Here is a 72,089-nt window from a genome sequence, read left to right on the forward strand (position 1 = left end):
ATTTTGCACCTTTTTTTGAATGTATATATGTGAAATACTTCTGGATTGACATTGAATGTTTACTTGTAATGTTGAGTGGTTCTAAAATTAATATAAGTAAAAGAGATGTTATTTTCTTTTGTGATAAAAAACACATGGATAACAGTCACAATTTCATGTTAAATCTTCTTATATTATTAGGCAAGTTTTACATACACAAATGTAAATGGTCTGGAATTAAGCCCAGCATTTCTCATTTCCAAATTGACTTAAGAAATTATTTTGAAACCCTTCAAGGACTGTCAAGCCGAAAAGCTATCAGAACTTTAACCATTTTAAAAAAACTGAACTCTTCCTCTTTATGATTATTTTTCTATATCCCCTTGATTTTCTTATTATTGTAAAAAAAATTTCCTATTTATGTATTTTTTTAATGAGTAATTGTTTATGATTGTAATGCATCGTGAATTTAATGCTATTTGTTCAAGTTATGCAATAAAAAAAAAGGTTTGAGTCGTTCATTCATAGTTGCGCAATTGCGCATGCGCGACTGAACGAATCACTCCCCGAGACGACTCGTTCTTCCCGAGTCACATTAAAGATTCGTTCAAATAAACGAATCGTTCAAGAACGACCCATCACTATTACTGACCCAGGATCAGTGATCCGTAGCAGTTATATTTCCTATTTGAGCTTCAAGTATAGAAAAATATACAGCTTGTAGCTTTTGTTGACCCTACCGCGCTACTTGATCAAAATAATAGCTTAGCTACTGAAAAGCTATTTGGTTCAGAAAACAGCGACGCTACCACCACGCCACACTACTTGTAGCGACGCTACTGCCCAACACTGACAAAAGTATGTTGCACTGACATTTGTCATGACAACTTAAAACACTCCAGTATTACTATTACATTACATTATTACAATTTAAAAAAGGAATTAAAAGCTATTTTAAATATATTTACTCATTTAAGCAGTTTTCCCCCATAGACCTTAGTCTGGGTAGACAGCATATTCATTTTTATAGACGTGGTACAATGGTACAGGATCACGTAATGTTCAAAACTCAACTCTCAAAAATTTTGTCAAGTTAAAAAAAATTTTGAAAGCATGTTTTGTCAGCTGAATCCTTGGCATGTTATTAAACTACAACTCCACAAGTCTCGTTTTCTGTCAAACCTTAGCTAAATATGGTGCCACACTTGACTAAGGTCTATAAGAACTGATGTTCTCAAAACATAAATAGAAATAACTTGAATTTTGGTCATAATTACTTTTAGGGTAAAAAGTGAGACATTAAAAGAACACGAAAACCGCTCACTCTTGTTTCAAACCTGTTTGAGATTCTTTCCTCTGTTGAGCACAAAATATATTCTGAAGAGTGTTGGTAAACAAACACTTGACATTGCCCTAAAACAGATAAAATACTATGCAAGTCAATGGCAATGGCCACCTGTTTGGTTATCAACATTTTTCAAAACAACATCTTTTGTGTTCAACATCAGGAAGAAAGTCAAATTTGGAACAACTGTACACTCTTACAAATAAAGGTGCTTCACGATGCCATAGAAGAACCTTTTTTGTCTATATATATATACACACACCTTCCTGTTTGTTTCACAAATGGTTCTTTGTGGCAAAAAGGTAGGAAAGAGATGGTTTTTAAAAGAACCTTTGACAAAATGGTTCTTTGAGGAACTAAAAATGTTTTTTTCTATGGCATCGCTGTGAAGAATTTGAGTAAATGACAGAACTGTCATCTTTTGGTTAGCTACCTCCCAAACTGCCTTGTATTTAGATCATTTGACACCCCAAACGCAGGGCTTCCTCTTCAAATCATTTATTCTTTTCATATGCAAAACAATCACTCATCACGTGTCTCCTAGGTTGAGGGGGAAAAAAAAGAGCTTGTGTGTTTGACTCAGTGTATAGACCATTGTTAGCCCAACAAACGTAAGACTTTGTGACTTGCATTGACAAGTTCTGTTACCTTGTTCTTGTTCCAAACAACTGCCAGGTTGAATTTTGGTAAAAACTTCTTTTTGTCCTTCCAATGACTCAAACACCATATAGGACACAGAATCAATTCATCCCGTTATCCTATGTCAACACATTCATTTCAAACACTGTAAGATGATACAATTTATTGCCATAAACAGTGTAGGAAAATGAAAAGAAAAACAAAATAAAAACAGCTGACCTCTATTATACAGTAAGAAAAAAAAACTTCAGTAATATCCAGTAAAATGCAAAGAGAAGGGATGCGACATGGATTTCCCATGAGGACTCTACACTCAATCCACTAGGAGATGAAATTACAGCGCCTGGCGTCACTGGCGTGTCTGGAAATGTGTGAGCAGTTCATTTTTGCTCAATAAGCTTCATGTGGAAAGGCAGTACTGATGGTGTTATGGTTCGTAGTTTCTACTATTTGTGTGTGTGTGTGTGTGTGTGTGTGTGTGTTTTTTTCTCTTCGAAAGAAATACATTGCCGTCAAACTGTGGATGTCTCTGTAGACTGTAGACCCTTGCGTCAGCAACCGAAACTATCATGCATGCTCTTCTAAATGAACGCAACATGTGGCACATTGTTCCCGAAAGCTCTGGATGAGCCAGGATTTGGTCAGGTGGGGAAAATCTTTCGTAAAGACGAGGCAAGAACTCCAAAAAAGCTCTTCACTTTGAAATGGTTTAATTAAGAATGAAGCTCAACGTTTTAATCCTCAAATACAGTAAAGAAATTTAAAGAGCAAAATATAAAAAGAACACGGCGGCAATTACATCCGCGCGTCTACAAATTCAAAAACACAAGATGCTTTGGGAAGGGGAAGAGATGTTGAAGTCCTTTAAACACAATCGACCTGGAGATGCCGTCCTCCAAGTTTTGGTTCTTTGAGGCGGATGGTGGGAGGAGCCAGCGAGGACAGGCAGAGGCGGAGTTAAGACTGTGCCCCACCCCTTTCTAAAGCCCCCACCTCCGCATGCTTTTTTTAAGCCAATCAGATGAGGGCTCGTTTGGATTCGAGAGGAGACCAGCACCTCGTGCCCCTGCCTGCGCGTCACTGAAGTCTTTGAAAGATTTTATGATGATCAAAGCCAGTAGAATCCAGTATAGCCTTCCGGAATAATGCAGCCACACTGACACAGATATTAATTCTTTAGAGAACGGAAACATAAAACAAGAACAAAATGGTTACACAGAGTCCATCGTAGGAGACGGTGAAAATTTGCACATGAACATTCTGACAAAGCAATATTAGAATCAATGCAACACAAACGAGAAGAGTGCGCCTCGTGTGGATCTACTAAGATGCACGGCTCTCCGACTGTACAGCTGGACTACGTTGTGCTTTAACACGCCAATTTACACACACCATGAGGACTAGGGAGAGGACAAGCACCACATGTACAATCCAGCGTGCGTTCTTAGGTTTGCGTACGTGAATCGACTGAAATCTCGTGCCGTCGTTGGAAATCACAGCAAAGAGAAAGAGAAAAATAATTAAAAAAAGAAATATTCATAGGTGCAGTCCATCAAAAATCCGAAGAACAAAATACAAAACGATGGTAATTCAATCCTAATACTGTTTCTCGCGAACGCTATTATGAAAGTCAACTGTGGAAACGTTAGCTAGCTGCCCCGCTAAAAAAAACAAAAACGCACAAACCAAATCAGTGTCACCAATTTTCGTACGATAAAAGGGCGCGTGTAATTTAGCCTACAGCTATAAAACAAAACATTTATAATCAGTGTCCATTCCATTTAAGAGAGCAGCTCCAAAAATAAAGAAAACCTTTCGGATCGTCACCCCTGACGAAAACTACAGTACAGAGCAGGCACTAATTACAGGGAAGCAAAGGTGGACATAAAACCATTGTTAAACAGTTTTGCCATGCATTCACGAGCTGCTCGTTGGTGTGTGCAGGTGTCATGACGATCGGACGAATGATCGAGCGATCGATGTGGGCGTGGTCTTTTTGTATTGTGTTTTTTTTTTTTCTCAGCTGAATAAATATGTAAATCGCGCGATCTGAATTCGTAGGGACTCCGTTCATCTCTAACAGGTAGGAATGATGACAGGTCTTATCGCATTCCCGTTGGCATGATACGTTTTTTTTTCCGTCATCCCTGTACCTCGCCCTTCCCTCCCCGAATATCCCTCCCCATCTTTCTCTCCTCCTCCCTCCCTTCCTTCCTTCCTTCCTTCCTTCCGGAGTGCAGAGGGAGGCTGCAGTCTCTTAGTGTTTGTCTTTGGGAATTACCTCCTCCCTGGGTTTGGCACCCCCAAAGATGGCCGAGTTGGGGTTGGCCACTTGGTTAAGGGGAGCTGCCACCGTACGCGGCTTCAGCTGTAGCCTTGGTCTCTGCGCTCTTTCCTCTGCAGGGGAAAAAATAAAAATAAAAATGAGACACCAGGACTGGATCAAGAAACTTGCTTTGCTTTATTTTACAAAAACACAAATGCTGTTTTTAATGTGAGTGTGCAAGTTAAATAGTCTGTAGCCTATATAACCGATCCACACTGCTGTTATGCCAAGCAGTTTTGCTCATGTGGAGGACGTTCCATCCAACGTCTGTGAAATACAAAGCTACGTGAGCCCAACACCTGATACTTACGGTTTCGCTTTGTTTTGGTTTCTTAGCTTTTTATATTTTTTTTATTCTTGTTTTGTTCTGAATACAGTTACATTTAAATGAGGTTTCATTACAGGTCTAGTGTTTATAATGTTTATACATTATAACTTCTCACTTGATTTGGTATCATTTCTGGTCCTGTTATTACACTCTCTAAAACATTTCGCTGCTTACTAAATATGTTTTGAGAGCACTGCACGCTTGAAGAGAGTGGTTACAGACAAGGCACCAACCAATGAGAGCGATTTTGAACTTAAGAAAGTTGATTGGTCAAAAATATGTTGAGGACCAATACATAACCTCAACATATACCTACATAAACCAGTGCTTGCTCTGGCTTGTATGCACACACGGTCAAAATCTTGTTAATGCCAGACCTTTAAAAACAAATACCAGAACGCAAAAATCCAAAATCGTACACTTTCCGGAACAGGATCTGGCTCAAATTAAGCACTGATTATACCCCAAGACAACAATTTGGCTATTGGTTAACATTATGGCTGAAACAAAATTCTGTCCAATAATTGCATCTAGTTAACATTACCTAAAATGCTAAAAAAAAAAAAGCAAGTCAGAGCATGTTACCATATTTTTCTAAAATGCAAAGTTTTTGTATGTGTATGCATACAAATGAGAGAGCACAGCCTTCCAAAGCATTTGCGCTCTAGAAAGCTTCATCTTTGTGTAGTGTATGCTCTTCATTTCATAGAATTATGACAGATAAAAATACGTTTGCACATACAGTGTCTCCGGAAAGTATTCACGGCACTTCACTTTTCCACATTTTGTAATGTTACAGCCTTATTCCAAAATGTATCCAATTCATTATTTTCCTCCAAATTCTAGAAACAAGACCCCATAATGACAACGTGAAAGAAAGTTTGTTTGAAATCTTTGCAAATTTATAAAAACACACACACACACACACACACACACACGTACATAAGTATTCACAGCCTTTGCCATGACACTCAAAATTGAGCTCAGGTGCATCCCGCATCCACTGATCATCTTTTAGATGTTTCTACAACTTGATTGGAGTCCACCTGTGGAAAACTCCAACTGAGATGGACATGATTTGAAAAGGCACACGTCTACATAAGGTCTCACAGTTAACCAGTGCATTCCTCAGAAAAAACATAGGCATGAAGTCCAAGAAATTGTCTGTAGACCTCCGAGACAGGATTGTATTGAGCCACAGATCTGGGGAAGGGTACAGAAAAAAAATTCTGTAGCATTGAAGGTCACAATGAGCACAGTGGCCCCCATCATCAGTAAATGGAAGAAGTTTGAAACCACCAGGACTCTTCCTAGAGCTGGCCTCCTGGCCAAACTGAGCAATTGAGTGAGAAGGGCCTTTGTGACCAAGAAGCTGATGGTCACTCTAGTTGAGCTCCATGATCATGTGGAGATGGAAGAAATTTACACAAGGACAAACATCACAGCAACACTCCATCGATCTGGGCTTTATGGAGGTGTGGCCAAACTTAATCCTCTCCTCAGTGAAGACACATGAAAACACACTTGGAATTTGCACAAAAGCACCTAAAGGACCCTCAGACTGTGAGAAACTAGACTCTCTGGTCCGATGAACCTCAATTTCAAGCATCATTGTTTGAAGGAAACCAGGCACTGCTCATCACCTGCAGATTACCATCACAAAAGTAAAGTGTGCTGGTAGCAGCCTCATGCTATGGGGCTGTTATTCCGTGGCAGGAACTGAGAGACACGTCAGAGTTGAAGAAAAGCTCAATGCACCAAGATATTGAGATAGCCCTAATGAAAACCCAGTCCAGAGCATTCAGAACCTCAGACTGGGCAAAAGGTACACCCTTCCAACAGGACAATGAGCCTAAGCACACAGCAAGAGTGACTTACAAACAACTGTGAATGTCCTTGAGTGTCCCAGACAGAGCCTGGACTTGAACCCAATCAAACATTTCTGGAAAAACCTGAAAATGTCCATCTGCCCCCATCCAACCTGACAGAGCTTGAAAGGTGAAGAGATAAGAACGGCAGATAACTGCCAAATGATGATGAGCAAAACGTGTAGCATCATACTCAAAAAGATTTGAGGCTGTAATTGATGCCAAACGTGCTTCAACAAAGTATTGGGCAAAGGCTGTGAATACTGGGATGCACCAAAATAAAAATTCTTGGCCGAAGGCGAACAAAATTAAACACTGGGACGAAGACCGATTAACGAACATGTTTTTTTGTGTTTTTTCCCAATGTATTTTGCCAATTTTTTTCACCACCGCATAAGTTAAATAGCCAAAATGTGCTTTTTACAGTTTTGTCTTGCTTTTCACAAAAAAAAAAAAAAAAAAAAAGATAACAAAATGTATTCTGCCTTTTCACTTATTCTTTTTCGCTTTGATTTTTTTGCTATTTTCGGTCGGATAATTTCAGTTGCAGAACATTCGATCCATCCCTATTATGTACGTGTGATGTGTACAACTTCTTTTCCGTTGTCATTAAAGGGTATTGTCTGTAGAATGTTGAGGAAAATAATGAATTGAATTTATTTTGGAATAAGGCTGTAACATAAAATGTGGAAAAAGTGAAGCGCTGTGAATACTTTCTGGATGCACTGTATATAAAGGTATCTGAATAAATTCATGTGACACACCGTCAGAGGGTTCTCTGAAGTCCGTCGAGCCTCCGCGAGGAGGTCCATCTCTGAAGCGCCCCATGCCCATGCCTCCGCCTCCGCCTCCACCTCCACCTCCGGCCCCCCTTCTGTCACCAGGGCGACCGCCTCCTCGACTCCTCCCACCCATGAAGTCATCATCTCTAAATCCTGTGGGGGGGAACATAAAAAAGTGCGATTTAGTTAACAGGTCCATCATTCTCCCACTCCACTGCAAAGTTGTGCTAAAATACTGATCCAGGATATGTTATAGGAGGACTTGCAAAAAGAAAAAAGAAAATCTGATCCCAGATCAGTATTTATAGGCAACTTCAATTTTGGGAGAAATTCTGACTCCAGATCAGCAAGGAGACTCCGCTGATAAAATGACTGATGGCAATGAGATGACTGAGAGATCCCTGAGAGATCAATGTTCAAAAATTAACTTTAAATATAAGAAAAAGGCAAAACATAAATATGCAATATCAAGATCCCTGCTGATAAAGTCCTGTGGCTATTTTATTTTGTGTGAGTGTTTTGACTACTTCCTCAGTTTGTAAAGGTGACTGAGAAAAATATCTACATTTAATAGGGTGAATGTCACAAACATTTTGTTTCACCACAAAACTGTAATAAAAAGTGTATTTATTCCATTATTTATTTCATAATCATAATTATGCCATTATGAGCTTTGCAATGTTATTTTAACATATTTTCTTAATATATGAACAAATCCGAATTCACACGTGATTATTTGTCATTTTGAATGTATGCTGATTTTATTGACATTATTATTTAAATTAATGTAATGATCATAACATTACAGTGCATAATTGTATTATATATATTTGTGTGTATGCGTGTAACATTACCAAAAAACGCTAATGAAATACTTGTCCTAAAACCTTTCATTTTTCTTGTACCCTGTTGCTTATTAGGCTTTCATTGAGTGCATTTATTGCAATCATGTTTTCTGTTCATTTTTACAAAATGAGGAACACACCTGAATCGTCTGTGGCCATATCACACCACAGATGTGATTTTTTGCTATATTGACTATCTAGAGCTGATTATCTACAGCTAACACCCCAAGGGTTCCTGTCCTTGCCCATTTCAGATGTCGCACCTCCTCCAGATTGGTCGAAGTCGTCTCTGGAGTCGCGTCCCCCTCCTCTGGCCCCACGTGAGCCACCACGGCCTGAAAGGGACAGGGGGCTGTTTAATACGGGCAACAATTCAAAGCTGAGATCAGGGTGAAAGAAAGGCCCACCCACATAACGGCTCAACAGAACCGATCAGATCAACAGCGCTTACAGGAAGACACCAGCTGGACAGGGAAGTTTAGCCTATAGGAAAGCACTCCATTTGTTAGAGGGGAAGGAAGAGGAGCTAGAAAGGGTTTTCTATTGAGGGATGGAAAAACAGAGAAGTACAAAAATATCTGAAGATGAAGTATGTACATGAACAATGACTGTGCGAAGCCTGGCTTAAAGCCATAGTTCACTCAAAAATAAAAACAGTATCATTACTTACTCATTCTCACATTATTGAAACCTGTATGAGTTTCTTCAATTTAAAAAAAAAAAAAAAAAAAGTAATCGAACAATTGGCAGGACCATAAACTGTTAGATTACCCATATACAGTCGTGGCCAAAATTGAGAATTACAGAAATATTGGAAATTGGAAAAGTTGCTGCTTAAGTTTTTATAATAGCAATTTGTATATACTCCAGAATGTTATGAAGAGTGATCAGATGAATTGCATAGTCCTCCTTTGCCATGAAAATTAACATAATCCCAAACAAAACTTTCCACTGCATTTCATTGCTGTCATTAAAGGAGCTGCTGAGATCATTTCAGTAATCGTCTTGTTAACTCAGGTGAGAATGTTGACGAGCACAAGGCTGGAGATCATTATGTCAGGCTGATTGGGTTAGAATGGCAGACTTGACATGTTAAAAGGAGGGTGATGCTTGAAATCATTGTTTTTCCATTGTTAACCATGGTGACCTGCAAAGAAACGCGTGCAGCCATCATTGCGTTGCATAAAAATGGCTTCACAGGCAAGGATATTGTGGCTACTAAGATTGCACCTAAATCAACAATTTATAAGATCATCAAGAACTTCAAGGACAGAGGTTCAATTCTTGTTAAGAAGGCTTCAGGGCGTCCAAGAAAGTCCAGCAAGCGCCAGGATGGTCTCCTAAAGAGGATTCAGCTGCGGGATCGGAGTGCCACCAGTGCAGAGCTTGCTCAGGAATGGCAGCAGGCAGGTGTGAGCGCATCTGAACTCACATTGAGGCCAAGACTTTTGGAAGATGGCCTGGTGTCGAGAAGGGCAGCAAAGAAGCCACTTCTCTCCAAAAAAAAACAAAAACATCAGGGACAGATTGATCTTCTGCAAAAAGTATGGCGAATGGACTGCTGAGGACTGGGGCAAAGTCATATTCTCCGATGAAGCCTCTTTCCGATTGTTTGGGGCATCTGGAAAAAGGCTTGTCCGGAGAAGAAAAGGTGAGCGCTACCATCAGTCCTGTGTCATGCCAACAGTAAAGCATCCTGAGACCATTCATGTGTGGGGCTGCTTCTCATCCAAGGGAGTGGGCTCACTCACAATTTTGCCCAAAAACACAGCCATGAATAAAGAATGGTACCAAAACACCCTCCAACAGCAACTTCTTCCAACAATCCAACAACAGTTTGGTGAAGAACAATGCATTTTCCAGCACGATGGAGCACCGTGCCATAAGGCAAAAGCGATAACTAAGTGACTCGGGGACCAAAACGTTGAAATTTTGGGTCCATGGCCTGGAAACTCCCCAGATCTTAATCCCATTGAGAACTTGTGGTCAATCCTCAAGAGGCGGGTGGACAAACAAAAACCCACTAATTCTGACAAACTCCAAGAAGTGATTATGAAAGAATGGGTTGCTATCAGTCAGGATTTGGCCCAGAAGTTGATTGAGAGCATGCCCAGTCCAATTGCAGAGGTCCTGAAAAAGAAGGGCCAACACTGCGAATACTGACTCTTTGCATAAATGTCATGTAATTGTCGATAAAAGCCTTTGAAACGTATGAAGTGCTTGTAATTATATTTCAGTACATCACAGAAACAACTGAAACAAAGATCTAAAAGCAGTTTAGCAGCAAACTTTGTGAAAACTAATATTTGTGTCATTCTCAAAACTTTTGGCCACGACTGTACATGGATAAAAATGATTTTGTGGTGAAGTAAATAATACAGGAAAACAAATGTAATTTCTACTTAAATAATTGAGTTCAGGTAAGAAAAAAAGTATCAGTACTCCATTTAAGCTTGTAGAATTTAAAATTTGAATTTATAAGTATATTTTACTTGGAATTGTTTGTTATTTTTACAAAGATTAAGTAAACAATCCTGTTCCCATCATGCACTTAGGCATGAATAATTAAGGTTAAATGTTTTTGAGATGCATTTACACTGTTTTATGGTTGCTTTTGTTGTTAGGTTAAGTAACTTGCTGTTTTGCAACATCTAGAGTTCATTTTCTACTCAAAACGACCCATTCACACTCAAAAACTATTCACTGATTTTTACCGTCATTGTGTACCACGTGCCAAGTATTGAGGTCTTTGTGTACACTTGGTTAGTAACTACATTGGGTCAACATATAACCTTAAAACCTTAAATGAACCAAATGCTTTAAAGGCATTTTTTTCAGTGCTATGATGTTTGAGCAAAGTTTACAAACCGTGCCTGAGTGAATTGTACTTGAGGACTGCAGAGCAAACTTAAAATAATTAAGTAGAAATTACTCAAATATACTCATTTCCTTTGCTAATTTTACTTAAATTAGTTAAGTAGATTTTACTTAATTCCATACTTATTTTACTTTAAAAAATAAAATGTGCGTGCAAAAATTTGACAAATAAAAATCTTCAGTGTACAACCAAAAATATCTTGTGTGTTCAGCAGAAGAAACAAACACATACAGGTCTGGAAGATCTTGTGGGTGAGTAAATTGCAGAATTCTCATTTTTGTGTAAACCATCGCTTTAAGAAGTGCTCGGTTCGTGTAGTATGAGCAATGGATTAAATATAGCTATATGCAATATAAGCAAGCAGAACAGTTCAGAAAAAGACGCAGAAGACACAAAGAGCACAAAGTAATATTGAGCATTGCTTAGGGGTTGGCGGTACGATCACAATTGGGTTATGGCACAAAGAAATACAGTAAAAACTTTATATTAAACATTTGGTACCGTAATTTTGGGGAAATACAGTTATTTATTTATTTATTTTTTTTTACAAATTATCAATTTGTATCTAATAACAGTTTGAACCAACTAATTAAATATTTTACAAATGAGTTACCACAACATGTATTTTCTCTAAAATAAGATACAAATACTCAAATTAATGTCTAATAATTGCTTGAACAAACAACCTCAAAACAGGACATTAACATTATAACTTGAAAAGTGTGAAAGAAAGAGCCATGTATGTTATAAGATACTAGAGATGTAACGATATTATCAATATGGTGATATAAAACGATAAGTCTTCCAGGCAAAAGAGTAGTTTTTAAAATATATTTAAACTTCTATATTTATTTGTTCTAGCATAAAAGGTCTTTAATGTCCATTAAAGTGGGCCATTACGCTTCCACACAGTTTGTGTCAAATGAACTAAAACCAAAATCCCTTCAAGTCTGTTTGACTGCACAAAGTGAAGCACACACATTGTTCAGGCGATCAACTCATGATCTTGTGTTTTTTTTTTGTGCCTTAGAATTAATGAATGAATTAATTATTTTCCATATCAAGTACAAGACAAAATTATGGAATCACTCAGGAATTATCAACCAAAAAACACAATTAGTATTTTGTTGCTCCTCTTCTGGCATTTATGACAGCCTGAATTCTTTAGGGCATGGACTTCACTAATGAAAAACAATTTTCTTCAACAAGCTGGTTCCAGCTTTCTTGAATAGCGGTTGACAGATCAGCTTTGCAAGATGGAGCCTTGTCATGGCCAGTTTTTTCAATTTCCACCATATATTTTCAATCAGATTGAGATCTGGACTGTGTGCCGGCCATGTCATTGAGTTAAAGTGCCTTTCCTGAAGAAAAGCTTTAACACTCTTTGCTCTGTGGCAAGGTCCATTATCATACTAAGACCATCTCCAAACTTTTTTCTATTGATAGAACGAGAAAAGTGTCCAAAGTTTCAGTGTAAACCTGTGAATTGACTGTTGAGGTAAGGATTGCCATTCCTCTGGTCTTTTACCTGACATGCAACCCCATATTATAAATGAGTTGGAAAATTAGATTGTTTTCTTCAGGCAGTCATCTTTGTACATTTCATTAGAACGGCACAAGACAAAAGTTCCACCATCATCTCCTTGTCCATTGCAGACTTGGGATTCATCACTGAATATCACTTTCATCCAATCATCCACACTCCATGCCTTCTCTTTATGCCTTTCCACTGTAATCTTGTTTTATTTTGTATTTAAGTGTTAACGCTGGTTTTCATTTGAAGTAAATCTCATTTCATTCAGCCGGTTTGTTACAATTCTGTCACACACATCAACTCCTGTTTCCACCAATTTGTTCTTCATTTCTTTTGTTGTGCATTTTCTATTTTCAAAGCAAATTGTTCATATTTGCACCAAATTTTAGAAACAGCTGAGTGGGAAAAAACTTTTTTTTGCCACACTCCACAATGGATTTCCATCTTGAAAGAATTGTATAATCCTTTCCATCATTTCAACTGACAGCTTTCTTATTGGGGACATGTTTCCTTACAATTAGCCATGTTCAACAGCTCATTAAGGTCTGTAATCACTCTCTTTTAACTGCTGACTAATTAGCTTTTTAGACATGTTTAGATATGTTTCACAAATAAAAATTACCTCAACATTAAATGATTCCATAATGTTTTCCTCTACTTGAAACGGAAAATAATTTTCCATTAATTCAACTATTTTAATTTCATTTGTTTGAGGTATGTTTTACTTAACCAGAGTGTTGAATAATTAAACAAAAAAAAAAAAATGGGTTTATTTGTTATAAAGTAAAAAAATTGGGGTGAACAAGTGTAGTGATTCCATAATTTTTGCCAGGGGTTGTATAGTATTGTGAGATTTTGATATTGTTACATCCCTATAAGATACATAATATACACACACCACCAAATGAACTGAAGTTGCTTAGCAATTGTGAACATTTAAAGTTAAAGGAGTAGTTCACTTTCAGATCAAATATTCACAGATAATTGTGTCATGCAAGATGTTCATGTCTCTCTTTCTTCAGTCGTAAGGAAATCATGTTTTTAAGGAAAACACTTAAGGATCTCTCTCCATATAATGGACTTCTATGGTGGCCCCGAGTTTGCACTTCCGAAATGCAACTTCAAATGGCTCTAAACGATCACAGCCGAGGAAAGTAGGGTCTTATCTAGCAAAAAAAAAATACTATTTATATATTTAACCTCAAATGCTCGTCTTGTTTAGCTCTGTGTGTACTCTGTTTAGAGCAGGGGACCCCAAACTAAGGCCCGGGGGCCGAATGCGGCCCGCCTCCACATTTGGACCGGCCCTCTGAACAATGCCAGAGACATATTTTGAAAATGTAATTTTAATATGTTTTACTTTTATCATGTCGGTATTTGATAATAAAGGTTGGCTTTCAAACTAAAATTTCCCTTAGTTATTAACATAGCCTAATTATTTGTTAAATTCACCAACAGAATGGTACATTCAACATAATTCGTCATCATGATCAAACAGGTGATGCGCAAGCCAGCTAGAAAAGAGCGATGACAAAATGACTCAATAGCATTTGAGGTGAAACTAGCACTGCTTGTGGGACAGGTGCAAAAGCAAGAACTCACTCATCTCCCAGTTACCCAAAGTTTTTCTCGGTTGGTTGTGCATCTTTTTCTTCCACACTTTTTTTTCTTCAACTCAACTTTCTGTTAACATGCTTGGATGCAGCACTCTGTGAACAGCCAGCTTCTTTGGCAATGAATGTTTGTGCTTACCCTCCTTGTGAAGGGTGTCAATGGTTGTCTTCTGGACAACTGTCAGATCAGCAGTCTTCCCCCATGATTGTGTAGCCTAGTGAACCAAACTGAGACACCATTTTGACGGCTCAGGAAACCTTTGCAGGTGTTTTGAGTTGATTAGCTGATTGGCATGTCACCATATTCTAATTTGTTGAGATAGCGAATTGGTGGGGTTTTGTTAAATGTGAGCCAAATCATCACAATTAAAAGAACCAAAGACTTAAACTACTTCACTCTGTGCGCATTCAATTTATTTAATATGCAAGTTTTACAATTTGAGTTGAATTACTGAAATAAATGAACTTTTCCATGACATTCTAATTTACTGAGAAGCATCTGTATATCTTTTGAAAAGAAATGATCATTTGTCTGTCTGGTGCATAAAAAAATAAAAATAAACTATTCTAGCATTAAAAGGTATAATAAATACAGGTAAAATCATAATAAAATAATAATAATAATAGTAATTATTCCAGCCCATGGAATTTTTTTTTTATAAACCGACCCGACCCCCCATTAAAGAAAAGAAAATTATGTGGCCCGCTCAGAAAAAAGTTTGGGGACCCCTGGTTTAGAGATATATAAATTGTAAATGTTTTTAGAAAATAACTGATTGTTTTGCTAGATAAGACCATTCTTCCTCGGCTGGGATCATTTAGAGTCCTTTGAAGCTGTGTTTAAACTGCATTTTGGAAGTTCAAACTTGGGGGCACCGTAGAAGTCCACTATATAGAGAGAAATCCTGAAATGTTTTCCTCAAAGAACAATTTCTTTACGACTGAAGAAAGAAAGACAGTAACATCTTGGATGACAAGGGGGTGAGTACATTATCTGTACATTTTTGTTTTGAAAGTGAACTAAACGTTTAAAATGAAAGAGGTGGACTAAATGATTAGCATTAGAGAAGAGTCTGTTGTTTTCACCTGAAGACTAAATCTGTCTTATTGAATTAGAAAAAAATATGACTCAAAACCCACAACTGGAGTTTGAGTCTGGAACTAAATGAACTCTTAATTTAACATCTGACTGTATTAAATGCAAGCAATTACTTCAGGAAATGTAATGTTAAAATGAACCAAAAACTTCAGTAAACTATTAATAGGCTACTAATCTTAAAATAAATAAAATATATATATATATATATAATTTTTTTCAGGTTTTCTAAAGAAATATATATAAATATTTCTTTAGAAAACCTGATACTGATATTCACACAGTAACAATCTCTACTGATTAACGATTATAACGGAAATACAATCGGACCACCCATCCCTAGCATTGCTCATTTCCAACAATAAAAACACTGCAATATTTGAAAGGAAACAACTTACAGCACAAGCAAAACATCAACAGACAAACAGACCAAAATGCAAGCATACAGCACTAATCGAAATAGAAACATAAAAAGACTGTTCTAATGAATGACAGTCATATTTTTATATGTTGGCACACACACAGTACCTCTGTCGTCTTTCCGGAAGCCAAAGCCTCCGGCACCACGTTCTTGCCTTCGGCCCTCTGCGATATCCACCCTCAAAGATCGGTCCCCTAGCAGCTGTGGAACAACTTCATACTTAGAAACACGCAGTATATCAGACAGTACACTACTGTTCAAAAGTGTGTTCATTTTAAAGTCTCTTATGTTCACAAAGGCAGCATTTTTTGACTGAAAAACAACACAAAAAAAAAAACAGTGGGAAATATTATAATTTAAAATTACACTTCCATTTAAATATACTTAAAATTCCTAAAAATTCTATACTTAAAAGTCTTTAGCATCGCATGTTCCTTCAGATTTGGTTCTAAAGAAACATTTATCATCAATGCTGGAAACAGTTTGTTTCAAGTTTTGTGGGATTATTTGTTTTGATGCTTTGAAAAGAAAGTTCTAAAAAAAACCTTTTGGAACAGTTTTGTAACAATTTAAAAAACTTAACTGTCATCCTTACTAAAAAAATCTTAAGTACCCCTGAAAAATTGAACTGCAGGGTATATTTTTTTCTATGTCAGGTAGCAAACTGTTAAACAGCTGTCAAGCTTTTCTATTGCACATGTATTATGCTTTATGAATCTATCACTTTTATCAGCTAAAAATGCATGCATTGGTGCATTCCTAGTCAAAATGTCAACAATTAAGATATCTCTGCCTTAAAAAACAAAAAATATATGAATGAAGTGTAATTAAGTGACTTACAGCACCATCGTATGTCAAAGCCTCTTTTAGAGATTCCAAGTCGTCAAACTCTACATAACAGAAACCTGAAGCATGAAAACAAACATAAAATCATCACTTAGTAGATGCTTTTATTCACATTCACTTTCAGTACATTAGACCAAAATTTTAACAGCATGTCTTGGGCCACGTTCTACCCATTAAGCAACAGAAAGATAACTATCCACACGTTTTGAGGTATGCTTCATGTTTGCAGATCAAAGTTCAATACAAAGTTTTGGACCCCTAAAACCCAGTAAGAATAATAAGAAAACAGTGTTTCTCATTAATCATGTATTGCATTTAGGGTTGTAACGGTATGAGATTGTCATGGTATGATAATCATCTCAGAAAATATCATGGTTTTACAGTTTCACGGTATATATATTAAACAATAATTCATCATGATCAATAAATTCATCTTTTTAAAACTGGTAGATACAGTATCTCACAAAAGTGAGTACACCCCTCACATTTCAGCAACCATTTTAGTATATCTTCTCAAGGGGCAATAGTATAGAAATGAAACTTGGATATATTTTAGAGTAGTGTGCAGCTTGTATAGCAGTATAGATGTGCTGTCCTCTGAAAATAACTCAACATACAACCATTATTGTCAAAATAGCTGGCAACAAAAGTGAGTACACCCTAAGTGATAACAGCAGTATGTTGTTTAACCATGCAAAAGCCACATGTCCTAGTCATCATGTTTGTTTTGTCTGTTTGTCAGGACCATACAAAGTTGTGTATCTTGTATTAGAGCAGTTAAAATTAGGCGCTTTAAGTACAATTCTTTCATACTGACCACTGGATGTTCAACATGGCATCTCATGGCAAATATTTGAGAATTAGAATTGCTGCTCTCCACAAAGATGGCCAAGGCTATTAGAGGTTCAGTAACACCCTGAAACAGAGTTACACTACAGTGATCAGGGTCATACAGAGGTTTTCCAAGATGTGTTCCATTCGGAACAGGCCTCGCAAGGGTGGATCAACGAAGTTCAGCACTCGTTCTGTGTGTCAGATGCAGAACCTGGCTTCAGAAAACAGATGCATGAGTGCTGCCAGCTTTGCTTTAAAGGTTGCAGAAGTAGAAGGTCAGCTTGTCAGTGCTCAGACTGTGCAATTAATCGAAATTCGGTTTCGATTTCTGCTTCAAACGATCATGAAAATGCAGTAATCAAGAATAAAGCGATTATTGCGCCCCATTCCACCCCCTTTCCAGTGGTGCGCTTTCGCTCCTCCATAAAAGCCTAATTTCACATGCATATCAGCAAAATCATGTAACGTGGCTTTCATAAAACAGGACGTGCTTGATTTATTAATGTTTCTTTGATGTTGTGTTTTTAATAGAGCGTTAAGAAAACTTGCGCTGTTCGGTCTACACGGAGAACATGGACAGTTGTTGTAAAGTTATCTCTTAGCTCAAGGTGTGCACCAAATACACGGTCAAATACATGCAAAAATATTTCAAAATGAGGCGCTTGGTGATTATTCATGTAAACTCTTGTCAGTTATGTCTTAAATGATCATAAACAGTTGAGAATGAAAATACGTGTGTAACAGTATAATGGTACCTTGTGGTTAAAGCGGCAACACATAATATACCCAATATAAATAAAACAAAAATACAAAAGAGAAAAATCCCTCACTGCTCGAATGAAGGACGTTTGTAGTTTTAATAAGAAACGAAGCATGTTTAACTATTACAGTGAAGATGCGGTTTTATTTTACATTCAAATAATTACCTTTAATTTCTGTGTTAGACTACTTTAGACTTGCATAAAAGTATTCAGTGTTTTTTTTTAGGGCCGGGGCTCGATTAAAAAAATTAATCTAATTAATTAGAGGCTTTGTAATTAATTAATCGAAATTAATCGCATTTTAATCGCATATAAATATTTGACCTGAGAACAGTGAAAAGTACGTTTTTTTATATGGATTTTTAGTATACCATTGAATAATGACTGAATACATAAGCTTAAGCAACAAAATATTGTTTATTTTTGTTCAACCAAGTGCAACAGACCAGTGCAATATTGCCAATATTGTAGCAATAGGCTCGATGTGCTACAGTGATATGCGAATTCCTTGTTGCATAGCTTGCACACAACCATGCTCTTATCGACGCTTCCATCCATTCGTTTTTTATAACAAAATTTCCCATCCACTGGGCCAACCAAAGCGGTCCCATCAGCTTTTTTGTCCATGTTCACCGTGGTTTGTTTTGCTGCGTCCCAATTCGCCTACTTATACTATGCCCTATAAGTATGTACTCTTTTTGAGAAGAAAAGTACATACTTTTGAGTTTGTAGCAGAATAGTAGGCAAGCTTTGGGACATATACTTCGTCATAACTGCTTCTTTAAGGGACGCTCTGTTGCTTAGTTACCTGAATCCTGTCACTGTTTAAACTGCCCTGTCAATCATCACAGTTAACATTATCTACATTTCGTTTAATTTAATTTCCTACCGTATTAGAGAGAAATTAAGAGGCACGTTCTTTAACGAGTCTTTCATGCCGAGAACTCTGCTCTTGTGTTTGCTTAATTATGCATTTAAACGTTAATGACCAAACCTATCATTATAAATGTTGCTGCACATGGAATATAACACGGATAACATTTAAAAAATATTTTTTATCAGGTTACACACTGATTATTTATCACTCAAACCCCTTTCTCTACCTGTCCGTTGGTCGCGCATATCCTCCATGTTTGTAGTTTAACACTTTTTATGCGTGTTTGTAGTTCTAATCGAATCCTCGTTCACGGCGCAGTGTGTTGTGGGCAATATTAGCCGTTAGAGTGTGCATTGATCGTTAAGTAGTAGACCATCCGGGAATCTTTGGAATACTTTTTTAAACATACTACGATTTGGGACATATACTATTTAGGACGGACGCAGCTTGTCTGAACAACGCTAGTTGGTGCTCCAGTATAATCGGTCCGCCGAATCTCATCCAGTGAGAAACGTTCCGCGGTGCAAAACTAAGTGCGATTAAAATGCGTTAAATTTTAACGCGTTATTTTTGTGTAATTAATTAATCTAAATTAACGCGTTAAAGTCCCGGCCCTAGTTTTTTTTAAAGCACTGTTTTTTTATTTGTATCTTTTTTCTCTCAATGTATTGCTATCTTTAAATTAATCACTATATAAAGTTTTGGACCCTGTCATAATAGTTTAAATAATCGTGATTATGATTTTGACCAAAATAATTAAGCAGTCCTAGCTCAGACCATACGCCGCACACTGCAACAAGTCGGTTTGCATTGGCGTCGTCACAAAAGGAAGCCTCATCTGAAGCTGGCTCACAAGAAAGAACTCCACAAGAAACAGTTTGCTGAAGACAACCTGTTCAAGAGCATGAATTACTGGAACCATGTCCTGTGGTCTGATGAGACTATGAGATAAACTTGTTTGTCCCAGATGGTGTCCAGCATGTGTGGCGATGCCCTGGTGAAGAGAACCAAGGAAATTGTGTCTTGCCTACAGTAAAGCATGGTGGTGGTAGCATCATGGTCTGGGGCTGCATGAGTGCTGCAGTTCATTGAGGGAAACATGGATTCTATTATGTACTGTACATTCTGAAGCAGAACATGATGCCTTCCCTCCAGAAACTAGGCCGAATAGCAGTTTTCCAACATAATGATCCCAAACACACCACCAATATGATCGCTGCCTTGTTGAGGAAGCTGAAGGTGTTAAGAGTGGTCAAGTGTGTCTCCAGACCTGAACCCTATTAAGCACCTGTGGGGCATCCTGAAGCGGGAGGTGGAGAAGCACCATGTGTCTAACGTCCAGCAGCTCCGTGAGGAGTAGAAGAAAAAAAACCCCAGCAACAATCTGTGCAGCTCTGGTGAATTCTAGGGGTGGGAATCTTCAGGCACTTCACGATCCGATCCGATTCCGATTCTGGGAGTCACGATCCGATTCTAAAACGATTCTTGATCTACATTTTTTCCCCAATTAATTCTTCTGCTGTACAAATACAACTTTACAATTTTAAAAACATGTAAAATTGCAGTTTATGCGCTTTTTGTTTATAGTTGAAATCTCTGTAAAAGTAGGTTTGTCAATTTTCACTGGTTTCAAGATTCAATTTAATTTAATTACTGTTTTCATTATTAACTAAATATCATGATGCTCACATTCTTAGTTTTCAGTAGTACTGCACATGGCTACATTTTCATATGTTTTATATCAAATTTATTTTGTGCCAATTTTACTTTATTTTTTTAAACTATATAAGCAAGGTACTTTTTAAAACAATTACTTATTTTAAATAAGTGTTCTTTAGGTATCTGAAAGTTTACAGACAGTTTTTCTTTTTTCCGCAGCATTACTGCTGTTTTATTATTACTGATGAGATCATAGACAGGCAGCTTTAACAAACTAATGCACAGCACACGAACGGTGACTTTTTTTTTTAAACCAGGCATGCTTAGTGCTAAAACCAGTAATACCAAAAATAATTATATCTTTAGATTATTTAGAAACCAATAAAATCAGAGACGAAATCATATTTTAATATTTCCTCTTTTCCCTGTTTATTATTATTTTAAAAAATTATAGACATTTTATATAGGCTATTTTTTCAGTGGACTTTCACATTTTGAATTGTTGAGAAATTATGATAATATACAGTTAGGATGTTTTTTGTTTTTCATTTGATTTAGTCGAGTAAGTTGTGCATCAAACACAATATGATTTTCAGCAATCAGGATCTGGCAGCAACAACGCGTTTTTCCACTTGGGCGAGCGCTTCGAGGACAGCTTACCCCACGAATGAAATCATGCGCATGACAGAAAAACAGAGAATGCGCATCAATTCTGAGGAGTCGAGGAAGATGCGGAGAATCTGCTTGCCCGGAAGATTCTCTCTCAAATAAGGGATCAACTTATAAGCATGTTTATATTAATTAACACGTGAACGCAGTCTCTCTGACAGCCTGGGTATGTGGAGCATTAGCAGCTTATGGACGGAACGCCATTGATGCACAGATCTATTTCGATATATCAGATGTTTTGTCCTGCTCTGAAAACATAACTGACTGTATGTACAGTTTCGTTTAAAACTATTTGAAAACGCAAGTGCATTTAACCGCATCTGCAATCGAGCTTTATGACGAACAAACACAAAGCGCACGCGAAAGTCTGTCAGTGCATCTAATAGTACTGCATTCCAGACGGCAGAAATGAAAGCATAACTTAAGTAAAACACGGCGGGTGGAAGCACACAATGTCAAGCAGTGCGCACGAGTCTCACAGTGCAAATGCTGTGCAATGAAGCCGGCAGCGTCTCTAGCGCGCACACGTGCCATATGCGGGAAAAAAAAAAACAAGCTCAGAATCGATTCTGAAATATTAGGAATCGATTCAGAATCGTTGAAGAGAGAATCGCGATGCATCGGAAAATCGATTTTTTTCTCCCACCCCTAATCAATTCCATGCCCAGGATGATTAAGGCAATGCCAGACAACAATGGTGCCAACACAACATATTGATACTTTGGATAAGTTCACTTAGGGTGTACTTACTTTCGTTGCCAGCTATTTTGACAATAATGGCTGTATGTTGAGTAATTTTCAGGGGACAGTTAATCTATACTGCTATACAAGCTGCACACTGACTACTCTAAAATATATCCAAGTTTCATTTCTATAGCATTGTCCCTTAAGATATATGATATAATGATAGAAGATATAATGGTTGCTGAAATGTGAGGGTGTACTCACTTTTGTGAGATACTGTATGCAAATGTTTACGGTATGATAACCGTGCATGTTCAAACCGCAAAAGACCGCCTTACCGGTATATCGTTACAACCCTAATTGCGTTTCAAAGAGCAGCCCACCTTTGAACTTGTCTGTCTCTTTGTCTCGAACTAGTCGAACACTCCTGATGCTGAGGTCTTTGAAAATGGCATCTATGTCTCCTTGCACTGTGTTGAAGGGCAGATTGCCGACGTATGCAGTGTAGGGCGGCTCTGTGGGAAGATCCTTCTGCTTTCGGGGTCCGCCTGAGCCGCCGCCGCCTCGGGGTCTGCATTCGAAAAAACAAACAACCTGATCAGCTCCACACCTTCCAGAAATAACCAGATGCAGGTAAATTAATCTAGACTCGTGATTCCAGCCAACCTCAAACACTGCAAATAAAAGATGCACACAGACTAATAATGGCCGTAAAGAGCACTCGACTGATTAACACAAGCATGTCTGTCCTTAAAATCTAACATGCATCTCATCAACGAATTACTCCCACTTCTGATGGTTTTGCATCATGCTTAACATTTTGAAACAGCTGACAAACACAAGAACAGGCATTGAGTCGAGAGTCGAGGACGAACAGCAGTAATGGTCTGACATACTAGGTGTTTTCCCTCATGAGTATCTGAATCAGACATGTGCTATATTAAGTGAGCTCACAATCATCTGTGGTACAAAAATCTTGCTTCAGATATACACTTCTTTTAGATGTAGCAAAAAACAGCTGTTGATTAGTAGGAGTCAAGACATCTTTACATCAATAACAAATAAATTTTTCCAATAAGAGGTGATTTTTTTTTTTTTTTTTTTTTTTACCTTAACAGGCATCTACCCTTATTTATTAGATGGACGCATCAAATTTTGTCTGGAAGTTACACTTAATCATTTTATTACAATTCTAAGACACTACAGGCTAATCAAACTAAATCAAAATCAACAAGTAGCAGCACATAAACTGCATTTTTAGGTGCATTATTGCTGCTCGGAGATGAAATAATGCTTTTACACTGCAATTAAAAATGAATAAAGAGATTAATGTTGAGAAAAACATTTAATGAAACACTACAAAACTGAAACTGACAGAATATGGCAGCAAGTCATTTTCTTAATGAGCATGTCATTGAATTATTCACTCAACCAATTTATTCAAAAACACAATCATTATGCAAAGCAATTCAGCTGTGCTTTTGCTTGGAATTATTCTCATTGGTAGGGCTGCACGATTTGGAGAAAAAAATCTAATTGCGATTTTTCTGATCAAAATTGCGATTTACTACCATTTCATAAAAGAGCTACAGGTTTGATATGGTGGTTTTAACAGCACCAAAGAAAGACCAAGCATAATCACAAAGTATGCTACACCGTGCTACTGTTTATTTGTTTATTGTTGCCATTTTTTAAATAAAGTTGTCATTTGTCATGACAACTTAAGAAAATAACTACAGTATCTTAAATAAAATTAAATTAAAAATTATATATAAAATCTTAAACTTTTAGGAATCCAAACATACTGTAAACAATTTTACATCAGTAAAACACTGATGATAACCTACATTTGTTAGTTTTTTTAAATAAAACATTATTAAACAAATTTTATTAAAATTACTATTAAACTTCAAAAAGTTAGGAGCATCAAAAAAAAATTAGGAGCACCCAATTTCTTTTTAGTAATGCACTGATCTTTATTCTTCATGGCTGATTCCAATTGCCAGGCAAATCAAATGGGCTGCTTCTGAAAGCCTCAGAATCAATTTTTTTTTAAAATACAGTATAAATAACAAAAAAAGACAATAAATGCAGCCATATTCAAAGTAGACTACTCTTTCAATATTCAAAGTGCAAATAGAGACAGATTTTTTTTTTAAGTATGATACAGAGTTATAGACAACTACACAACTTATTAGGCAGCCCACATTCTAATAACAGCCTAGATATTTTATCTAGCCTATTTTGCGTGCATTGGGGAGTCGCTCTCTAAACGTGGGGTATTAAAATTGCTTTTAAATGCGCGTAGCCTATGGGTTATACTTTTGGTTTCGTTTTAAGGATCGCGCGAAACTTTCGGCAGTGCATAGCATGCACTCTGCAATACAAGAGATTACTTTAACAAACCATTTCAAAGTCAGAGGACACCAACAGGATTTTGAAAAGCGTGTCCCCAGTGGAAAATACTCCCCTTCGTGAGTGGAACTCGGCCGCTGAGTTATCATCTGATGTGAATGAATGCCGGAACCTTTTTACTGTCCACAATCAAAAATCGTCATACCACACACCCCTAATTGCAATGCAGTTTGTGCAAATCCGGAACAGAGGTTTCAGAAAAAAAACGTCCGGTTCCTAGTTCAGCGGTGCGCATTGTCAGTGACAGGAAGACGGCTAATATCTCAAATCTTCATTGAAGGTAACAATAAAGATTAAGTTTAAATGGTTATGTAATGTTGGAGAGAACGGCGGACGCATCAGCTCACAGCAGTCTGTGCAGTAGTTAGGTTAGTGAAAGTTTTGTAAAGAAATGAAACTAAGTCGCACCACAACAATTTCTCGCACAAATGCTCCCAAATATAATTTGAGGTTGTGCAGATTAAATTTTGGGAGCATAAACGGTGGCAATTTTAATTCCTGTACAGTTCTTTTTAGGCAAAAGTTCAGCGCTGCTGTCATTTTCTCCCTTCATACTCCTGCCGTATTTATGTTTCATTCTCTGCTCTGAGCCACCTGGTTCACCTGTTCGCCCGTTCTAATCAATAGCATTATAGCACCTACTTGGGAGGCGGGTATAAAGATAGTAAGCCCCCATCTGTTTGGTCAAATGAGGACAACCTATGCATGCAACGCACAAATGTTTGGCACATAAATTAAATGTCAATTATCGCAACTCTCTGCGATACTGATATCGCGTATACTAATATCGTGATAATTTTTCGATATATCGTGCAGCCCTGGTCCATATTAATTTCTGACCCTGATGTATTTTTTTTTTTTACCCCAATTATAATGGCAAATGCAAAGGAAGCCAATTCAATACTTAAGGCAAGTATAAAGCAATCAGTGCTGAATGAGGAATAAAAAAATTAAAAAAAACACCAGTCATTGTCAAAATACTTTACTTGAGAATGACAAGCAACAAGAATCACTTAGATTTCCTGATCTTGCAATACTTGCAGTACTGCAAATCCATGCCATAAAGAGAAGTGCATATGTGACCCTGGACCACAAAACCAGTCATAAGGTTAAATTTTACAAAACTGAGATGTATACATCATATGAAAGCTCAATAAATAAGCTTTCTATTGATGTATGGTTTGTTAGGATAGGACAATATTTGGCCGAGATACATCTATTTGAAAATCTGGAATCTGAGGGTGCAAAAAAAAAAAATCAAAATGCTGAGAAAATCACCTTTAAAGTTCTTCAAATTAAGTTCTTAGCAATGCATATTACTAATCAAAAATTACATTTTTATATATTTATAGTAGGAATTTTACAAAAAAATCTTCATGGAACATGATCTTTACTTAATTTCCTAATGATTTTTGGCATAAAAGAAAAACCAATAATTTTGACCCATACAATGTATTTTTGGCTATTGCTACAAATAAATCCCAGCGACTTAAGACTGGTTTTGTGCTCCAGGGTCACATATGTCCACTTGGACCCTGATGCAGCACTACACTTTTCCATGTCAAAGAACAATGAGCGATGGCATGGGTTTTTGCATATACAACCTCTAAGATCAAATCTGTGTGCACTCATGTATTATAAATAAGGCCTCTAAAGCTAAAAGTGAGCATTATCTGTTGACAGCTCTGTCTGTTTTATTCTGAAACTGTCATGAGGGTTGATATCACTTCTGTTAGTCTACACACTGGACATTTACCATCTGATGCCAATATTCTTAAAAATCACCAAATGTCATATTGGCCCACATATTGGTCTATCACCGGTAGCTAAAAGTGCAAAATGCAATAGCCGCAAAGTGCCTTGGACAGAAATATAGTACAAAGCATCTTCTTAATTTATCTTCAGTCTGTAATAGATTAAATACCATGCAACGCAAATCTGAGAGCTTCTGCTGGGATCCGATATACTAGAGACATTCCTCTGGTGTCAGATGGAGGCCTGAGACCAGCAAATAGCATGACTTCTCTGTTGCACTTTGGCTTTGCATGTCTGGTGTTTTCAGACCTGTGCTGTCCACAGCAAATGACACATGACTGCTGCTGCCTACTCAGAGTTACAGCACAGAAACATTCATCACCAACACCAAAAACCCACGTGACATCAAAACCCTTTAAGTACTGTGGTGGGAGCGACCAGATGGAAAAAACCATGGAACAAAGATACATAGATGATACTTGTAACATTGTATAGAGTGTTTTCACAACACAGCGCTGAGTGTAAACAAAGCCACTGAACCGAATGAAACTCGGATATATTGCTGCTGAAAATGGTCAATTATTGTCATGTTTTGGGCTGTAATAATTGGTACAACTGGTAAAACATTTATACTACTATAGACTGCCAAAAAGTAAACCAAATTAAGGAGAAGAGTGTAAAAAACTAAAGAACAAAAGGCGTTTGTGGTTGGCCAAACTGAACCAGGATTTTCAGGGCAAGAATCTTGACAACATTTGCATTTGTTCTGATCATTTCCGGTCAGGTAGGTGAAATATTAGGCTAATATCTTTATTAACACCATCTTTACCAACTATTAACTACAGTTTATCAAAATATTGCAGCCTTTCCTGCTTAGTAAGTCCTTCTCTATATGATTTAGCAGTTTTTTTTTCCATGGTTTAGACAGCGGAAATTAACAGAACAATGTATTCAGTAGTACATTAACTGTGCAATCTATGCTGTTGTTTATATCTGAGTATCGCCAATATGGCCACGCATCCAGGTATCTGACCAAATCGTAAGTGTAAACCCTTTATAGTAGGGATGCACCAAATGTTCAAAAAGAGGCGCGCACTAACGCAGCAAACATGTGGGCAGTGTGGAAGCATTTACAACTGTCCAAGAAAGATGCAAAAATCATTACAAGCACCGACAGCGAGAGACATTTTAGTGTCGCATCACATGTCTTCCATGAGAAGAGAAAGGGCTGGCTGTTGCTGGTTCCTGTATGATGACTGAAATCACCAAATAGCCTTAAACCATTAGTAAATAAACTACAGAACTTTGTTGTCTAATACACGGATGAATTGTATTTATTCCAAAGTCCAAAGCGCAGGAAAATCTGCGTGATGAGAATCATTCCTAAATCTGCTGCTGTCAGCAAAAAGTAGTACTGAGGACTTCTTGTGGGTTCCCGCCAAAATAAAAGTCTACATTCGTAAATGTCAGTATTGCGATTTTACTGTTGTTCTATAAAATAAAATAAAAAAGACAAATATAATGATAATCATTACAACAGCTCTATTAATACATTTATTATAACATTCTCCTTTGCTCAGCAAGGCTGCATTTATTTGTACATTAAAAAAAACACATGCCTGATTCAAGAAGGGGTCTTAAAAATGGCCAAAGAATATTATTTTACTAACTTATTAATTTTAAGTTAAATTGTGCTTTGTTGGTATGCTATAACGTCTACTAGACTGTAAAAATGTTGTGTTAAATAAATATTTTTAAATAGTTGTTTTGTAATTGATTTTTTTTCTTTGAAAAGCAAGACCAAACTGTAAAAAGCAAATATTGGCTATTTATTATATGCAATGGTGGAAAAAAAAAAAAAAAGGCAAAATACAAAAACACGAAAAACCGTGTTCTGTAATCAGCCTTCAGCCCAGTGTGTAATTTTGTTCAGCTTCGGCCAAGAATTTGTTTCGGTGCATCCCTACTCCAACGATCATCTGATTGCGCAGTACAATTTAGTCAAAGTTGCCCAATACCTCCTCCAAAACTCAACAGCTGTGCCAATTAATAGTGCACGATACATATGTTTCTCGATTCTTTTATGTCAAAAGAACAGCATTTATTTAAAAAGAAAAATCTTATGTAACATCATAAATGTCTTTACAGTCAGCTTTGATTAATCTAACGCATCCCTACGGAATAAAACTACCACTTTCTTTTAAAAATATTTTGCAGAACTCAGTCTTTTGAGTAGTAGTGCATCACAATTTTTACTAAGATTTACTTTTACTCAGCAAAATGCTTTTGTAACAGCATACGCTCAGTCAAAAGCTTAAAGTCAGTAAGATTTCCTTTATTTTGGGGGAAAATAATAAAGAAATGAATACTTTTATTCAGCAAAGATGCTTTAAATTGATCAAAAGTGAGAGTAAAGACATTTGTAATATTACAAAAGCTTTCCATTTGAGCTAAATGCCATTCTTTATACACTCTATACTCCAAAGAAACCTGAAAAAAAAAAAACTTAGCATATTAGACTGATTTCTAAAGGGTCATGTGACACTAAAGACACTGGAGTAATGATGCTGAAAATTCTGCTTCGATCACTGGAATAAATTACAATTTATAATACCAAAATAGACACCTTATTTTAAACAATATTTCTGTTTCTACTGTATTTTGTTGAAATGAATGCAAAAATGTGTGAGCCTCAAGAGCTCAAAAACACTCATTTCAAACTTTTGAACAGTATTATGTGCACATTTGTTCTCATTTCTCATTAGCAATTATGCAGCAAGGTCAGGGACGCCTAAAGTACAAATCAGAACTCACTTTGCCAAGTTTTCATACATCAAACAAGCACTTACTTTCTGTTCTATATTCAATCACTGATAAATGCCACGCATGTCTGTGAGAGGCAGCGGGCACGTATGCAAATAAAGCCATCTGAAACATGTGCATATACCGGATATGGTCGATCTGATGATGGGAAAACATAATAAACCTCGTTTATCAGAGTAGATATGGACCTATGCTACTGATGCAAAAACAGTGACCAGAGGCTAAAAATTATGTCACATGGACGTGATTATTCCCATGTAACGTTACATGGCATCCCGATGGACTCCAAAGAATATCACCGTGCACGTCCAAAAAGGTGGAAGTGCTAACTTACGATATTTTTGTGGAATGAGAACAATTCCAGTTATAAACAACAATGCAGCGGGTTAAAAAACAACAGGGGGATATAGATGGGAGTCAAAGGCCCAGTACAGACCGTGCTAAAACACGCCGACACGCTATCGCCCTGATCATTCAGACCAATTATGACACCAAAAACCATATTCAATGGAGATAAACGAGCAGGAATGTTTTACATAACATCTACGGGCACTGAAATGCTGAGTCGGTCGTGAGACATGAAGCCCATGTGGGCTGAGTTTCGTGCCCGGCCTTCATTCATCATAGCGGGAGCGCGCCGCTGCTGCGTGGCCTACACCCGCTCGATCTCCTGCAAACCCGCGGTCACAGGCACAGAGCCGCCGCCTCCCGTCATATACGCGCAGATGTACGCTTCAACGCTCCTCTCATTCGGGCTTTCTTACCCTCTTCCCCCGCCAAAACTCCCGTAAGCCCGATCCCGGTCATCGTAGTTATCGTAATCCGCCATTGACGAAGATGCTGTCCAGAGAAAGCAGCAGTCTGACGCTGAAGGACCCCAAAATATACGGCTGCGAGCTTTAGCTGTCCTCTGCGTGCCTGAGACGTGCCGTTTGTGGGTTTCTAAAATACATTCGAGTCATGATAGCTTAAATAGGTTTAAAATGTCTAAATATAACCTGTGGGTACGCATTTTGGAGTCTGTGTCCAATTACACAATTTTTATGTCAATAATGGAGGATTTTTTTAATCGGGCAACAGCGAGTAGAGTCGAGATGCGATTTAATGTGTTAGTACTGTTAGTACCTTAGTACAGTACCAGCGAATTCTTTTGGAGGAACGCATTGGTGGGGATTTATTTTGATTCAGTCAGTGTTTCGAATCTTTTACTTGAGTTTGCCAAAAAGATTCATTCAGTGACACTTTCTGTTCTTTGCACCAAAGTAGCGTGCGAATCTTTGAGTATCAAGCGAGTCGATTCGATTCACGATTTATAATTGTTCGATAAGAGTATTGAATGAAATGATTTCTTACTAATTTATGGCGTTTCAGAAAAAAAGTTCCATGAACAATGTAGAAAAGTATTTTTGTGCTAACTTATTTAAGACCTGATAATTTTGAACAAATTTAACGAATATTAACGAATATAACGAATATTAATATACTCTATTAATTGTTCTATTAATAATTATTCAGTTTATAAGTTTATACGAATATTTATAACCGTTGTCTTAGAAAGGTATATCAAAACAAGTCATGAGGAAAGATTAGAAAAGAAAGAACCTGGAAAGAATCAGCCTATACTTTAAACAGCAAATATCTGAAATTTAGATTGGTGGAAGGATGTACATTAGTAATAAAAAAAGAGAAAGAGAGAGTTTTTTTCTTGAAATAAGTGATATAGCTCTCATGTGGCTGGGAAAAAAAAAACACAAAGTCATGAACACAAGTGTCCTAAAAGAGTATTTAGTTGTATTGCTCAAGCACAACATTTGAATCAGATTGAAATGTGGCCTAATGTTTTGGGGGCCACTGTACAAATGAAACATACATTAACAGTTGTGCTAAATGTTTATTAAATAAATAAATGATACGTATCTAAATAATCTTACTGTATAAATGTGTAATAAATAAATAATCTCTATAAATAAATAAATAATAACATTACATTGTAGCCTTGGAAAGTTCAGGTGACCAAGCTGCTCCAGTCCCAGAGCTCCTCTCTCAGCTCCTTGGTCACAGAGGTTCCTGCTGAAGCTGCTCTGGTTTAAGAGGATTCTGTTACAGCTGCATCAGTGGATCCTCTCATGGCCTCACCTGTGTGCCACATTAAAGACTTTAAATATCATGAAAATATGAACCATTGATGTTATGCATCAGTTTTAGAGAGGTAAAGCCTCTCATTTGAACAGTTTATATTTATTACTCAACAGGTAAGTAATACAGGTAAGTAACATCTCAAAGAGGTGATACACTACTGTATGTGGCCCTCCATTTACTATTTGAAGCCACGTGAGAGTCAGTGGCCGTCCTGAGGAGAGATCAACCATGAGGTGCTTGGAAAGCTTCTCATGTTTACAGACAGAACTGAGAGTTTGCATTTTGCACAGACATTGCTAATTGATTACTTATCGATTGATGTCTAAAGTAAAATATGCTGATATTTTGAATTAGTTCACGACAATCCAAGCACATAATTGCATCTACTTTGGGTGTCAAAGAAACACAGTTGGGATATGGGTTGTATTATAAGAGGAGTATAATCTAATCTAAATAACTTTTAGAAAATATATTTGAATGGACTTTTCAAAAGGAATCTAAAAAAATTTAGTTTAATAACAGACCATTAAATAATAAAATGTAAACACAGCTTGGTTTGATTCCCAGTGAACACATACATTTGATAAGTGCAGTTTAAATTCCTTAAAAGCATCTGCCAAATTTATAAAAGTAAATAATCTAATAATATTTCTATCACATTTATAATATGTATTTAACTGTCATAAAAGAATTAATGAAAATATCATGAAAAACTATGGAAGTATTGTATATTTGTGTATAATTTCACATATAATAACAAAGTCAAATTATCATGTAAATTCCCATTGTAAACATTTTCAGATTCTGTACGGTTATTAGTACACTGATCCAAATCTATGGCACCAACCAAGTAAAACTCCTTTGTACAGATCACCCGCAACAGTAACAAGACTATGTAAAGAAAGCAAGGGGGAACACAGCTTAAATAGGCAAACTAAAACAAGCAAATGATAAACAGGTGGAAGAAATCAAACCCTAAGAGTCCAGGCTTGACAGGGTAGTGCCCTCTGGAAGAGCTCTAACTGGTGGGTGTAGCAGATGGCTGTTCTGAAGCACAAAATGAACTTTGAATCCATTTCTAAAGCTTTTTTTTTTTTTACTTCAGATATCTTATTTGTACTGTGCTTCAGAGTGCAATTCATTTATGAAATATGCTTAAAAAACTGCCCTTCTACTCCTGTTAGGATAACTTCAAATAGGACTAAGCAGTGGTCTGGAAATTTAGGAAATTATAGGTGGTTGTCTATTTTGGATTCCCACTGTATATTAGAAAAAGTGAATTGTAGTAGACACTGAACATGAACAGGCTCAACAATAAGCCTCATGCACAACATGTACAGTGCCTTGCAAAAGTATTCATACCCCTTCATTTTTGTCACATTTTGTTTTGTTGCAGCATTATGTTAAACTGCTCTAAATTAATTTTCCCCCACATCAATTTACACTCCATACACCATAATAATGACAAAGCAAAAACCAGATTTGCCAATTTGACAAATTTATTAAAAATAAAACACTGAAATAAGTACATTGCATAAGTATTCATACCCTTAACTCAGTACATAGTTGAAGCACCTTTACAGCCTCAAGTATTTATGGGTCTGATGTGACAAGCTTTGCACATCTGCATTTGGCAATTATCTGCCATTCTTTGCCTCCCCTTTTCACCTCTCCATCTCTGTCAGCTTGGATGGGGGCTGGCAGACATTTTCTAGAGTCCTAGTTGTTCCAATCATCTTCCATTATGGACAATGCTTCTGTCAACCTTCAATGCAGATTTTTTTTTTCTGAACTCTTCCCTAGATCATCGCCTTAACGCAAGTCTGTCACTGAGCTCTACAGGCAGTTATCTTGACCTCAGGACTTGGTTTTTGCTCTGATATGCATTTTCAGCTGTTAGACCTTTTATGAGAGGTGTGTGCCTTTCTAAATCAGACTCATTCAAATGAATTTGCCACAGTTGAACTCCACTCGAAGTGTAGTAACATCTAGAAGCAATATGAATGCTCCTGAGCTAAATTTCGAGTGTCCCAGAAAAGGGTATAAATACTTATGCAACGGGATCTTTTCAGTTTTTTATTTGTAATAAATTTGCACAAATGTTAAAAACTTATTTTTTATTCACTCCCTACTCCATTATGGAGTAGGGAGTGCACTGCAAAAAATGCTTTTCTTACTTAGAATTTTTGTCTTGTTTCCAGCCAAAACATCAAAAAATTCTTAAATCAAAAAGGATTTTCTAGACAAGGAAAAAATATTGTCTTGTTTTCAGAAAAAATAAGTTAAAATTAAGTGAGTTTTTGCTTGAAACAAGCTAAATAATCTGATAATGGGGTAAGAAAAATAATCTAGTTGTCTGCTTGAAATAAGATTATTTTTCTTACCCCATTGGCAGATTATTTTGCTTGTTTTAAGCAAAAACATGCATAATTTTGACTTATTTTTTCTGAAAACAGGACAATATTTTTTTCTTGTCTAGAAAATCCTTCTTGATTTAAGAATTTTTAGATATTTTGTCTGGAAACAAGACAAAAAATCTAAGTAAGAAAAGCATTTTTTTGCAGTGTGTAGATTGATGTGGGAAAAAAGTAATTTAAAGTAGTTTAACATAAGGGAGCAACATAACAAAATGTGAAAAAAATGAAGGGGTATGAATAATTTCGCAAGGCTCTGTATACAGCAACTGAAAATATATATTTTAAAAAATCATACGAGGAAGAGATGTACATGAAACATCCACTTGATGGAGACAGAGTCCAATGTGATCTTCCAAACCTCTGGCACAAAGGCTAAAACATACAGTAGATGTGTGCTTTAGTTAATGTGATGGGTGGAGCAAAATTGCTTTCCCTCCCACATCATGACCTTCTCCACCCGTAACCTTCCTTACATTGACAGTAAAACAATCACAGCATAAATATGCTCCGCAGCGAGGGAGGGTGAATTACCTGACTTTGTATTTAAAGGGCACACTTATATGTAGAGATGTGGGAGGATGTGATTGTTTTCTTTTCATGCTAGCTGCCACAGTTAAGTCTTATCCAGAGTTCAGGATTGCTTTGCGTCCTCCACAGACAGTGATAACTGATAGTAGAGCAACTCGAACACTCTTGTGAGCTCAGAGCACTTCATTACTATGCACTAGAGATGTTTGAGATGACTGATTTATGTGGAAACAGAGCACTTCATAGCGCTGAAAGCCTTTCACTGTGTTTGAATTTTGGAGATTGATTAGGGACAAGCTAACAGCAGCGGGCAGAGAATGCTGAAGAGGGTCACGTCTCGAGACATGGATTTGGCTCACGCTTGTTACGAATGGTGACTCCTGAAATGTGGAGGTGAAAAATGATTAGTTATGATTTACTATCTATCTATCTGTCTGTCTGTCTTAAATACTGTCCATCTTATTTTTCCTGTAAGAGCAGACACAGCCATGGTTCTGGCTTAAGTAAGTCGTAAGTCTGTCTGTTGTGTGGAGAACGGTGTGGACACACCGTTCGGAAGATCTCCTCCTTTCGTTCCTGGAAAAGGAAACATACAACCATCAGCTCATTGAATATCCTTCGTCAACTACTTCAACTCTGAACTGCGATACTTACCTTTTTCTGCACGTCATTCTTCTTCTGCTGCTCTGCTGTAAAAATAAACATCTGTATCTTCACTTACTTCAGTTGTCGGTCTGCTTCCATAACAATGTCAGAATAATAGCTAAATTAGTTAAAAATAGAACTGGATGAGTTTGACTTGATGGGAAAAGCATTCAGCAAACAAGGGTCCTGGATCCATGTTAGTTCTGTGAATATTGTGATGCACCTCTTCAGAAAATCTTTAAATGTACAGTTTTAATCTTCATAACATACATATAACCTACCTCAAGTGATTTATAATCAAGGTATGTTTTTATATATAGCAGTCTACCATTAACATTGCAGCAGTCCATAATCATATTCAAGGTTACAATCATCAATTATTTTAATTAAGAACCATTAGTACTATTACTTACTTCAGTCTCCATCTCATTAAAAGAAAAAAAAAAACATTAACTGTAATGTCAAAGTAGGTTATTCTGGATGATAGGAATGCGCTTCTGTCCTTGAAGTTGGACGATTATTCCTTTTTGGGCTGGAATCGATTCAGTCTGTGTAGAAAGGATGTACATGATGTATAACTGCTTTTGTTCTGGGATGTCTGTCCCATATAGGACTGATGCCAAAGAGATGTCAGGACACTAAAATGATAATTACAACTAGATTTGAGTACTTTCTATTTTTACTGTATTAAAGTAAACAATTACTACATAATGCTTTTCATTTAAATAGAGCTAATAAAATAAGTTATTTATATATTTTTTCTGCATTTTGCATTTTGATTTAGTCTTTGCTTGTGCATTGCATAGATTTTTCCCAGTGTAGCTATGCAGTTGTTCAGGTCAAGTTTGGTTTTAGGGCTTTTAATATGATATATTTTTATATAGTCTTATAAAGTGCCGCACACAACCCAAAATATCCACATTATTGTGGTCTCTTGATATGATTTGTTTACCCTGTTCAACTTACAGTAAGTTTGAGATTTAATTTTGCTATTTTATTGTACACTGGGTGAAATTGCAAGTTTGATCTTTTAAAAAATGAATAAATAAATGTTGAAATGCTATTATGCTGGAATTATTAATTTGGTCACTCCAACGATTATCAGAGGTGCTGGATTCTAAAAGATTAATTGACAGAAGATGCTGAGCAGGTGGAGCGATAATGGAGGTCACTTTGCACATTTATCGAGCACAGGACAAACGATGTAATAATTAATCTCTACGGGGATTGGCGAGGCCTTTGGAATAGATTAGTGGCCGATTAAAGCATTCTGTCTTTAGTAGTAGTACATGAGGGACGGCCGTGTATGACGACTTGTGGATTTCATTAACAATCTTTAACTGGAAGGTTAACACCTCGTACTGCGTCGCAGCATATGGCCGGGAATGTGAGGCTCCCGAGGGCCAACACATTTATTTCTCATTACGGAAGGTTAAACATTTTACTTGACAACTGAAAGCTGGAGAGAATTTGTACCTAGTTCAATCTCAAAAAGAATTGCTTTTTAAAATATAGTTTCAAATATTATTTATTTATTGTTAAATCTTATAGACCTTTTTCCTGAGTAAACGATGAGCGCCACCATTACGAATTCTAACGTCAGATTGAATGCTTTTCTGTTCTGGTTTCCATAGGAACTCATTCAAATAGCGTCCATGTGTTTTTAATGTAGTTAACGTCCGCTGCTTCGTGTCATCACACTCATTAAAGTGAGGCACTGACAAATGACGGTCATTGCGACATTGCCAAGTGATGGCGCTATGGAGCCATGTGCTTTTTAAAAACATTTTAATAGGTTTAACATTAGTTTATTAGCTCGGAATATACCCTAATTTGACTAGAAACAATGCAGACCGGAAATGCAAAGCATTCTTTCAGTTAAGAGTCGGACTTACTTCCGTGTTCAGGAAAAACGTCTATATCACTGCAGGGTGACATTATTTTTATTATAATTAAGTATATTTCATTACTGTAATGCATTTGGATGTTTTACTGGTGAGCAATTTTGTCATATGTATTATTTAATATTTGTACTATTTCTTTATTTTCATTGAGTATTTTTACGGTTTTAAAGTAAAAAAAAAACACTGTTCATACCATTCAAATTAAATTAAATTAAAATTAAGAGTAATGTTTTTTAAGCAAATTATTATTATTTTGCTTTTTTCTTTTGATTTTCGGGGGAATAATAAGACCAATGAGATTCACATAAAATAAAGCTGCAAACAATACAAATATACTGTATGCCAAAAGGGAATTTACAGTCTATATTTTACATATTTATACACTCTCAAAAAGGATGTTTGTGTTATGTCTATTTTAGCACATTTTGTGTTATTTTGTGTTAAATGTGTGTTAAAAATGAAAAAGAAAAAAAGAAAATATCCAACACAGTGTGTCCATCACAATATGTGGTAAATATCAGCCAATCACATTGCTGCTTGTCTCACTTCATGAGTGTATTCGACTGAGAAAAGCGAATTTCCTTGTGCTTCAAGTTTTCATCGTCAGCAGACATAACTTCGATGTGTGAAGGTAAGAAATGTTTGTATTTGCCATTATACGTTTTTAAAATGTCTTTTGTGATCGTTTGTAGACGTCGAGGGGCATTTGGCGCATATACATGACAGCCGGAAAACTGCCTCATGAATGGCGATGCGCCTGCTGCACATCTCGACAGTGGGAGCTTATTTTAACAAGCTTTATAGTTTATTTTGTTAGATTAATTGTGAACAGGCAACAGGAAGTCACATGTTTAATACTGTTGTGGAAGCCCAGCAACATTTTAAAAATATCAACAAGTGTTAAATAGGGTAGCAACATGCTAGAAACATGTTAGCAACATTTAGCTAAGTGCTAAAGCATACTCTTAATGCAATGAAACAGGAAGTTACTGTAACTCAGGCATGCAATGTCCAATCAGCCCCAAATTTCACATGTTTGAGAACAGTCCTGACCTGAAGATATCTACATGCCAATATTCAGTTATAGTCACAGCGCCACCTACTGTCAACAGGAAGTGACATGTTTAACACTGTGATACACTATTAGCAACACACTAAAAAAGCCATTGAGTGCTAAACTAGTTTAAAACGTACTCAAACATGCTAGCAACACTTACTTAGTGCTAAAGCATGTTGTTAAAGACATAAAACAGGAAGTTACTGTAACTCAGGCATGCAATGTCCAATCAGCCCCAAACTTCACATGTTTGATAAGACTCCTGGCCAATATTCAGTTATAGTCACAGCGCCACCTGCTGGCAACAGCAAATTACTTGTTTTACACTAACCTAAACATGCAATGTACAATTTGCACCAAACTTGACATGTTTGGCAATAGTCCTGGCCTGAACACATCTAAAAGCCAATATTTCGTAATAGCACCACCTGTTGGCAGCAGGATATGTTATGTATTACTCTCAAGCATGCCATGTTCAATCTGCACCAAACTTCATATGTTTGATAAAATCGCTGGCCTGAAGACATCTGCATGCCAATATCCAGTTATACACATAGCACCACCAGGTGGCAGCAACAAATCTGGCACATCTAAATGACTTTGACATATTCCTCCTAAATTTACTATGTTAAGAGCATAGTGCCCACCATTCGCCACAGGTCGGCGGTGAGCCCGGTGCGAGGGCCCACCCATCGCTGCTTGCAGCTTTAATTAATCATTGACACGCTGTAGCGCTTCACATGAGGAAATGCATGCCGTTCATCGCGTCATTCTCATTGAAAATCAACTGATTCGTGGTGCCATGTGTTGTGCAAACTGCCATAATGCTTAAGCTTTTCTTGCCTTTTTAGCTATCAATATTTTACAATATTCATTATGTGTAGCCTATGAATAACAAAAGTATCTTTATTTTACTCTTGCAGCTTTGAATGGAAGACACTCCTGAAGCGCTTGTGGCAGTTACTGACGTGACAAGAGACAAACAAGAGACTTCATCTCAAGACCCTCACCATCATTTGTATGCAGATGAAAATATGTAAATAAAACGATTAATGCTTAAGAGGTTGTCAAATACCACTTTTTTATTTAAAGTATAAACTTTATAAACCATTAACAACGTTTCACTCAAGGAACAATTAAAATGTTGAAATGACTGTGATTGTATTGTGATTGTTTACCTCTCTTTTTTTAACCTTTTTGAGTTATAAGTTAGTTTGCTGTGTCTTTATTGCATACAAGATTTGTTCAAAAATAACACATACTTGACACAAAGTGTGTATTTATAACACAATAGTGTGTAGAAAAAATCAACACATTTTCTGTGTTAGCTGGAATAACACACTGGTTGAGTTAAAGGATAACTATTGCCAAAATGCAACCTGGGCTGTTTTTTTTTTTTTTTACTGTAAATGAGACAAACATATATCTAAAAGCATAATTACGACAAACAAGCCGTTTTTGAAATTGACTGTGATTTTGTTTTGTTTTCAATGGCCGGTGAATGGGAATACTAGGCATAAATTTGAGCGCATCAAAATCGATATTTTTACAACACTAAGAAGGCTCGACACACCATGAAACTTTGCTCGAAGTATCGCCTGGGTCTCTACACATGAACTCAAGCATTGAGAACATTGTTTGTGTACACAGAGTTTACTAAAAAGAAAGTTTTTGAACAACTCACTTTCACTGTTTGGGTTTCCGCTCGCGGCCGTCTTGCCAGTCAAGACGTGTCGATCTCCGAATGCGAGGATGGATAGCTCCTAAAGCATATTTCCATTTAAATGCACGGCTAATTCGTTGTTTTGTCGCAAGTGAAAAACAATATTAACCTTCTAGTTGTAAAAAGAGCCTCATATAAGCCTAATATTTCATCCTATGGAGTCCTTTCATTCGCATTCGGAGATCGACACTTCTTGACTGGCAAGACGGCTGCAAGCACAAACTCAAACAGTGAAAGTGAGTTCAATTTTTACCCACCTGATTTCTCACTGGAATGCAATGAATCTCAGTTTGAGAGCTACAGGTATGGATCATCTTCATCTTGGCAGTCAGGGTGAAGGTCTCTGTGGGGTTTTAATGCTCTTGCTCGTGTCTTGACAGAACATCCAATTATTTAAGTGGACAGACCTAAGAACTGTAATTTCATCTTGTGCCCTTTTTCAAACCCTGTCCTCTCAACAGACACTCTTAAAAATAAAGGTGCTTCACGATGCCATAAAAGAACCCTTTTTGTCTAACTGGTGCAATTAAGAACATTTAACATCTGAGGAACCTTTCTGTTTCACAAAAGGTTCTTTAGATTATAAAAAGGTAAGAAAGAGATAGTTCTTTAAAGAATCTTTGACTGAATGGTTCTTTGAGGAACCAAAAATGGTTCTTTAATGGCATTGCTGTGAAAGACATTTTAAAGCACCTTATTTGTGTAAGAGTCAATGTACTGCAAGCAACAGCCTGGAAAATCCTTCTAAACAGTGTCTGGAATCTAGAAAACACCTCCAGATGTTCTGACAATGCAGCACCTTAATTATTTTTGCTCTGTATGGCAGTTTCCATTGTGACAGTTCCTCAGAAACCGGTCTAATCCTTTTGGAAACCAGTCAAAAATGATCTCAATGATGTAAGCTGTCAACAAACCAAGAGCCAAGAAAGATACTGAATCAAAGTGCTCAGTGCTGCCACTGTTATGGTCTACATTTTGAGGGTTTGATTTATAGCAAGTGACTGGAAATCAGAGTTGGATAAACTTCAGAACTGATAAATTGGCATCCTTGCTACTAAACTGGAACTTGAATAGATTTGGAGGACAAAGCATGTTGACTTGGAATCACTCAAAAAACAAAAAAAAAAAACAAAAAAAAAAACAACATGGTCCAGTGTAACATGTTAATATGAAGGAAATTTCTACATTATTTTTTTTAAAGAAGAATTTACTGAACAGCAACACAGTAATAAGTGATACATTTGCAAAAAAATAAAAAATAAATAAACCTCTTCATATCAATCCCTGATGTGTAAAGGACAATTTACTGTCAAAACAATTAACAAAGCAATCAAAAACGTTAATTTGGCCATAGGGCATTACACAGTGTTCAACACATTATTTTTAGCTATCTTTATTGAAATGGTTGACATCAACTTTTTTAATTACATAGGCTATAAAATATTGAGCTATAAACTTAAAGTGTAGGCTGTTACCTTTTATGTGGTTAGTTGCCATCAAGTACTGATGTTTTTTCCTTATTAAATTTAACTGCATAATTTTTTTTTTATTTGTAGTAGCTTGTTGTATTATTATTATTTTTTTATGTGGCATAAAACTTATTGTAACACTATAATCCAATGTCGTGTCGACAGTGTTGGGGAAAGTTACTTCTAAAAGTAATGCGTTTCAATATTGAGTTACTCCTCAAAAAAGTAACTAATTACATTACTTAGTTAATTTTTATGGAAAGTAATGCGTTACGTTTGCGTTACTTTTTAAATCTGGGCTTGCTTGTTTGTTTTTAATATAAAAAGTTTTATTTTTTGCAAATGTAAAAACCATTTCACTCCAAAAGCCTCAGGCTTAGAGAAAAGTAAATTCACGTCTGCACAGTCGACTGCAGATAAAAAAGTCAACTCTTTAGCAGTAGAAAAAGGAAAACAAATGTTAAATTATAATTTTTGCTTATTAGCATGGATGAATTTGATCATCGAAGGTCAGCAGCAAAGACATCGGTTAATAAAATGGGGTTAAATGCATAAAGGATATTTGTATTATTTAACATGCTTAATTATTGCAGGTTCACGAGTTCGCCCTTACCTCTAATCTGCTTGAGCAAGTAGAAAGCATATTTTGGCGTGCTGTCCTGGGGGAGGGCTCCAGGCCCGGAATACAAGCAGAACCCAGAGAACTCCCCCTATCCATAGTATGGGATAAAAACAGATTAGAAGTGGGGAATTGGGGTGAAGGAGGGATGCCAAGAAACTATCACAGGACGGAGGTAAGAAGGCGGTCTGTTTATATACGTGTTGTGCTGGTTAGGATGATTGAGTAAACGAATTACACCTGTGCCAAATTGGTTGATTATCTGATCGTGCTCCTCCCGAACCTTGTTAATAAAACATCATTTTGTGTCATTTTCTGAGTTGAATTTCACATTTTTTTTTATCCATTTTGAAGAATACTGTTTCTGTTTTTTTTAGTGAGTGAGATAAATTAATGCTTGTTCACATTTATTCTTGAACTAAACAACATCTTACAATTTCTCTCAACATGGGGACAGTAGAGCTTTTAATCAGTAAATGGGGAAAAAGGTAACTGGCGTTACTTATTTGAAAAAGTAACTCAGACATTTTCTTGTCAATTAAAAAGTAATGCGTTACTTTACTAGTTATATTAAAAAGTAATAATATTACGTTACTCGCGTTACTTGTAATGCGTTACCCCCAACACTGCGTGTGGATGATAGCATGTTTATGAGCACATAATACTGAAAAAATGCATTTACAGAAGTCGTTCCATTCAGTAGATTTAAATTCAAATTATAACTAAGTATTATATTTGTAATTATATATTTGCAATAATTGAATCGGACTTTAAAAGGCATTCTCAAGTCATTTATGAACACGCTGCTAGTGTTTCTGTGTGGTTAATCATGTGGTTACAGGGCGAGCTAGAGCACAACGACTGGAAGTCTGTTTAGCTGCCTTAAACCTGACATAATGCACATTCCCTATTAAAAACATTCAACGTTACAAAGAGTAGCTACAACTATTCAATGGTGTTCCCAAACGTTTATGTAAACACAAAAGCGCGTCCCATTCACCTGAGCAACCTACCCTTTCAGTATAATTGCGATCAGTTTCAGAGTGTTAATCAATTCATTGTAGATGTACATAAATACATCGTTAAAATAGTTTTGTTTAAAATGATTCCATTTAGTGGATATTTAACCGTTCCATGTCACCAAATGACAAATTACGCGACACACCAAGATTGCGCCTTCCAAAATCGTTTTAAAGCAATAGTTTAACAGAAAAGCACTTGCTATCCCTATAGCGAATACTACTGAATATGGTTAACTCTTTATTCTCATTTCCAATGACGGAAAGTTGTCGCATGTCATTCTCTTATGCGTAAAGTTATCATAAATGCGGGTGCATGAGTCAAATAGCAGAGAGGGGACGTTTGTTGACACGTTGGCACGTACCCTTGTTTAACCCCCATGCATGTGAATAACGAACCATGTATAGTCATCTAAACATACTGTATGTCTGAATGGGGTTGCTGGAGCGTTTGGATTATCAAAGGCGATACGTCATTGCTAGCTGCAGCGATTGGCTGGATTCCTCTCCTTTTTCTCCAGAATTTGCAACCACGACCGGTCTTCGCCTCCGGAGCAGCGACATCCCCACAGTAGAGGCAGGTAAACTACCGGTTTTAATGTAGATCTTCGCATGTTCGTTTGATTGAAGCTCGTTATCTCTTTTCCCCGTTTGTGAGCTACTTTAGGCTTTCCTTCAGATTGTCATTGACGAACAGCCCTGCTTGCTGGCTGATCTGAAGGAATGCCGCAGTTGAGAAACCAATGCTGAAGCAAATGAATGCTTTTCTGTAATTGTGAAAGACTAGCTTGGGGAGCACTGGCTGCGAGAATGTTACGCAAACGCGACATTATTTGCGCACAAGTTCGCGAGCAGCAGAGGTTCGCTTTTGTTCTGAAAGAGATTGTGTGAATGCGTCAAAGGTGTGGATTTGAAAGTGTTTTAAAGGACGATTTCTACGTCAAAGTGTAACGTGACTTGAAATGTAATTGATTTTTTTCTTCCGCACATGCTCTTTTCTAACGCTGGATTCCTCATTGGATCTATTTTAGGTGGACTTGTTTCCCTCAAGAGAAATGAATGCAATATAGCGCCGCGTTCGCAGGGCTGGACATTTCCATTCGCGTTCGTCTCCTCAATTCTTCCCTGCAATAGAGACACTGCCTGAACCGGACTAAATGAGTGCCCGGACCTTGGAGAGACTGGCGCTTTCCATTCCCCACTGTGCCTTAAACGGAACCGCTCGGACCAGCAATGGCACCTGCTTTGACCGGGTGGATCAGCTGTTCCAGGCGTTCTCGTCCACCGCCGTGCTTTTCGTGCTCATCGCGATGATCATTGGGATAATATTCGTGTCCGTCACGACCTTCCACTTTCACAAAAGCAAGATGAAAAAGCGCAAGATACAGAAAGCCCAGGAGGAGTACGAGCGCGACAACTGCAGTCCCAAAGCGGTCAAAGGCAAGCCGGTGGTCCGGCAGTGCATCATGGTGAGACCCCCCGCGGCAGTGCGCAAGAGTGATCCAAACGCGGAAGACCCTGGCGTGACAGAGGACGTGAGACACTCGGGACAGGCGAAGGATGATAACTTGTTGGAATCGGTCGCTGTGTCTTGATAACGCAGTGCCAGCCTTTGGAGGACGCTGTACATAACCTCTGTATTCACATGATATTACCTACGGAATATATCGATTCTTTGTATAAGCAGTAGAGTTGATAAGTTTCATCGTAGATCCCGGAGGAGGCTTTGGAAGAGATCTAGGAACGGTCTGAGGAAGACTATAAGGAATGCTTCTATCACAATTACGAGCCAATCCTAACGGGATCGAACAAAGAAAGTATCGAGTAAGATCCTATAGGATAAAATGAAAAGAAAAGGCATTAATGAGCTCATCTAAGAGGATTTTATAGAACATGAATGGAATTTCTATCATAATTAGAAGTCAGAGCTAATGAGATCAAACAGAAACCCTCTAATAATAATAAAGAACAATTCTAAAAGAATCGTACTGAATATTAATAGAATTTCTATCCCAATTCCAATCCTATAATTTAATCAAACAAGAGAGTGTGTCATACATTCCTATTGGAAAAATTAAAATCTAATAGGATTTAATTGAATATTTAAGAAAGTTCTATCATAATTAGGAGTCAATGCCAATGAGATCAAATAGAAACGCTTGTTAAATCAAATAAACTCCTGAATTCTGTGAAAATTATATTAATCAATTAATCCAGTAGGATTGTATTGAATGTTCATCATTTTGTTGATATAGGATTGAATGAAAATCATCTAAAAAGAAAAATATTAGTTCTTGGGGGGAAATTAATTAATTAATCTGAAAGGATTTTACTGAATATTAACGGAATTTGTATCATAATTCAGATTCAGCCCAACTGGGACAAAACAGGAGTCATATATAGAATTAAAATTTTGAGGGTAAAAAGACATCAATCAGCCAGTCCAATAATGGATTCGTATAACAATTCAGAGCATAAAAACCCCTCAGAATAACATTCAGTAGGATTTTACTGAATCGCAATCTGGAGCCAATCCAAACTGGATCAAACATGAATCATCGAAAAAATAAATAAACAAATAACATTCTGCTGGATGAACTGAGATGCCTGTTCTTTTTTCTCAAGCCTCTTTTAGATAGAATTTCAGTAAATCCAGTAAGATTTGGTTTTATCCCATTAGGATTGTCTAAAAATTGTGACAGACGTGCCATTAGCGTTCCTTTAGGATACGGGCCCAGCATCTGTACATGCGGATTGTCTCATCCACTCTTCTTCATATTGTTGTGCCACCAGGAGGAATAATTGTAAACAGGGTCGTCACCATGGACAAATTATGGACCTGCTGACAGTACTCCAGAGTTTATTACTCAGCGGTGAAGGAGTAGTGAAGTTCCTCAAAGTTAAAGGGACGGTTCTCTTGTATAAAGTCTGTACAGACGCTGTCCAGTGCTGAAATAAGGACAGAGACGACGGTCTTTTATCGTGTAGAACTTCAACACAACTCACAACGATTTCATTTGATTTGGGTTTCGGAAACTCTTAGGTGTTACTCTTTTAGGCAACATTGCTGTTTCTTTTGACAAATATTGGGATTTTCCTTTATCTCAGTGGCTTTTTCAAGATAGAAGCGCAATTCGTGCCATTCTGGCTTGGCATGAATAGGTTTAGTGTTTTAACCCCTTTATCCCCGAGACTGTTAATGTGCAACTGCAGCTGCTAGTGGTAGTATAGCCTATACTTGTTTTGTTCATGGCACTGTATAATCATAGTAAAACTTATGTAACCTGAGGCATTTGGGTTTTGTGTTACAGCTCTGTATTAATGCTCTCTTTTTTGCATTTTTGCTCTAGATTACTATAACGCTAATGATCGAGTATTATATTTTTTATCATTCTAAACTAGTGTAACAATCAATAAGTAACAAGAGTACAGGTTATTTTCATGTATTTTCTTGACGTTGTGTTGAACCGGAAATGGAAGTTATAGACCGAAATCACGTATTGTAACAGATCGCAGTTTGAATTTTTGTTTTTATTTTGTTCAATGCATACGATTTTGAATTACTAATAAAGTATTGTGCAAATTGGTGAGTCATTATTTGAATTCAAACACACTCTTTATCGAAAACTACACCTTATTGTTTAGGCAGATCTAGGCCACTTTCTTAAAAGAACTGTAGCCTAAATAGATTACAGAAATATTCATAGAAATCATCATTGAATTAAAAAACACCATAACTTAAGAAGCATGCTAATCATCATAGTTTTTGCAGTTATCGCTGAGTCTTAAAGTGCAGTGTTTAAATCTGTCTGTCTGTCTATTGTTCTGTCTGTTATACTATCTATCTATCTATCTATCTATCTATCTATCTATCTATCTATCTATCTATCTATCTATCTATCTATCTATCTATCTATCTATCTATCTATCTATCTATCTATCGTTCTATCGTTCTATCTATCGTTCTGTCTGTTATTCTATCTATCTATCTATCTATCTATCTATCTATCTATCTATCTATCTATCTATCTATCTATCTATCTATCTATCTATCTATCTATCTATCTATCTATCTATCTATCTATCTATCTATCTATCTATCTATCTATCATCTATCTATCTATCGTTCTATCTATCTATCCATTGTTCTGTCTGTTATTCTATCTATCTATCTATCTATCTATCTATCTATCTATCTATCTATCTATCTATCTATCTATCTATCTATCTATCTATCTATCTATCTATCTATCTATCTATCTATCTATCATCTATCTATCTATCTATTGTTCTGTCTGTTATACTATCTATCTATCTATCTATTGTTCTGTTATTCTATCATTCTATCTTTTTTGAATACTTTTCATTTAAACTTTTTTAACTGTTTCCTCACATACTTTGGTTTTTGAGATAAAACTGAGAGTTCTTTGATGTTTTATATTTTAAAAATCATTTTAGTTCTACTTCTTGAAATTTTATCAATTCAGTATCCTGTTTAAAACCTCAATTCAAGTTCAGCAATTGAATTGTAATGTGAAAGTCCTTCTCAGTTCAGTGCTGAATGGCTCACAGTGAAACACAAAGCTGCTGTTGGCGTGTTCCTGACGGAGGTGTAGGATGTGAAACACAGGAGTAAAGCGCAGCTGTCAGCTGTCTAAACCGTGCTTTGGAGCTGAATCCAATCACCCTTCACAAATCAAATAATTATCATCCCTTCATCTATGTTAAAAGGCTAATTGCTTGACTGCTGCAGTTTCCACTTTGTGTGGGACATGAACAATAGAGACAGAGGAGCACTGCTGGCTAAAGAACAACATCTCCTCTCATCTTTGCTCACTGTTTTGCTTTCTTCTCGAACTGAACGAGCAGAGCGGTTAGTGTGTGATAGCAGTGACAAAAGGGAAAAGAATAAACAGAAAATGTGGGAGATCTTTGCGCCTCCCCTGCAGCCAATCAGAGAGCGTTTGAGTAAATACACCTGTGTGTTCCTCACTGTGCCAAACTTGTGCCCACTACACAGCCCACTCTCCTCTCTATGTCTCAGTGTGTGTGGGCTGCCGCCGCAGCGCTCTGTACACGTAACGGCTCTCTCGGCCCACATCGCATTAGTGTGTCAATTTATTATTCGCTATGATAAAAGAAGAAGATTGCGGTTGGATGACTGTAATTAATCTGAAAGTTTATAAAATGTTTTCTTTTTGCTGAATTCATATGTCTTCTGTACGTTAGCTATTTCATCCCACATAATGGAAGTGTTTGGTGATTTATCAGAGTGATTTTCAAACCCCACATCATAACACAACGTTATTCCAGACGCAAATCTGCATCAAAATGTCAAGGTCAGTAAAGGTTTTCCTGAATGAATCTATCACTATAGTTGGCCTTGCATGGCATAGCAGCATGAAAAATGGAAAGAATGCTAAATAACAGCAGCTCTCAACATCGAGGGATTGTTTTTTAGATTTTAACTGGCCCAACAAACTGACTAATTAAAAAAAAATAATAATTAAATAGAAGTTTTTTATTTATTTAAACAATTACAACTAACAAAACACCAGCATGCATTCACATGCATGACATTGCCAAGACATAAACACATGTAGATAATCATTGTTTTAGCTTAAAGCTCCTTGAGAACAAAAATAAATAAAAGTGATTTAAAAGTTATTCAACCTTCAAATCAAAATGTAAACTTGCAAGGAAAATTGATAAACTTGATATAGCTACATTTGACTGCTGTATATCTATCTGTCCATTATGTCCAAATGACCCTATGCATTGTCTGCTGATGAAATATTAATGTACAGCATTTCAGCTGTCTTCAAATAAATTATATTATCTGCATCTGAAACCTGCTGCCTTGCTCAGACAATGACTTAACAAAAAGCATTTCTGTATGAAAGTACTTCCAATTAAACAGGTTTCAGACCGATTTCCCGGGCGCCATAATGTCATGTCTAATAACCAGGAACAAATTCAAGTGAGCTTTAGAGATAAGCAAGTAAATATTTCATAACTGCAATCTTACTGTAGAAATGAATCATAAGTGGAAAAAAACAAAACAATCGACAAACATTTACAAATTAATTTACTTCTCTCAACAGCTCCACCAGACAGCATTTTTAATCTTTTCACCAATGGAAAATGACACAAATGGGATATTATTTTATACTGCCTTCAAAAACCAACTAGATGAACACATCATACACATGTCGACATTAACATCACGTTAACATTTTCTCTGTTTTGGACTTAGTAACAAACACTTGCTCTCTGAATCACACTAAGATCCCAAATATTTACATTTCAGGACTATATTTTTTATGTTTTTTAATAGGTCTTGTCTGCTCACCAAGGCGGCATTTATTTGATAAAAATACAGTAAAAATAGTAGTATTATAAAATATTACCAGTGTGGGGAAAGTTAATTTTAAAAGAAATGTATTACAATATTGCACTACCCTGTAAAAAGTAACTAATTGTTACTAATTGGGTTACATCGTTGCACTCTGTGGAAAGTAATGCATTGTTACTTTTGCCCTACTTTTTGCAAAATCTGTGGTCAGATGAGACCAAAGTAGAACTTTTTGGTCTTAACTCCATTCGCCATGTTTGGAGGAAGAAGAATGATGAGTATCATCCCAATAATACCATACCTACAGTGAAGCATGGGGCTGGAAGCATCATGCTCTGGGGGTGTTTTTCTGCACAGGGGACAGGACGACTGCACTCTATTAAGGAGATGATGAACGGGGCCATGTATTGTGACATATTGGGCAAAAACCTTCCCTCAGTCAGAGCATTAAAGATGGGTCGTGGCTGGGTCTTCCAACATGACAATGACCCAAAGCACACAGCCAGGAAAACCAAGGAGTGGCTCCGTAAGAAGCATATCAAGGTTCTGGAGTGGCCTAGCCAGTCTCCAGACCTAAATCCAATAGAAAATCTTTGGAGGGAGCTGAAACTCCATGTTGCTCAGCGACAGCCCCGAAACCTGACAGATCTAGAGAAGATCTGTATGGAGGAGTGGGCCAAAATCCCTCCTGCAGTGTGTGCAAACCTGGTGAAGAACTACAGGAACTATTTGACCTCTGTAATTATTAACAAAGGCTTCTGTACCAAATATTAAACATTTTTGACTCAAGTGATCAAATACTTATTTGACACAGTAATTCACAAATAAATTGTTAAAAAAATCATACAATGTGATTTTCGGATTTTTATTTTTAGATTCTGTCTCTCACAGTGGAAATGCACCTATGCTGATAATTGTAGACCCCGCCATGATGTCTAAGTAAGAGAACTTGCAAAATCACAGGATGATCAAATACTTATTGACCTCACTGTATATACATCTATATATTTTTTGGCAATTTTAAAAGCCCTTTTAAACCAAAAGCCTTAGGCTGAAGTTTCTCTGCTTCTCACTTCTAGTGAATAAACAAAGTAACTTACTCATTTGAAAAAGTAAATCATTCAAAAGTAATATGTTAAGTTACTAGTTACTTCAAAAAAGTAATCTGATTACGCAACTTGTGTTACTTGTAATGCGTTACTTCCAACACTGATTATTACAGTTTAATCAACAGTTCTTTCTGGTCTGGGAGAGTGCGATATTAGAGTCCAACAGAACTCCAACAGCCATTTCACCGTTTCCGTACTGTTGTGGTATTTCTGACAGAGTGTCATGGTGGATGTCCAAATACACTATAATTTTAAAAATATTGCTGTTTATATGTCACGGAATCTATTTTTAAGAGGTTTTCAGGCAAGAATGTACTTGTTCGTAGTTCAAATATGCAGTTTGTTAATAAAGATAGCGTCTATTTGAAAATGTGCATACAACATTTTCGGACATGTGAGCTCCAGGGTGTCAGCAGCCGTTCAGCGGTCCTGAACCCGCCGAGAGCACCCCACCTCGGCCAGGTCTTCTGGAATTGAAATCTAATGGGCAGTCTTTGGTCTCATTAATCTATTATTTGTTCCAGAACAAATCGTTTTGGCAAAATCTCATCATGTTTATGTAAATCCAAAGCTGTATATCAGAGCGCTGCCTTTGTACTTTTGATGAAATTACCTAGCAACTTTTATGATAGCTGTTGTTGTTGTTTATTAAATATTATTATTTAATGAAAAATAATTTATATAAATAACAGTAGTATTTAATAATAGTGTTCAGTACTAAGAAATGCTGAATGTTTGTGATGGTGATTTTAATTACATTGTTACATTGTTACATATATTAGTTGCCTTAAAAAAAGTAAGTAAATTAATAAATACAAGTTTTTATTTCAGGGCTAAATGCCATAAATTGCAATTTATTACTAATTACTGAGCATATAATTTAGGTCGATTAGAACTGCTTCTTATACTTGCACCAATCATCGCATACGGAATTGAAGTGGATAAAACTTCCAGCCTGACAAAAGGCACAAAATGATTCCCCCGAGTTTATCAAAATATTTTAAATTATTGATAAATGTGCATCACAAACACCATATATGACCACAGGATGAATGATTAACATGAAAAATGTTGAAATCAATGATCCCTGAAGCGATGATATAACCACAGCTAGCATCATATGATGAAACCATCCCTTAGCGCTGACAGTCGTGACTGATGTTGCTTGATATGCTTCTCTCCCAAACACATTTGGTCTTGCTAGAGGGAAACTAAATGAGAGAAGGCATAATTACCCAGCAAGACAAGGCAGCATGTCTCCTGACTACTGTGGCAATCTGTCAGTGTCAACAGCGTTGGTGATTTCCTCTCTCTGTTGCACTGGGAATAGTTTGTGAACTGAGCTCAGTTCAGACTCAGAGGCCTGTATGTGGCTAGCTGTGCATTAGTGCTAATTAAGCAACCAGTGCATTTACTTTTAACATTTAATAACCCACACGCTAAAATAGCTGCAGCTCACCATCTACTGTAACCTAACCTTTTCTCCTCAACACTGACATGAAACAAAAGCAGTTAGTGCTGAGAGATGCCGAATGTCCGTCCACAGAGATGAGCGCCAGATCTGCTTCCTCAGGCTCCCGCATTGATCCTGCTGAGGCTAAATTTAGATCTCTTTGACTTATTGTGCAGCGGGTTATTGCTTTAAACTGTATGCAGATTTAAAGGTTTCACATCAGTTTCTTACCATTGCTTTTACACATAGGGAAGACCTGGGCTTGCTGTCATGAGGAAATTGACACAAAACAAAGAACAAAGGCATAATTAATTAAGAAAATTTTGAATTTTTAGTAACACTTTAGTATAGGGAACAATTCTCACTATAAACTAGTTACTTATTAGCATGCTTACCTAACACCTGAACTTAACAACTACCTTACTAATGATTAATAAGCAGCAAATTAGGAGTTTATTGAGGTAAAAGCTATAGTTAATGGTTTGTTAATGGCGAGAACTGAACCTTAAAATAAAGTATGACCGAATTTTCCAAAAAACAAAACAAACAAAAAAACTACTTTTTGAATACATACTTGAATACATCAAGTCAAGAGTCAACTGTCTAATAAAAAAGGCTGATCTGTGCTTTCAGGACAATTTATGATATATTTTATATGTTTTATACAACTCATTAATTATAATTTCTGCCTGCCAAATAATAGTTTTGATTAGGGGCCAGTATTAAAATTCTGGCTGATACTGATAAGCCAATAGTTATTTTCATTTTAGTCAGAGACGTGCGGATCCATTTGCAGCATTTTATTGATACAAAACAAACACAAAGGGGCAGGCAGAAATCGTGGTCAAACACAGGCAGAAGGTCGGGGCTGGCAGCGAGAATCAAAACACGGGGAGGAGTCCAGGAATCAAACACAGAGAAAACAAACACGGAAAGAAACGCTCGGAAATAATGACCAGATGGAACAATAAGACTTCGCAAGGTGGCTGTGTGTGTGAGAAGCTTAAATGCAGTCAGTGTGATGAGGTGCAGCTGTGAGCGGTAATCAGTGCAGTGAGAAACAAGGAGCAGGTGAATGCAGTGATTAGTGCAGTGGCTTGTGGGGAATGAAGTCCATGATGTGTAGTGCAAGAGTTAATGATGACAAGACGACCAATACGTGACAGATAACCAATAAATGATACCAAATGATTGCCAAGGATTAATAATGTACAAAAATGAAACACGGGTACAATATGACTTTTTATAGTGCTCAGTTCTGATTATTGCAATGATTTTTTTGTATAGCTGTTCACATTTTTTACTGACAAGGTTTGCGAAAAAAAAAAAGGAAAAAAAAGGGTTGCCAGGTTTATACAATAAAATCCGCCCAATTGCTTCTCAAAACTAGTCCAATTGCATTCTAGGGGGTAAATATAGCATTAGTAGGGTCGCTTAAATCCACAGAGTTGAAAAAACAACATGTGGCAACAATAAATAACCAACAAATGATACCAAATGATTGCCAAGGATTAATAATGTACAAAAATAAAACACGGGTACAATATGACTTTTTATAGTGCTCAGTTCTGATTTTTGCGATGATTTTTTTTTTATAGCTGTTCACATTTTTACTGACCCGTATGCGCAAAAAAAAAAGAAAAAAAAAAAAAAGAATTGCCAGGTTTTCACAATAAATTCCGCCCAATTGCTTCTCAAAACTAGTCCAAAACTAGTCCAATTGCATTCCAGGGGGTAAATATAGCGTTAGTAGGGTCGCTTGAATCCACAGGGTTGAAAAACAACCCATGGCAACAATAAATAACCAATAAATGATACCAAATGATTGCCAAGGATTAATAATGTACAAAAATAAAACATGGGTACAATATGACTTTTTATAGTGCTCAGTTCTGATTATTGCTATGATTTTTTTGTATAGCTGTTCACATTTTTACTGACCTGTATGCGCAAAAAAAAAAAAAAAAAAAAAGAATTGCCAGGTTTTCACAATAAAATCCGCCCAAATGCTTCTCAAAACTAGTCCAATTGCATTCCAGGGGGTAAATATAGCGTTAGTAGGGTCACTTGAATCCACAGAGTTGAAAAACAACCCGTGGCAACAATAAATAACCAATAAATGATACTAAATGATTTACAACGATTAATAAAGTACAAAAATAAAACACGGGTACAACATGACTTTTTATAGTGCTCAGTTCTGATTTTTGCGATGATTTTTTTGTATAGATGTTCACATTTTTTACTGACCTGTATGCGAAAAAAAAGAAAAAAAAGGGTTGCCAGGTTTTCACAATAAAATCCGCCCAATTGCTTCTCAAAACTAGTCCAGTTGCATTCCAGCGGGTAAATATAGTGTTAGTAGGGTCACTTAAATCCACAGAGTTGAAAAACAACCCATGGCAACAATGGAAAAGTAGTCAAATTCTGATATAAAATGGTGGACTTGGCAACACTTGCACAGCACAGTCTATATCTTTTATAAATTTGTATTAGATTTAGCAGTTTTCTAATTTTGGCATCAAAGCCAGACTTTCAGTCTGTAACTACTTAAAAAATCCATAAAAATATGAATTATTACATGTTTAAAACTTCAATCATTTAAACCAGAGGAGTCCCAAATTTTTACTGTGAAGGGCCAAAAAACCTAATTTGATTGATGGTTGTGGGGCAAAAGTGAATCAATTATAATATAAAATTCTAATAAAATGCGTTTATGTTCCCCACATTTCAATACAAAAAAAAATTGTTATAACATTGTACTATTTCACTGTTCAAATTGAAATAGTACAAGTATGAAAAATGTGTTTTAAGAAAATTTACTTTCACATGGCCAAAGTGTCCATAGTTGAAGAAACATCCAGACACAAGATTAAAGATATATCTCACAACGTCTGTCTGTGAAAGCTGTTAAGAGTGAACAAAGTGGAATAAGGGGGCGTTTGAAGGTTGAGGAAGCACTTGAAAAGCTAGCATTTATCTTTAGGCCTCAACACCCTGCTGCCTCTCAAGACGTAAAGGAGATAATTGCTTCTCATAAAATCAGAAACTCCCAGGAAGCAATTATTAAAAAGAGGTATATCCACCTGCTCCTCTGGAATTCATATGATAAAACCCACATGAGGACATGAACTCCCTTCAAGTCATAAAAGCCTAAAGGATCGTACAGGATTGCTAATGGAAATTCCTTCCTCTAAGCATCAATTAAGATCCTATTGGATAAACTGAAATTCTGACAAATAGGAACCGATTCTTGTGGGATTCTCAGTTGATTCCATTAGAATCCTTTAGGACTGGTTCCAAATTATGATAGAAATGCCATTAGAATGCCATTAACATTCGTTATTAGTGAAGAAATTAGTAATTTCTCTCGTGCACCTGTTCTCTTCTTGAATAAACTGATTTACTCTGAAAAAGGTTGGAATATCTGACAATAAGCATAATTGTATACATTTCAGTTTTTGTTAAGTCTGACTTTATCCATACATAGGAAATTATTTTAATGAGTTTAATTAAATGATTGTAATTAAAAAAAGATCGCCCTCGAGAGGTGTCTGTTTATATATATAAATATCAAAATACCTTATATCGCCTTTCAAAATACCTTTCCCATTAAATCAGCCCCTAATGAAGAATTATGAGGGGTCTCCTAGCAATGTGGTGTCATCCTACTGTGATTATTAATCTTCATCAATAGCCTGAAAGATGAAATTCTATTATATGCGGATGCCTCTTCAGCTTTCAACTGCAACTGGGTATCTCGGAAAACAGCAGAATTCCATTTCAGTGATAATTACAATGAGAGCACCAAAAGAAGCAAATGTCTCTTCTCCGTTCTTCTGCAGAGAGCCGGTTATTTTATCTGTCTGGGGACGGAGATTGGAAGAAACAAGCCAAGCACTTTCAGATACAATTTTAACTGAATCCCGGAGCGCTGCTCTAATTTGCAGAATTCCAATAAAAGCCCTTGGAGGATTTTAGTGGTCTTGAAGGGGATGCTTGTCAAGCAGTGACTCGAAAATATATGTCACACAATGGCCAATCTGGTGCAGACAGACTTCTGACCAGTGGCATTATGTCAGGTCCACATTGAAGCTTATTCTGGCCAAAACCCCCCCCCCAAAAAACAGGCCTACTTAGAGAGGAAGAGACCATCTCACTGACGCATAAAGTGACAACCACATTTTATTTGACTTATATTTTAAGTAGGTGTATCAGAAATAGTTTATATTTATATAAAAGGACACTGCAGTGGTGACCTATTTTGTAGGCCAACCAATAAGTTGGCATCAGCCTAGTTCCTTCAGCAAAAACCCAAAATAATTTTTCCATTGGCCTTTAGATTAGTGCAGAAAATAATGTGTTTATGAATAAATCATACGAGTTTTGTGTATCATGATAACCTTCACAAATGAACACAACTTTTATGAATTTTGAAACCTAAATGTAACTGCCATAGTAAAAGTCAAGTCACCTTTAGATATATAGCGCGTTTTACAATACAGATTGTGTTAACCTTTAAATGCATACCTCAGGTCTTTAGCGACCCGGGACGTCATTTACTACTCCCTCTCCTTCCTTCATTTTTAAAATTTTGGCATCAGCTCTCTTAGAGATTCCTTATTCCTAGATTCATAAAAAAACCCTTATACTCACTTCTTCTGTAGGTGAAGCTGGATTACAAAATGATCCGCACAAACATAAATGCATTTAGATAGATCGGAGAGTGCATATTCTCTTCAAAAATGAAAGTAAAATTAATCCTCTGCATTAGTGGCTCAGATGTCAGGGGTAAATAACTACTGCAATGATCATTATTACACCCAACAAAAAAACACCTCAGTCATTCAAGAGCCATTCTTGTCTACGTCCCTGCTCCGGTGTCGAAACGATGGTGGTCAGTCTGTTCACAGCTCACTGAGGGCGAGTCTAAGGTATTTATAGCTGTAATGGCATTTTCATTATGATTATATATTTAATTTTTACTTCTAAAATTAACATGGAATGTTACCTCACTAGGGGGGAAGGAGCCTGAGCTGGTGCGGGAGGTTGAGAGGTACCGACTACAGATAGTCGGGCTCGCCTCCACGCACATCTCGGGCTCTGGAACCCAACTCCTCGAAAGGGGATGGACTCTTCACTACTCTGGAGTAGAGGAAGACACGGGAGTGGATTTTCACTCCTGTCCCGTCCCACTCCCATATAAAGAAATCTTGTCCCGTCCCACTCCCAGACCAAAGTTTAAAAAATAATCCCATCCCATCCCGCTCCCGGTAAAATGACTCCCACTCCCATCCCACTCCCGTTTAAAATGACTCCCGCTCCCATATTTTTTTTCTTCATTTAGTGTTTAGGTAATACATATGATTTTACCTGCTTCCCATCCTGTTTTAGACCAGCTGCTGAGCCCCTGTTTCTAGATTTTCTGGAGACAGCAAATAAAAAAAAACTGTAGTTCACACACCATGTCTACAATAGTTTAATAAACCCAAACAACATATAAAGCTGGATTTTACTCATTTTTTGTTGAGTAAACAATACATTTATAGTTTACATTTATAAACATTTATATGCTGCGTCCCAATTTGCATACCATCCGTCCTAAATAGTGTTCGAAAATAGAATTAGTATGTCCCAAATCGTAGTATGTTTTAAAAAAGTATTCCAAAGTTTCCTGGATGGTCTATACCAGTGGTTCTCAACTCCAGTCCTCGAGGCCCACTGCTCTGCACATTTTGTATGTTTCTGAGTCTGACACACTCAGTTCAGTTCATGAATCTTTCTTCTAATGAGCTGATGATCAAAATCAGGTGCCTTAAATGAGGAAGACATACAAAATGTGCAGAGCAGTGGGCCCCGAGGACTGGAGTTGAGAAACACTGGTCTATACTACTTAACTTCAGAATTTGAAGTGCAGATCAATGCGCACTCTAATGGCTAATATTTCCCACAACACATTGTGAGGTGAACGAGAATTTGATTAGAACTACAAACACGCATAAAAAGTGTTAAAAAACTACAAACATGGCGGATATGCGCGACCAACGGACAAGTAGAGAAAGGGGTTTAAGTGATAAATAATCAATGTGTAACCTAATAAAAAATATTTATTTAATGTTATCCGTGTTATATTTCATGTGCAGCAACATTATGAAATTTTATAATGATAGGTTTGGTCATTAACTTTTTAAATGCATCATTATGCAAACACAAGCAGAGTTCTCGGCATGAAAGACTCCCGAAAGAAAATGCCTCTTCATTTCTCTCTAATATGGTAGGAAATCAAATTTAAACGAAATGTAGATGATGTTAACTAACAGGGCAGTTTAAACAGTGAAAGACGAAGTAGTATGTCCCAAAATCTGCCTACTATTCTGCTACATTTCCTTTTTTCTTTTTTTGTCGTCTTTCCTATTGGTTGATTCCTGCTCCCGTCTGCTCCCGTTAATATTTTATCCTGTACCGTCCCAATCCCGTGATTAATAGCAAAGATGACTCCCATCCCGCGGGAATCCCACGGGAATCCCGTGACCCGTGGGATTCCCGAAAAAATGTCAGCCTCTACTCTGGAGTCGCCTGCGGTGAGAGGAGGCAGGCTGGTGTGGGCTTGCTTATAGCCCCCCAGCTTTGCAGCCATGTGTTGGAGTTTACCCCGGTGGACGATAGGGTCGTTTCCCTGCGCCTTCGGGTTGGGCATAGGTCTCTCACAGTCGTTTGTGCCTACGGGCCGAATGGCAGTGTAGAGTACCCGGCCTTTTTGGAGTCACTGGGAGGGGTGCTGGAAAGCTCTCCGACCGGGGATTCCGTTGTTCTACTGGGGGACTTCAAGTGATACCTGGAGGGGCGTGATTGGGAGGAACGGTCCCCCTGATCTGAACCCGAGTGGTGTTCTGTTGTTGGACTTCTGTGCTAGCCACAGTTTGTCCATAACGAACACCATGTTCGAGCATAAGGGTGTCCATCAGTACACGTGGTACCAGGACACTCTGGGGCGGAGGTCGATGATCGAATTTGTGGTTGTTTCATCTGACCTCCGGCCTCATGTCTTGGACACTCGGGTGAAGAGAGGGGCGGAGCTGTCAACTGATCACCACCTGGTGGTGAGTTGGATCCGTTGGCAGGGGAGGAAGCTGGACAGACTCGGCAGGCCCAAACGTATTGTGAGGGTCTGTTGGGAAAGCTTGGCAGAGCCCCCTGTCAGAGAGGTCTTCAACTCCCATCTCCGGCAGAGCTTTAACCGGATTCCGAGGGAGGTTGGCGACATTGAGTCTGAATGGACTATGTTTTCCACCACCATTGTCAACGCGGCTGTTCGGAGCTGTGGCCGTAGGGTCTCTGGTGCCTCTCGTGGAAGCAACCCCCGAACCCGGTGGTGGACATCGGAAGTAGGGGATGCCGTCAGGCTGAAGAAGGAGTCCTATCGAGCCTGGTTGGCTCGTGGGACTCCTGAAGCAGCTGAGGGGTACCGGAGGGCCAAGCGGAAGGCAGCCCCCGGGTGGTTGTGGAGGCAAAAACTCGTGTCTGGGAGGAGTTCGGTGAGGCCATGGAGAAGGACTATCGGTCGGTCTCGAAGAGATTCTCAGGAGGGGGAAGCAGTGCCCTGCCAGCAGTTGGGATGGGAATCTGCTGACTTCAACTGTGGATATTGTCGGGCGGTGGAAGGAATACTTCCAGGATCTCCTCAATCCCGCCAACACGTCTTCCATTGAGGAAGTAGAGGCCGGGGGTTCAGAGGCGGACTCGACCATTTCCCGGGCTGAAGTTGCTGAGGTAGTTGAAAAGCTGCCTGGTGGCAAGGCCCTGGGGGTGGATGAGATCCGCCCTGAGTACCTTAAGTCTCTGGATGTTGTAGGGCTGTCTTGGTTGACACGCCTTTGTGACATCGCGTGGAGGCTGGGGACAGTGCCTCTGGACTGGCAGACTGGGGTGGTGGTCCCTCTTTTTAAGAAGGGGGACTGGAGAGTGTGTTCCAACTATAGGGGGATCACACTCCTCAGCCTCCCCGGGAAGGTCTATGCCAGGGTACTGGAGAGGAGAATTGGTCCGATAGTGGAACCTCGGATCCAAGAGGAACAATGCGGTTTTCATCCTGGTCGCGGAACAATGGACCAGCTCTATACCCTCTTCAGGGTGCTGGAGGGTTCATGGGAGTTTGCTCAACCAGTCCACATGTGTTTTGTGGATCTGGAGAAGGCATTCGACCGTGTCCCCCGCGGTGTCCTGTGGGGGGTGCTCTGGGAGTATGGGGTCCGGGGTCCTTTGCTAAGGGCTGTCCGGTCCCTGTATGACCGGAGCAGGAGTCTGGTTCGAATTGCTGGCAGTAAGTCGGACCTGTTCCTGGTGCGTGTTGGACTCCGGCAGGGCTGCCCTTTGTCTCCGGTCCTGTTCATTATTTTTATGGACAGGATTTCTAGGCGCAGCCAGGGGCTGGAGGGGGTCTCCTCTAAGTCTGAGGCCATGGTTCTCAGTCGGAAAAGGGTGGCTTGTCCTCTTCAGGTTGGTGGGGAGTTCCTGCCCCAGGTGGAGGAGTTTAAGTATCTGGGGGTCTTGTTCACGAGTGAGGGAAGGATGGAGCGGGAGATTGACAGACGGATCGGTGCAGCTTCTGCAGTTATGCGGTCGATGTACCGGTCTGTCGTGGTGAAGAAAGAGCTGAGCTGTAAGGCGAAGCTCTCGATTTACCGGTCGATCTACGTTCCTACTCTCACCTATGGTCATGAGCTTTGGGTCATGACCGAAAGGATAAGATCCCGGATACAGGCGGCTGAAATGAGTTTCCTCCGTAGGGTGGCTGGGTGCTCCCTTAGAGATAGGGTGAGGAGCTCGGTCACTCGGGAGGAGCTCGGAGTAGACCGGCTGCTCCTTCACATAGAGAGAGGCCAGTTGAGGTGGCTCGGGCATCTGTTCCGGATGCCTCCTGGACGCCTCCCTGGGGAGGTGTTCCGGGCATGTCCCACCGGGAGGAGGCCCCGGGGAAGACCCAGGACACGCTGGAGGGACTATGTCTCTCGGCTGGCCTGGGAACGCCTCGGTGTTCTGCCGGAAGAGCTGGAGGAAGTGTCTGGGGAGAGGGAAGTCTGGGTGTCTCTGCTTAGACTGCTGCCCCCATGACCTGGTCCCGGATAAGCGGATGAAAATGGATGGATGGACTTCTAAAATTCTTGTTAAAGTAGTTTAAATGTAAGAAATATTGTATACATGTTTAAACGGTAAAGAAAAGAAAGAAAGAAAGAAATGTCAAAAAAATAAAATGTCCAAATAAATAAAAAAATTAACAACAGTTAGAAAACCTAACTGAAATAAAATAAAAATAAATAATCATTTTTTTAATCATTTTGTTTTTATCCGGGTGCAACTGCCGTAGTGCACTGCGAAAGGTATAATCAGGAATAAGGGACCATTGATGCATCTGAGGTTGAGAGGGAAATTTATTTACCATATTTGCATACCTTTATCATTAATTCAGTTTCAGCATGCTTTAATTTAGCATTGTTAGAGGTTTAAATAACTTATAGCCTACTAAAACTGAAACAAAACTAGGCCTATATAAAAACTAAATAGAAATGTGTTCACAAAACAAAAACTAAACTAAAATTAAGAGAAAAAAATTAAACTAATAAAAATGAAAAAAAAAAATAATAATATCAAAACTGAAAATGACATTAAAATAAAAATGAATTTAAAATTGCGAAAATAACAAGCGCCTTTCATTGGTGCGTAATCGCGATGAATTAAGATGAGTGACAGTTTTTTTGTTTTGTTGTTATGCCTATAAATGCTCAGAGTGCTCTTTGTGCCACAGCAATGGGCAGCACTAAAACTTTTATATATTAAGGTTATAGAGAGCACCCTCACTAATTTAAGAAGCACTCCCAGCGATTTGATTCTAGAGCCGGTCTGTGACAAAGTCTAGTGTGGAAGACAGGAGCAGGCGAAGGGATGGCGACCAGTGACTGGACACAACAGGGAAGACAGGAATCATGGAACACCAGAGCCCAGCCAAGACAAAGGACCCAGGGGTGTAAGCTCCTGCGACAATGCCGACATAGGTGGTGACCCAGACAGGGCAGAGCAGACGCGGAGCTCAGGTAACCCTGAGGATCTGGAGGGCCGAGGTGAAACAGCAAGCACCGGTGACCGAGGTGGGGACAGGGATATAAGATGAATGTGGAGCCAGAGGGACAAAGTAATGAAGCAAAGCCAGAGGAGTAGAGTCCCGAGGTGTGGATGGTCAACGACTGTCCAAGGTGAAGCTGGAGTGAAAGGGCTAGCAGGATAACTGGTCACAGTAGAGGTGACAGCTCTTAAGGCTGGACTTGAGTGGCATAAGTTGCAGCCGGCAGAGAGTAAAGTGATGGATAGACAGATAATATACTAGGGATTGAGAGAAAGACATAATCAGGTGAAGGTGGGATAGTGAGGATGGGTGGGAGCTAGGATCCGTAACGCGCCATAGACGTGTGCAGTGAAAATGGGTAAGAGATTTATTCATCATACAGTGTACAGTCGTGGCCAAAAGTTTTGAGAATTTCATAAATATTGGAAATTGGAAAAGTTGCTGCTTAAGTTTTTATAATAGCAATTTGTATATACTCCATAATGTTATGAAGAGTGATCAGATGAATTGCATAGTCCTTTTTTGCCATGAAAATTAACTTAATCCTGAAAAAAACTTTCCACTGCATTGTTAAGAAGGCTTCAGGGCGTCCAAGAAAGTCCAGCAAGCACCAGGAACGTCTCCTAAAGAGGATTCAGCTGCGGGATCGGAGTGCCACCAGTGCAGAGCTTGCTCAGGAATGGCAACAGGCAGGTGTGAGCGCATCTGCACGCACAGTGAGGCCAAGACTTTTGGAAGATGGCCTGGTGTCAAGAAGGGCAGCAAAGAAGCCACTTCTCTCTCTCAAAAAACAAAAAAACAAAAAAACAAAACATCAGGGACAGATTGATCTTCTGCAAAAAGTATGGCGAATGGACTGCTGAGGACTGGGGCAAAGTCATATTCTCCGATGAAGCCTCTTTCCGATTGTTTGGGGCATCTGGAAAAAGGCTTGTCCGGAGAAGAAAAGGTGAGCGATTCCATCAGTCCTGTGTCATGCCAACAGTAAAGCATCCTGAGACCATTCATGTGTGGGGTTGCTTCTCATCCAAAGGAGTTGGCTCACTCACAATTTTGCCCCAAAACACAGCCATGAATAAAGAATGGTACCAAAACACCCTCCAACAGCAACTTCTTCCAACAATCCAACAACAGTTTGGTGAAGAACAATGCATTTTCCAGCACGATGGAGCACCGTGCCATAAGGCAAAAGTGATAACTAAGTGGCTCGGGGACCAAAACGTAGACATTTTGGGTCCATGGCCTGGAAACTCCCCAGATCTTAAAACTTGTGATCAATCCTCAAGAAGCGGGTACAAACAAAAACCCACTAATTCTGACAAACTCCAAGAAGTGATTATGAAAGAATGGGTTGCTATCAGTCAGGATTTGGCCCAGAAGTTGATTGAGAGCATGCCCAGTCAAATTGCAGAGGTCCTGAAAAAGAAGGGCCAACACTGCAAAAACTGAATCTTTGCATAAATGTCATGTAATTGTCGTAAAAGCCTTTGAAACGTATGAAGTGCTTGTAGTTATATTTCAGTACATCACAGAAACAACTGAAACAAAGATCTAAAAGCAGTTGAGCAGCAAACTTTGTGAAAACTAATATTTGTGTCATTCTCAAAACTTTTGGCCACGACTGTAGATATATTAACTGATTATAACGCAAGTGTTTTAAAGTGCAACTCGCACTAGACTAGGCTAGTCAGTGATGATGTTCTTTGATAATGCAAATGTTCTTTGCTCGTTTTCTGTAGCTGTTTTTTGAATAACTAAGGAAATGTAAGCATTATATTATCCAGCATTACACAGTCATTAGGATAACAGAGATAGTAAAATGTGGTTTAGGTTGAAATAAACAAATACGATATATCAGAATTCATCTGTATATAGTAAACATGAATATTCACCTCAGTAACATTTTTATGTGTTAATTAGAATTTTAATGCGATAAAATGGCGCTAAACTTACGCATGTGAATTACATACGCATCGCTTCTTCACATTCTATATGAACTGAACTACAACATGATGACAACTGATGACAATGACCAGACATACAGTGGTAACAAAGAAAGATAAAATAACTTAAATTCATGAACACACATTTACCACTTATTAAAGATAGCAGATAGCAGAGAATAAAACTGAAAGTAAATTGGAACCTCTCCAGCAGAACTACCGTCAGCGCTCTGTACACGCACAACTAAGTCACACGACCAATAACAAGATTACCCTTACAAAACGAATAAGGAATTTAGTACATGTGGGTGGGGTGGGTCCCCCTCCATGTCCTTATACTCCACAAGAGTTCCCACTGGGATGGACGTTGTTGCCGGCTCACACACTTGGTCATGGCGAGCTCTGGGTCTGCGTCTGTGGTGGGCTCTGGCTTTGGCTTTGTTTCGCTGGTGGAAGTCTGGCTGGGCTCTGGTTTGGGACTGGGGCTGGTGAATTCTTCCTCTGCTTGGCCAGTGGTGATCACCAAATTGTCGTTCACCAGCACCCAGTCCACAAAAGCGGCAAGGCTCTAGGAGGACCTCGAGGATGTTCCCCAGTCAACTTTGCCTTTGTGGTGGTATTAAGTCCCCTGTAATAAAATGTCATCAGGTAGTCGTCTGGGAAATTAGTATCTTTAAAGGCCAACATCAATAAGTCCCTACAAATAAAATAATGTGAACTTTTTAAATAATTTGACCATTTTTGACAAATTGGTTGCAAAATGTCATGTGGTGCAACTCCCCAAACCCCTAATGATATTTGTAACTTTTTATCATAAAAATATATATTTAAAACCCTTTATATGTAATAAATAATAATAATAATAATAATAATGATTACAATTTGACCACTCACTTCAGGGTGTGATGAAAAAACGTTATCAATTTTTACTTGAAGGTTGCATCACATGACATCTTTAGAGCCATTATATGTATGCATTTGGTAGATGCTTTTATCCAAAGCAACTTAAATGCATTCAAGTTACACATTTAAATTTTATAAGTTTTTGCATTTTCCTCCGATTCAAACCCATGATTTTGGCATTGCTAGTGTCATGCTCTATAACTCTTTAAGGAAATTATAAGTAATCCATTAAGGTGAGACACTGCAGGTGAATAGGGTAAAATAAAAATAAAAAATAATAATAGTTATCATCTTACTTACCCAGTTGATTGATTACATTGATAATTGCAAACATTTTTTTGTATTACAAGTTTTCTAAAATGTAAGATTTTAATATGCAAATTATGCATTATTAAATGAAATATGCACTAATTTGCATACATTTCTAGTACAAAAATCTACACACTGGATGAAGTCAGTTTTAAAAATTCTTGTTTAAATTTTTTTTTTTTTTTTTTTTTTTTTTACATATTAGAGTCAAATGTTTTTACAGAGGGAATTTTGGGAATGTCATTTTGTCACTTCATAATTCATAAAATACTTAGAACAGCCAGTAAATGACAGAAAAAAAAAACATTTATTTCATAATGAGATTTCACCCCTAGGTTCTATTGATTTATTTCAATGACAGGTTAGAATTTTTTGAATGTTTTGAATGAAAGATCAAAAGGATAAATTTTGCAGATTTATTTTCACATCCACTTTTGCTCATATTTACCAAGGGTGCCAATATTAGTGGAGGGCACTGTATATATATTACTATTTTGGGGGGAATAAAATGTAATCAAACAAATTATATATGTACAAATCCCTCTGTAAAAACCTTCAGGATATAGACATGAATAAAAATTTAAAGTTTGGTGTGTGTAAGTGTTTAAGATTTATGGCTCAGTGTAGGAGAAAAAAAAAACATTTTGAGAAAATGACCTTTAAAAATATGTATTTTAATTGATATCTATTGACACAAATAGATAAAGTGCTACAAAAGAAACACTTAAAGCTGTCTTTTGGATGTTTTCTTTCTACTAGTCTGAAAAAACACTATGAAAAACCAAAAAGTTCAAAATCTCAAACTTGACTCTCCCCCTTAAATACCATAAATTACTATACCTTTGCACTTACCATCGAATTGAAACTTTTCTTGGAAATTGTATAAAATGTTTTCAAAACCAACAAAGAGTACATTTCTAGAACTTTTGGTTTTAAACTAGAGTTTTTCCTATTCTTTATGGTGAATACCATTATTTATCATTGATCCAGGTACAGCATTTCTAATTTACTTCCCAAAAGTTTAAGCCTGGTCTCCATACAGTAAAAAGAGAGTGAATTTAAAGAAAAGTCAAACAAACTCAATAAAGTACCAGTGAAAAATTGTCTTGTTGTCTTGATTATTCTCAGCAGTTCCTTTTTTACAGTATGCAATGGAATTTTATGTACTTTATATTTAAAGATTTGTCAATGACTTTTGACCATTTTGTTTTTGATTGTGAAGAATATATGCAATAAACAAGCTTTAGATATCTGACTGTAATAAGTACCTCTTTGTTTTTCTCACACTTAACAAGCATTTCTTCATTGTAGGTTCCCTTCCGGAGGGAACTCTACGCTGCGTCCTGGTGGACACTATGGGAACTGCCTCCAGCGTGACCGGCTCTGAAGCTCTTATAGAACAACGACAATGAACTTTGACATTGACAAGGCGCCTACCAGTATAAAGGTGTGCTTGTGAATACATCAACCATCTTTTTGTCCTTCAGACTGACCTTGTTCTAAGCATGAGTAGAATGATGATTCCTAGAGTAAACAGTTCGGGAAATGTACGAAATCCGTGTCAGAGAAAACTGACACCAGATGACGTGCACAACCTGTTTGTTATGTGTTTGGGTAAAGAGCACGCGCGCTCTGTTCTTGAGAGTGCAGAGCGCGTTCATTGTGAGAGTTTCTCTCTAAAGAAACTCCGCTCTCGTTGTCCCTTTTCCCGAGGGAATTGGGACATTTATATGCCCTGCGCGGCTCGGGTCCCGTTGCAGCCGAGGCTGCACGGAGAACGAGCTCGCGGCGGTTACAGATGAAGCGCGGTCACGAGCGGAGAGACGTGTAATCTCTCACGCTCGTCAGCCGCGGATGAGGGCGAGCTGCGGGCGAAGGATGTATTGTTTTCTGACATCCTTTGATACAGCAGCAAGTGCTCTACTGGTTTTAAGCCAGGTGAGCAGGATGTGGCTGTTAAGGGCGAAAAAGTTATTTTCTGAGCTTTCACAGCCTGCCTGCTCCGCGTATGATAAGCTGTTGTCTGTTATGAACCGCGCTGCGGCCTGCTTTGATCTGCGTTCAAAGCACGGGCAGGGGGAGATGGCTCATAGCAGTTTTTATGAGTAATCTTCCCTGGCCATGACAGACCAGCCCCCATGTGCATCCCATTCCTTCCTGATCTATATAATACGATCGGGAGGGCATGGATAAACCATATTCACGCACTCATCTATGTCAGCATGTTAGTTATGCTGATGCAGAGTGAGTGCGTGAGTATGGCGGGGCGTCGATGCCATCGCCTGAGGATATGCTTGTTGTCTCTCGGCGGGAGTGGCGTCAACGCTGAGGGCATACGCGGCAGCGGGTCAGGCAGTGTTGCGGGCGTACCAGGCTGATCTGCTGGAGGATAAAGACCCGGTCTTCATCCCCACCCAAAACACATGGGGGAGCCTGGCCCCTCCTGGCCTGCGGGCCGGAGGCAGGACCAGGCGGTTTGTGTGGCCACTCGAGACCCTCCTCCTGGGAGGAGTACTGTAGGTCTCAGAGGAGACGTGATGTGCGATGTAGGAGAGGGGATCGTAGGGAAACGATCCTCTCCCTTCTCCCTCACTATCGTTCGGCCACCTGTCCTTTTCTCCCCATAAGACTCTGGGGCTGGGCTGATGTTAGATTGATAAACTCAATCCGTTGGCCTGGTACATGAACTGACATATGTGTGGGTAAGTATATATGTTTAGGTATGTATTGTTTGTCTACCAGCTCCGCTTGGGTGAGACTTATTGTAGTATTCGAGCCCTCTATTGGGCTCTACTGCCCCCAAGTGTCGAGTGTAGCCAGGTCTCCCCTCGTGTTTATCCAGTGTGTCGAGACCTCCACTTGTAATACTCCCATATGGGGTGAAGCGTTGTTAGGCTTCCTCGTTTCTCGAGTATCCTGAAGCCTCCGCTATGTTGAGCTCGGCTTAGACTTTATTTATACATACGTATACATAGTTGAAGTGTTCTAGAAAGCCCTGTGAGCGTTGTTAGGCCTCTTCGAGCTGCAGGAGATAGCTCTGCTGAAGCCTCCGCTCCCTGAGACCCGGCTAAGTTCGTTACCCCTAGGCATGAGTGTAGTCAGGTCCCTTCCCTGTGTATCTTTGTATCATATAAGTGAGACCTCCACTCCTGAGTGTTTCGGTTTTAGGGCGAACAGAGCGTCGCTAGGCTCCTCTCTGCCTAAGAGATGCTTTCTGCTATAGCCTCCGCTCTCCTTAGAGCTTGAGTGTCGTTAGGTTAACACCTCCACTCCATATAGCTTTCTCAGTGGCCGAGTGTCGCAGGCTCCCTCTATCTCAGTGTTCTGTCTAGCCTCCGCTCCCCAGAGATACAGGCCGCATACAGCTAGTAGGCACTTCCATGCCTCGCTAATTAATTTAGTAGAGTGCCATCCGCCACTCACTAAGACCAGGTGTTGTAGGCTAGTTTCCTTAGAAACATTTAAGAAGCCTCCACTGTATACAGCTCTGCTTCTAGCATGGAGCTTTCTGTGAGCCTTGTCACTTTCAAGCGTGGGGTTAGGTCTCCCCTCCTCTGAGGGTTCTCAGTTTGAGACCTCCACTCTGAAGAGCTTCCTTAAAGGTTGAGCGTTGTTAGGCTACTACTGTTTTTGGGCGAGTGCTGATTCTCCACTCACCAAAACCTAGTGTCGTAGGCTTCTCTCTTCAGAGATGCAATCTCGGAGCCTCCACTATACAGCTCTGCTTTCAGCATTAGAGCTCATCTGTGAGTCTTATAACTTTACCTCAAGTGTTGAGTGTAGTCAGGTCTCCCTTCTTTATAGGGTATGTACGAGACCTCCACTCTAAGAGTTTTCTGTAAGATTGAGCGTCGTAGGCTTCCTCTCGCTCGACAGAGCCTTTTACTGAAGCCTCCCCTCTCCAAAAAGCTCCGCTTTCAGGCCCTGCTACCGCCTAGAGATTGCAAGATGGTGATTTCCCTCGCTATGCCTGGGCACCTCCTTAAACCCACAAAGAGTGGTGATTGCTCACGCATGTCTCTGAGCACTCTCTAAAATCCACATGAGTGGTAAGTGCTCTACTTAGGCACTTTTCTGAAATCCATACTTATGGTAAAGGCCCCCCCTGTGTGCCGGGACCTTTTCTGAAATCCTATACGGTGTGGGTTACGCGGAGAAATCCTTCATTCCCATCTTTTGAGTTGGTTCCAAAACCTCTAAGTTTTCCAACTCCAATCCAGGTAGCACTGCTAGCAGGATCGAGTGTAGTAGGCTCCCGCTTGCCTCCACTCTCCAGAGACTCCACTCAGGTAGTTTCGTTGGCTAGGCTTTTTGAGCCTCACTGATTACCTCCAGTGTTGAGTGTAGCTAGGTCATGAGACCTCCACTCTTAGAGTCATCCTCTGCTAAGCACAGAGTGTCGCCAGGTTCCCTCTCGTTTGAGAGTGTTCTTGCTAGAGCCTCCACTCTCCAGAAACGCCACTCAGGTAATCCTGTGGCATAGGATGCTGAGCCCACACTGATTACTTCCAGTATTGAGTGTAGCTAGGTCATGAGACCTCCACTCTTAGAATTGTTCCCTGCTAGCACAGGGTGTTGTTAGGCTTCCTCTCGTCGAAGCCTCCACTCTCCAGAGACTCCACTTAGGTAGTCTGTTGCATAGGCTATTCAGCCTCACTGATTACCCCAGTGTTGAGTGTAGCTAGGTCATGAGACCTCCACTCTTAGAGTCGTCCTCTGCTAAGCACAGAGTGTCGCCAGGCTCCCTCTCATTCGAGAGTTGACTAAAAGCCTCCACTCTCTAGACTCCACTCAGGGAGTTCCGTCGGATAGGCTATTCAGCCTCACGGGACACCTCCAGTGTTGAGTGTAGCTAGGTCATGAGACCTCCACTCTTAGAGTCGTCCTCTGCTAAGCACAGAGTGTCGCCAGGCTTCCTCTCACTTGAAAGTTTGGCTAAGCCTCCGCTCTCCATAGTCTCCACTTAGGTGGTTCTATTGCTTAGGCTCTTGGAGCCTCATGAATCACCTCCAGTGTTGAGTGTAGTGAGGGCTACAACCTCCACTCCCAGAGTTCCCCCGCAAGCACAGAGTGTTGCCAGGCTTCCTCTCGTTTAGAGAGTCTTTCTGGAGCCTCCGCTCTTCAGAACCCCCGCTTAGTATGAAGGCTTAGTGATAAGCTTCACTACTTTCTGTAGCGGTGAGTGTAGTTAGGCCTACTCTCGCTTAGAAGAATCAGGCCTCCACTCCTTGGAGTTCCGTGCTTGGGTAGCCGAGCTAGCCATGACGTCGGCCCAAGCGATTCTCGCTGGTAGTGGGGAGTGATGTTCCTTCTTGACTCCTCATTCAGTCAGTTGTTCACTTTCTCCTCAGCATGGCGGCGTTGGTATAGACATTCCCATAGTGTTCACCAGGACGCAGCGTAGAGTTCCCTCCGGAAGGGAACGTCTAGGTTACGTATGTAACCCCGGTTCCCTGAAGACAGGGAACGAGACGCTACGTCTCGTAGCCATGCTTCGGGCCCCACTTACGTCTTCATCAGACAAAAAGATGGTTGATGTATTCACAAGCACACCTTTATACTGGTAGGCGCCTTGTGATGATGTCATAGGCTGGCGCCGGCCAATGTCAAAGTTCATTGTCGTTGTTCTATAAGAGCTTCAGAGCCGGTCACGCTGGAGGCAGTTCCCATAGTGTCCACCAGGACGCAGCGTCTCGTTCCCTGTCCTCAGGGAACCGGGGTTACATACGTAACCTAGACGATTTTTACACTTTGGTGAACAATTCTGAACTGTCTGGCCTCAAAACTAGACATCTTTATTGTACCAGCCTACTCTTGCTCTCGAGACAGCGCTGCTCATTTCCATAGAAACAGACCAAATTAGCACTCAGCCTTGTGAATCACAGATTTTCCTTGCTATCTCAAATAAATACATGCATCTAAGAAGAATAAAATACAGATGGAAAAATGCCAAAATCTTCATGATTTATGCATGGTGATTAATTTCCCACTTTTAGCACTTTTGCACTGCTGTAGCGAAGAGAACACAGACGTCGACACTGATTAGCGTTTTCACCCACATGTTGGGATGTGGTTGTCTGTGAAGATTTACATTACAAGAGGATGAAATTTTAATCAATGGAAACAGTGTCTGCAGCAGTTCTTCTGAGAGGCATTAATGAGGACTGATAGCAGGAGAAACGCTCCACCCAAACATCTCGCAAGACATAAAAGCAGCATCAGCAAAATGTGCAGGGTGAGTAAAAACGAGACAGATGGAGAGATAGACAGTAAATGAGACGCAGTAGTCATGGATATGAGGCAAAGGAAGGGTGATGAAGAATGAGGTGTGTGTGTGTTCAGTATGTGAAGTAGACACTAAGGACTTCACTATATCGCTGAGTCAAACCAATCCAAGTCATTAAAACATGGCAAAGACTCAATGTGCTGAGTTTAGGGAGGATACATGGTCTGAATTTCATATATCATGTTATTATGACCATGTTTTATTTTTTAATATTTAAAATATCATTAATCATTGGCTTAATGCAAAACACTGCAAGCACAGACATTGTTATTTCATACATTAGTCAATTGTGGCTTTTCATAAAGAAAGAAAAGTCCAAAACAAACCTTTTTTTTTGTAATTGTGTTTTAACTATTTGCTTCTGTAGATTTGAATTACAATGCATATATCTTTCAGCTTTATTCATATCTGATTTGTGCAGTGTGGGTTGTTCATATATCATTTGATGTGACTTTATACAATATTTTACTCCTGGTGATTTTTTTTTTCTGGCTTTTGAAAGTATTTTCTGTTTGAAATCCCCTCTTACAAAAAAAAAAAAAAAAAAAAAAAAAACACTTTAATATGCCAATATGGCTTTATCCATTTTCATAATTTATATTTATGTTAAATTAAAATTTGTGTGTGTTAATTAGATATTAATTAGATAATGCACAAATGTGCACATATTTAAACATAATATCACAATTATCAACCAACTTCGAAAGTAGGGTGATATTTTTTAGGTAGGGTATTTTTTTATCATATTCACCTTGCCTTAAAGAACATGTGTCATATTTCAAAGCAATTATTTGTATTGTGATATTATTTTCATGCCAATAAACTCAAATTCTAATTACTGCAATGCAATTTTGTGTACAGTGTTTAGTGTACAATGTGCATTAGTTTAAAATGTATATTATACTATAAAAAGTGCCAATGCTTACATTCAGAACCGTGAAACTTCTGTAACACTTTATTTTAAGGACAAATTCTCACTATTAACTAAACTATTAAACTATTAACTTAAAACAAAAAAAACAAAAAAAAAAAACAAACAACACAATTTGTTGAGTCAACTTAAAATAATTTGTTAGCCTGTTGCCTTAACATTTTAAGTTCAGTCAACTCAAATTAC

The 72,089-nt window shown here is 38.3% G+C and overlaps 2 protein-coding genes across 4 annotated transcripts; one reads left to right on the top strand and one right to left on the bottom strand.

The window, feature by feature from the left end:
- Positions 1 to 2,656: 2,656 nt before the first annotated feature.
- Positions 2,657 to 29,876, bottom strand: eif4h (eukaryotic translation initiation factor 4h). Of its 3 annotated transcripts, none has more exons than XM_073817852.1 (8): positions 29,742 to 29,876; positions 22,368 to 22,555; positions 16,495 to 16,559; positions 15,762 to 15,855; positions 8,376 to 8,447; positions 7,250 to 7,420; positions 4,245 to 4,360; positions 2,657 to 3,137 (listed from the first exon to the last, which is right to left on the bottom strand). In XM_073817852.1, exons 1-8 carry the CDS (start codon positions 29,804 to 29,806, stop codon positions 3,132 to 3,134), a joined length of 777 nt encoding a protein of 258 aa, XP_073673953.1. In that variant the 5' UTR covers positions 29,807 to 29,876; the 3' UTR covers positions 2,657 to 3,131. The 3 variants fall into 3 exon arrangements, with proteins under 3 accessions (XP_073673953.1, XP_073673952.1, XP_073673954.1); XM_073817851.1 differs by having other exon boundaries at positions 8,358 to 8,447; XM_073817853.1 differs by lacking the exon at positions 8,376 to 8,447.
- A 13,048-nt stretch (positions 29,877 to 42,924) lies between these two features.
- Positions 42,925 to 46,071, top strand: LOC141285054 (uncharacterized protein C11orf87 homolog). Its single transcript, XM_073818093.1, has 2 exons — positions 42,925 to 43,078; positions 43,529 to 46,071. Exon 2 carries the CDS (start codon positions 43,655 to 43,657, stop codon positions 44,090 to 44,092), a length of 438 nt encoding a protein of 145 aa, XP_073674194.1. The 5' UTR covers positions 42,925 to 43,078; positions 43,529 to 43,654; the 3' UTR covers positions 44,093 to 46,071.
- Positions 46,072 to 72,089: the final 26,018 nt, after the last annotated feature.

This window comes from Garra rufa, chromosome 14 (genome assembly GCF_049309525.1).
Source record: "Garra rufa chromosome 14, GarRuf1.0, whole genome shotgun sequence".
NCBI lineage: Eukaryota > Metazoa > Chordata > Actinopteri > Cypriniformes > Cyprinidae > Garra > Garra rufa.

Excerpts from the sequence above, each read along its gene's own strand:
- eif4h (XM_073817851.1), bottom strand. The coding sequence starts at position 29,806 with ATGGCGGATTACGATAACTACGATGACCGGGATCGGGCTTACGGGAGT. Across the intron at positions 8,448-15,761 it reads CTTCCGGAAAGACGACAGAG|GCCGTGGTGGCTCACGTGGG; the intron begins GTACTGTGTGTG and ends TGTCCCTTTCAG. Across the intron at positions 7,421-8,357 it reads AGGTGCGACATCTGAAATGG|GATTTAGAGATGATGACTTC; the intron begins GCAAGGACAGGA and ends TCCCCCCCACAG.
- LOC141285054 (XM_073818093.1), top strand. The coding sequence starts at position 43,655 with ATGAGTGCCCGGACCTTGGAGAGACTGGCGCTTTCCATTCCCCACTGT.